General features: G+C 42.8%; 3 protein-coding genes and 1 long non-coding RNA gene across 4 annotated transcripts in view; 3 read left to right on the top strand and 1 right to left on the bottom strand.

Moving 5' to 3' along the window:
• Nucleotides 1-23,678, top strand: part of atp8a2 (ATPase phospholipid transporting 8A2) — a gene marked incomplete at both ends in the record, with an annotated part of 28,851 nt that extends 5,173 nt beyond the window's left edge. Inside the window, 20 exons of the mRNA XM_079234257.1 lie at nt 1,286-1,355; nt 1,688-1,815; nt 2,237-2,348; nt 2,657-2,825; nt 2,950-3,077; nt 3,167-3,244; nt 3,375-3,463; nt 4,004-4,076; nt 4,196-4,338; nt 4,616-4,685; nt 4,771-4,855; nt 5,027-5,166; nt 6,059-6,197; nt 6,895-6,959; nt 14,519-14,691; nt 19,070-19,253; nt 20,611-20,721; nt 21,969-22,043; nt 22,421-22,543; nt 23,664-23,678. Of these exons, the coding sequence (XP_079090383.1) occupies nt 1,286-1,355; nt 1,688-1,815; nt 2,237-2,348; nt 2,657-2,825; nt 2,950-3,077; nt 3,167-3,244; nt 3,375-3,463; nt 4,004-4,076; nt 4,196-4,338; nt 4,616-4,685; nt 4,771-4,855; nt 5,027-5,166; nt 6,059-6,197; nt 6,895-6,959; nt 14,519-14,691; nt 19,070-19,253; nt 20,611-20,721; nt 21,969-22,043; nt 22,421-22,543; nt 23,664-23,678 (2,170 nt within the window). The remainder of the gene's footprint in view (nt 1-1,285; nt 1,356-1,687; nt 1,816-2,236; nt 2,349-2,656; nt 2,826-2,949; nt 3,078-3,166; nt 3,245-3,374; nt 3,464-4,003; nt 4,077-4,195; nt 4,339-4,615; nt 4,686-4,770; nt 4,856-5,026; nt 5,167-6,058; nt 6,198-6,894; nt 6,960-14,518; nt 14,692-19,069; nt 19,254-20,610; nt 20,722-21,968; nt 22,044-22,420; nt 22,544-23,663) is intronic.
• A 113-nt stretch (nt 23,679-23,791) lies between these two features.
• LOC306750851 lies at nt 23,792-27,278 on the top strand. The gene is made up of 3 exons (XR_013771206.1): nt 23,792-23,812; nt 25,272-25,379; nt 27,190-27,278. It is a non-coding gene; the product is annotated as an uncharacterized lncRNA (long non-coding RNA).
• Nucleotides 27,279-34,995: 7,717 nt separating this feature from the next.
• shisa2b (shisa family member 2b) lies at nt 34,996-39,935 on the bottom strand (the record flags this gene model as incomplete). Its single annotated transcript, XM_079233948.1, has 2 exons — nt 34,996-35,558; nt 39,635-39,935. The coding sequence occupies 2 exons, from the start codon at nt 39,933-39,935 to the stop codon at nt 34,996-34,998; spliced, it is 864 nt and encodes a 287-aa protein (XP_079090074.1).
• A 3,254-nt stretch (nt 39,936-43,189) lies between these two features.
• On the top strand, nt 43,190-48,962 carry spice1 (spindle and centriole associated protein 1). Its single transcript, XM_079234564.1, has 19 exons — nt 43,190-43,251; nt 43,368-43,395; nt 43,488-43,583; nt 43,892-43,939; nt 44,128-44,268; nt 44,520-44,622; nt 44,875-44,993; nt 45,151-45,239; nt 45,415-45,551; nt 45,676-45,801; nt 45,927-46,198; nt 46,866-46,997; nt 47,075-47,192; nt 47,299-47,415; nt 47,526-47,908; nt 48,146-48,326; nt 48,421-48,487; nt 48,660-48,723; nt 48,817-48,962. The coding sequence occupies exons 3-19, from the start codon at nt 43,488-43,490 to the stop codon at nt 48,871-48,873; spliced, it is 2,250 nt and encodes a 749-aa protein (XP_079090690.1). The 5' UTR covers nt 43,190-43,251; nt 43,368-43,395; the 3' UTR covers nt 48,874-48,962.
• Nucleotides 48,963-71,365: the final 22,403 nt, after the last annotated feature.

Below are 71,365 nucleotides of genomic sequence, written 5' to 3'. Positions count from 1 at the left end.
TTTCTTTCAGTGCATTCTTTGAGTTAAAGTTACTTGAACAAAATGAACCCTTAGGTTTTTACGGTAGACTGTATGTTCTCGTGCAACACATGCATCACTATTGTCTTAAAATGTGGACTTCCTCTTGAATGTACTCATGAGCTGAGTCCAGCTGTGTACAGCCGTGCTCTAGCAGGTCATATCAAATCAAACTTGAGTCCTTGTTTTGTGGTGTAGAGCAGGAATGCAGCCCCCTTGTTATTCAGGGTCAGAAAAGGTGAAGGAATTTGTTCCAGATGCCCTGCTGATTCAATAATGTACACGTTAAACAAAGGTTGTTACAAGTAGTTTCCCAGAATGCTCACTTTTATTAGGATAGGAACTCCGCTACAAATGTCACAGAAATTTCCCCCAGTCTTTGAATTTTTTTCTTCAAAAACTGCAGTTTTGCCAGGTTAATATTGAATGGCTCCATTTATCCGTCTCTACATTCTTGTAATCTGTGTGTGTGTGTTAATCAGGTCTGTCTGCCTCTATTGCTGCCTAATCCAAAATGTTATGCAGCTATGCACTGCTGTGCTCACTGTCACTTTATCTCAAGTCTTCCTCTCTTTCTATTTGCTGCCTTTCGGTCGGTCACTTAATAACCTGCCTCTTGTTTCCTCTGTTTGTCTCCCTCCTTTATACCCTCCTATTACCCTTCTTTTTATTTCTCCCCACCTTTTTTCTCTCTCGCTGTCGCACTGCTGCACCCTGGCCACAAGGTGGCAGTAGGAGACATAGTGAAGGTGACCAATGGCCAGCACCTTCCAGCTGACATAGTTATTGTGTCCTCCAGGTCAGACTTCAGTGTGTATGAGTGTGCATGTTTGTGTGTGTGAGCACATGTATGCCTTTGTGTATATTTATCTGTTAATATATGTCTTCTAATTGTTTGTGTGTTAAACTACTTTCTATGGCTGCAATTAATGATGCATTTTCATTATAAATCAATTGTTTACTAGTTTTTTGATTATTTATTTAGTATATTAAATGTAGTGATTCATTCCAATCTGATATTGCGGGAACCTAAAGAACTGTTTAAAAATATATCAACAAAGTGTTCAAATTGAAAAATTGTATGAAATCATGTAAAGGAAGTGAATATTCATATTTGATAAGCGATGTTTTATGATGGTTATTAATAAATAAATAAAAAGACAATTACGTAATTGATTATTTGATATTGAAAATGGTCATTGACCAATTTCCTGTGGATTGATTGATCAACAATTTTAAGCAGTGTAAATGTGTCTCTTCTCTATAGCGAGCCTCAGGCCATGTGTTACACCGAGACCTCTAACCTGGATGGAGAAACCAACCTGAAGATCAGACAGGTAAGACAAAGGAGCTTCTCAATGAATGGATTCTGCACTTGGTCAGTGAGGAATTTCTCCCCCAATTTAGGTTTTAGTACAAAGTATGTGTTGTTGTTTTGTAATTGTTACAGTTATGATGCAAATCAACAATCAATTAATAAGAGATGTAGCACAATGCTCACATTTGCATCCATGTGGTCACACATAAGGCCTGATCCGATTTGATGAAGTTCTTGTTCTCTTTCTATCTCCTGTTTTTATTAGTGTTAGACTTGTTTTGTCTCATGAACCTTGCTTTTCAGGAATGTACTTAGTGATAATCCTGGCTTGTCATATTCAACTTTTTCCAGGGTCTCTCGCTCACAGCTGCCTTTCAAATGCTGGAGGATTTGGTTGTGCTGTCTGGTTGTTTGGAGTGCGAAGAACCCAACAGACACCTGTATGACTTCACTGGCACACTGCGGCTGGAGAACCAGAAGTGAGACACAAACGCACACATAGACAGTTATTGATTGACAAAAGCAAGTGTATTGTCGGTGTTAAATGCACTTTTCTTTTGTGAGTTAGTAGTATTCAAATAGTATCTTTGTTTGAAATAAGACAAAATAAAACTACATAGATATCATATATATCTTTTTAACGATTTTCATCCAGTACAAAATACATCAAATTTAAAAGACAACTATTCATAGTAAAAACATTTCCATTCTTTGTGAATTAAAATGTATCAAGGGTTTTATAGATGATACATTTGAGGTAAGAAAGTAAAGCTTGCGAAGTGACTCGACCGAAGAAAACACCCATCGTATTGACAGCAATTTCCTTCTGAATGCATCAAACAAAAATGCAGGTTGCCCAAAATTAATCTATCATGTTTTGTTTTCCCTTACTCTTCTCAGTCCAGCGCCCCTGGGCCCAGACCAGGTCTTGCTGCGCGGCGCCCAGCTCAGAAACACGCAGTGGGTTGTGGGAATTGTTGTCTACACTGGCCATGACTCCAAACTGATGCAGGTAAACCCGGTGTCTTGTCTGAATACAATATATTGGGTAAAATACATTGTGTAATGGCTTCAAAACAAAATGTATTTTATATTTATCTTCCCTCTTAGTGAACTTAATAGGAATAAGCATAACTGGGAGAACAGTCCTAGTATTTGGATTAACAACAACAAATATTTTGTAATTATGCTTGATAAATGAAATGTAAGTGGTCTTCTTCCCAGTGAAACTATTGCAACTTAATGAAACTGTCCCATCATCCAGCATTGTCTTGATGTGAGTGTCTTCGTGCTGTATTCATTGACCTGTCCACCTGCCAGAATTCCACCAAGGCACCACTGAAGCGCTCTAATGTGGAGCGGGTGACCAACATGCAGATCCTGGTCTTGTTTGGCATCCTGCTGGTCATGGCCCTGATCAGCTCTGTGGGCGCAGCCATCTGGAACGACAAACATACTGAAGAATCCTGCTGGTACCTGTCCAGGGCTGGTGAGAATGCACACACACGTACTGCTTTTCCCAACCAGTAACTTAAGTCTCCTAACGGTCATGAGTTGGCATTAATACACATTTTAAGGCTCAGTGAATATGCAAATATTTTGTGTTTGTGTAGGTGACATCTCCACTAACTTTGCATATAACCTGCTGACGTTCATCATCCTGTATAACAACCTGATCCCCATCAGCCTGTTGGTCACTCTGGAGGTGGTCAAGTTCACGCAGGCCCTCTTCATCAACTGGGTATGCTCCATGTGTGTGTATGTAATGCATGTTTTCCAATTAACTTACTGTAAGTAGTCAAATATTTCTGATCCCTTTTCGCTCCTCAGGACATGGAGATGTACTACGCAGAGACAGACACGCCAGCCATGGCTCGAACTTCCAATCTTAATGAGGAACTGGGCCAGGTCAGTTCCTTCCCCTCCTCATAATCAGTGGCTTTAGGATGTAAAGTAGGAATGTCCGGGGTTAGCATTCAATCAATACACAGCTTTTAAATGTGCAGCGTTTACTTGCATTACCTATTATCTTTTCCAGGTGAAATATCTCTTTTCCGATAAGACCGGAACTCTGACCTGTAACATCATGAACTTCAAGAAGTGTACTATTGCGGGAATTACATATGGGTCAGTCGTCTCATTTTTTTTCTTCTGTAAATTAATTCTTGCCTCTTAGCTCTTCTACAAGAAAATTAACTTAGACTGCCACTAAATGCCACTAAATGCACTTCAGCACTGAGTAACCTTTTAATCTCTAAATATTAAAAACATTCATGTCTTAGACTTCCTTGTAATACTGTGTTGTTATTGTTTCAACTGATTGAACTCTGACATACTTGAACAAATAAACTAACCAACTCATCAACTGATTGCTTCCTTTTCCAATACAACCTCATTCATCACTGCAGCCACTTCCCTGATCTTGACTGTGATCGTTCGATGGATGACTTCAGGTCAGTGACCTTCTCTGACCTTCTCATCCGTCTTCCCCTTTCTAATATTCTTTTCTCCATTTTAGGCTGTGCATGTTTTAAGATATTAATAGAATAATAGACAAAAAGTTGAAGATTACTCACCTATTTTAGCCTGTTATGCAATATGCATGCCACTTTTTCTTCACATTATTAGATTTACTCCTGCCATAAATCTGTATTTCTTGTCTCGCAGCAATCTGCCGTCCAGCAGCAATAACTCTACAGAATTTGACGACCCAACTCTCAACCAAAACATCGAGAACCATGTAGGTGTCTCTGAAGCTTTTCTCGTTTTTCTTTATTTCAAGCAAACCTATTCTGCCCAGAAATGAATGAAGGATGCTGTTCAACACCACGTCCTCTCTGTTTGTGTGTATGTGTTTAGCCTACATCGCCGCAGATCTGTGAGTTTCTGACAATGATGGCTGTGTGCCACACGGTGGTCCCAGAGAGAGAGGAGGACCAGCTCATTTACCAGGCCTCTTCTCCGGATGAAGGAGCGCTGGTCAAAGGGGCCAAAGGGCTCGGGTTTGTCTTTACCGCAAGAACCCCGCATTCAGTCATAATTGAAGCTGTGAGTGTGTATCTATGTGTTTTTTACTGCAGGATTTGCCGCTTTTGTACAAAGTTGAGAGTTGACGTTCTGTTGTTGATTTCAGAGAGGAAAAGAGATGAGCTATGAGCTACTAAATGTGCTTGAGTTTTCAAGGTAATACTCCCATTAATGTTCTTCTCAGGCAGTAAATAACTGTGTAATATAAAACTGTAGTGCATTTTGAAACTAATCCCACTGCTTCCTTCACAGTAACCGCAAGCGCATGTCTGTGGTGGTCAGAACCCCCAACGGGAAGCTACGGCTGTACTGCAAAGGAGCGGTATGTTTATCTCATTATGAATGTAATTTAGCTTCCCAAATGCCCTTTAACATTTTTCAATAATGCTTATTTTGTTGTTTTGCAGGATAATGTCATTTTTGAGCGTCTGACTGAAGCGTCCCAGTACAAAGAATTAACTAATGCTCATCTGGAACAGTTTGCTACTGAAGGTAAGAGAGAGGAAGGTGGTCTTACTCGGTCCCACCTCAGAGCCATCTTTCCTAAGTTTCCTCCATTCTACCGGCTTCTTAGTGTTCCAAACACTCACTTCCCGTTAGAAACTCAATCTATTCTCCATGATCACCCTGATTGATCATCTTATCCTCCTCCCATCTATCTAGGACTGAGGACTCTGTGCTTTGCCTATGTGGACCTGGAGGAAGACGCCTACCAGGAGTGGCTAAAGGAATACAATCGCGTCAGCACTGTGCTCAAAGACCGCGCTCAGAAACTAGAGGAGTGTTATGAACTACTCGAAAAGGTAAACACACCATCTCTTTCTCTCTAGTGATGTGAGGTGTCTGAAAGTCAAAGCAGAGACCATGTCATGAAATTCATACTCGTACAAACAGACACTTCCTGTTTACCAGCAGGTGGCAGAGTGGCTCCATTGATTCCCACACTGCAATAAACAAAATGTGCTTCATTACTCATCATGTTTGTAAATTGCAATACACAAATCTTTTAGCAGATTGTAAAGACAGATGCTGCTCCTTCCTAAAGGGATGGCGTTGCGGACATCTTGTATTGGTCAGAAAGATGGCACTGATTTAGGAATAAGTGAACAAAATAATTGTGATATTCACAAGAGAGTTAAACTAATATGTGGGGAAACCAAGGATTTAGAGCAGAGAGTCAAGGTGGGAAATAAGTGAAGAGGGAAAAAAGAGGAAGCAGTTGCAGGAGGAGGGGAGCTCAGACTGGGAGACCACATGGGTAATTACCTTCACCAGTGTGCCAAAAGCCCCGTAAAACTGGAGTCAACAACACTGTAGTGTTAACTTGTGTGTCCGTGCGAGTGTTTGTGTGTGCGTCTGAGTGTGTCTAATGAGGGTACACATGCATTTAAATGCTGAACAAATTAAAGCAAGGAGGGGAAAGGTAATGGGTTACTTTTTGGCAAGAAGACTGAGAGTTGGTACAGAGGTCTAAAATGAGCTGCTGCACCAACTGAACTGAACTTGCTGGCATCGTTCTCATCCTCTAACTAGATAGGGATGATGTTTTCTGGAGTGAAAGAGCCCTCACACACAGTCTGGGGACGTTTGGCTGAATTTGTTGCCTAAATATAATTTATTCTAACCTACTTTCCTCTTTTGGTCTCACTGTATTTTTTAATGTTATTTCTCTAATTATTTCTGTTCCGCCAACAGAACTTACTTCTGTTGGGCGCCACGGCCATAGAGGACCGTCTGCAGGCCGGCGTGCCAGAAACCATCGCCACTCTGATGAGGGCCGACATCAAGATCTGGGTCCTCACTGGAGACAAGCAGGAGACTGCCATCAACATAGGTAATAGAGAAGCCTTTAACATAAACATAGTCACAGGAAGGGACTTCAAGTTCTGCCCCAAGCAGCTGTGAGAGTGCGTTTAGTGCAGTATGTGCCAGTTATGAAGACAAATCCAGCGCCGGTGTGGAAGTCCTCTGGTCTCTGCAGCTAGAGATGATTGAATAATGGCCAGAAGAATAGTAGTTATTGTGTGTGCCATTAAACGCCAGACAATTTTCAAATCTTTAGGTGCCAGTGGTACGCAGGATGGAAGGCACTCAAAGATGCACTGGACATTTGTGGCAGATTTCCACAAAACAACACTTACAAATAAGAACTACATTTAGTTTAAAAGTTTGGACTCTCTCTGAGACTGTACTGTGCAAATTGTATTTATTTTTCACACACCTTTATGTGATCAAACTGCTCTATATACCTGTAGAGGTATTCAGAATAATTGTGAATTAGTGGTTTTGCTGTGTTTAATTGGTGCATGATGTAGTTGAACTATGCATACCAGACGACAATAGAGATATGATGATGCCAGAGGCTGATGGAGGAGAATGGAGTCAGATAGCTGTGTGAGAGAATGGAGCAGGATTTTGCAAATCCAGTTATACATGAGACAAGGTTTTCCCCTGTGATTTGGATTTGAGTACATCTAATCTCTCCCCCATCCCCCATTCTCTGCCTTCCACTATCTGTTTCTGTTTCTCAGGTTACTCCTGTCGTCTGGTGACACACGGCATGTCCCTCGTCATTGTCAACGAGGACTCTCTGGATGTGAGTAGAACCTCCTCTTCCTCCTGCCGACCTCGTTGAGTTACGTCTGTGTACACTATGTACAGTTGTGTGTGTGTCTGTGTAGGAGGGAGGGGGTTAAGTGTTGGGGTCTTAAGCAGGTTACTGTGGGAACTAGGGTGTGGTCCACAGCCAGATTGGTGGGTGGGGCTCTTTGTGTGCTCACAGGTGCAGGTAATTAAAGTCTCTGGTGTCCCTTTTGGAGAAAGGGATGAAAAGAGACAAGTAGGGAACTATCACTTCTTTCCCTCTCTTTATTCCCCTCTCCTTCCGTCTCTTTCACAACGTTCACATACGTACTGGCTTTCAACGATCACACAGTATTCTCACACTATTTGTGTCTCTTTATCTAACCTGTGTCTAGCTAAAAGCCAGCGGGGTCACAGACTGTATGTACAAGTACATATGTCCCTGTGGCTATTTAAAGTGAGATCAGAGATCTCTAAATTAGATTTCAACCCTAGTTATGTGTTCTTCGCGTTCAGGTTTCATGTGTGACTGCTTAACCTAAGTGCTTGATTACTGTCATGTGTCTTTGTGTCTGTCTCTCTTTCACACACTCTCTGACTCCCACATGTGTGCCGACACTCAACCACTTGCACACACATTCACCGTGTGTTCACTTTTATAGAGTTTTGTTTATACGTGAGACTGGGGAGATTATGCCTCCATAAAGTTTAAGCGTCGGAACTGTGTGTTGTGTGTATTTGTAAATGTGTGTTTGTGTGTGAGGCCAAAGAGGCATTTTATTAGTCTATAGCATGATCAGCACATAACTCTGTATGGTTAACATTGCATCCAACTGGAATCTTGGGTAGAATATTTTAATGTTGGTATTACGCCAACTTCTAGCAAAGGAAATAGTCGTGATTTTATGGTAACATGCATCAAAGTGGTGCCTGGCTGTTTGAAAGCCAGACAGCGTGAAAGGCTTCTTAAGACGCTGAATAAAGTGAGCTGGACAGGGTGAACATTTAATGCCGGAGAATTGTCGATGTGATTAGTACAAGAGTGGAAAAGCTAATAGCGTTAGCACTGTGAGTGGATCATTCTTAACATCGTTTGGAAGATTTTGTTGCTGCTCGGTCTTCCATGTTTTATCATCAGGGCTGCCAGGGCCATACAACTGATTTATAGGCCTTATAATTGTTTGGAATGCACATTATTTGGGCTAAAATTAGTTTGTGGTCATGAATATCCCCAAATATGTCTCATATTTTCTGAGGGTCTGGTGCCTCTGATCGCTCGGGCCTTGTTTCCCTTTGTCACTCATAGAAGAGAGACCTACCTATCTTAAACTGCTTAAAGTCTCTGAAATGGGCGTACATATTATGGAAATGTTTTGAAACTGTGTGGGAAGCCTGTGTCACATACTGTACTGTTCCATTAAACGATTCAAAGTCTGATTGCTGTTGGGTCAACATAGTCTGGGTTGGAGGATGAAGCATTTGGTTCCAACAGGTGATCTCATTTTTATTGCCCTGCCGTTATTGCTGATGCATATTTGAAATTCTTGTGTCTAAGCTTTAATTGCAGGCAAAGGGAATGTTATGCCTATCTTCGTTGGGAAATTCTTCTCCAGAGATTGCACATCGACTTAGGTAGATCCAATAGCACATTAGACAAGAGGTTTTTGTTTCATAAAGGCTGAGCATGTTTGCACCAACACGTTAGAGAAGTGAACTTACACTGGCCAAGTATTTTCAAGCCGGAAAAAAAAAGAGATTGTTCTACGGCTGAATGACTTTTAATGAGGCAAGATGTGCTGTTGCAGTGAAGGATTTAGGCCATTGCTGAGAGAAATTGCTTATTTTTCAGACAAATCTTTCCATCATCGTGAGTTGAGTACAAGTTAAATGCCGCACTAAGGAACTAAATGCAGCACTAAGGACAAAGTCACATGTAAGCTGTTTCTCTGATAATGACATGACTGACTGGACTTAGATCTTACTATGACGAGAACTACTCCTAACCTGATTTTGCGTAATGCAGTTTTTTTTTTCAGCTGGAAGCCTGGCTTACATAGAAATATCAAACATACACCCTGCTGATGTGTCCTTGAGCAAGTTTTGGAATTTGAACCTCCGGCTTATCACTCAAGGGGTTCTTTTGTAAAATAGTTGTACAGACGGACGCATTTCTTTATGGCACAGAGAGACAGCTGGTTGACATGAAACATAAACCATGGGTCATGCATGGAATTTCTTGCTTAGGAGCCAGTTGCATTTTGTAGCATGCTTTCAAGTGGACAAACATGAGACGGAATAAACCACATGACAAAGTGCTGCGACAAAACTCAGTTACATTCACACCCCCTTAAATACAATAATGGTGTCCCACAGATAATCAGCTATTTCAGAGCAGATATTAAATATCCTCTCCCTCAAAAAACATCATACTAATATATTTGTTCACATATGTAGATTTTATATTTGGAGATATGGCTGTCGGAGAAGGAACATCCTGTCATCGCATGTAAAGTGGCATACCTGTGTTTGCGCGTGGTGTCACAGTTATGCCCGTCAATCAGGACAACTTCAGAGCGCTCTGGTTGTGACTGGTGTTCGGTGAGGATAAAAGCAACACTGTCTTCAGTCCATCACTTATCTCACACTTAAAATAGCTTGTGTCGGCTCAGCTTCTTTGTGCTTGTTGGCCCGTTTGAAATTGTAACTTGGATGTGAGAGAAAACAGAAGCTGCTTATCAAAATCTCACCTCGAGGTTGACCTCCTGACCCCATTTAAAAGACTTTGTCCCCAATTTTCACTCTCGATCGCACCCTTTTTCTTTTATCAGTGTGAAGGCTGATCTTTGCGGTGGATCTTGCGTTTGCCGGTCTCAACAGCAGATGCCCCCCCACCAAGCCCATTCTCCGCTCCATGTCTTCTTCACACTACTACCTCCACATGTCAGCACCCTCTCTATATGCATAGGAAGCGACTGCACAGGAAAAATTAATGTCTGTGTGTTTTAGAGGGAGGGTTAGAGGAAGAGCATGAACAAGCAACAAAATATGCGTGTTTATCTTAGTGGAAGCGCAGGAGTGTGTTTGTGAATAAAGCAGGGGAGTGTTTATTGTACTTCACGTATGAGACAGACAATCTGGATAGAGAAAGGAAGGGAGAGACGAATGGTACTGAGCCATGTGAGGGCGATGACTGAGTTGTAATGTGATCTCCTTTTGGTGCTCCTCCTCCCATCAAAACAAACCCTGTGAGCGATGCCTCCTGGGTAAACGGTTTGCGACCACTGAAGCTGTGACGAGCGCCATCTGTCACCTCCGGATCACATGCCACACACAGACCGACACAAATCTTTGCCTTGTCTCTCTCTGTTTAGTCAATACTGAAGGACACACAAGCATGAGAATGTGAAGTCTTTTTTGCCTCTCGTATCGGTCTCTAAATCTGTCACGTACCCTCTCAGTTTACTCAAGATGCAGTGGCACGTGATCACCCTGATCAGCTTGATAGTTCTGAATATACATTACATCTAACTTTCCCACAATCCCCCGCTTCCCGTCACGCTGCCCGCAGTACAACTCTAAAACAAACAACATCTCTCTTCTGCTCATTAATCATCTTAATTCACACACACACTCACATTTTGTTTCTCAAATTACATGCTCTATTGTTCTGGCATTTTTCAATTTGTAATAGCTTTTTTATATATTTATACTTATACATCTGGCCTCCCACTGTTAAATACACATGTCTGCCTATTTTATTTATTTCTGTCGTGCGTGTTTGTGTGTGTGGGGGCTCAGGCAGCAGAGGATGTGGGTGTTTGTACAGATGCACAGTCCGATAATTAAACGGTATTAAATCTCAGTGGTGGTGACAGAATCTGCACTTCAGATATGAGCATGTCTTTATCTGCCTTCTTTTCACTCCACAGCTCTCTCTCTCTCTCTCTCTCTCTCTCTCTCTCTCTCTCTCTCTCTCTCTCTCTCTCCCCCCCCCCCTTCCTTGTCCTTCTCCATTTTCTTTGTACCTTTCCCTATTTATCTTGCTTAGTGCATCATGATGGAACGAGCAATTGAGCTCTCTTTAAATGGAGAGGGTGGCCTGGAACAGATCAACATTTGGCTTTCCCCTTGCTCACTGTGCATTTATTTATATCTTATATATGTATATGTGTATATATACATGGCAAAGCATGCAATGAGAGAAGGTGACCTGTGATATCTCAAACCGGCGCCATGCCCTTCCCATTTTGTGGTCCAAATATAAACCTGATAAAATTCCATGCAGAAGGGGGTGTGTGTGTGTGTGTGTGTGTGTGTGTGTGTGTGTGTGTGTGTGTGTGTGTGTGTTTCCGGCCTCTACGAGCTCAGATGCGTATGAAAAATAAACATTGAGTTTGGAACATAAAACTGCTTGCTAATGAGATCTGTCGTATTGCAATTGGTGCAATCAAAGAATTTCTCCTCTACGGTCTCCAGAAATAGCGGGTAATTTAGCATGAGAATGCGGAGAGTTACATATTAATGGATGTTTCTTTGTGTTAAAAGATCATAGTGGACCTTTTGTGAGCTGTTTCTTTTCATGTTGAGACGCCGTTCTTTCTCATGAGGATACAGTTAGGTCTGGACTTGCTGTACTTTGAAAAACGCCTGCCTGTTAGCTTTCAAAGCTAACTACGGTAGTGTTTGTACCTTAGTTACCTTTTTAATCCTCTCCAGCTCCCTGCAGACTTAGCCTGGTTATTATTCCGGGTTATGTTAGCCGCCGCTAAAGCTTCGGCTAGACTTGCTGTTACAAGTCACTGTGTTGTATTAGCACCTCGCTGACTGGTGAACTGTTTGCATTCACTTGAGGATTAAACCGCGTGTCTGATCCTCTCTTTTAGTGCCTTTTTAAGATGTGAAAATGACATGCGTTTACACTATTGCCAACTTCAGGCACAACTAGCAACTCAGTCGTTGTTATTATTATAATTTCCCTCTAAATAGGAGCTGCACAGGATCAAGCCCCATGCAGAAAATGGGGAAGACTTAAAGCATCAACATCCACCGGCCCACATATGTGTCATGTGCAGTGTTTTTATACGATGATTCTTTCACTCGTGTGCTGTTTACTTTGCATTATGTTGCTGAGGTTTTTTGTGTCCATTCCTCTGAGGAGGTGAGGACAAGCAGGGAAAAGGAGGTTTTGGCAGATTCTCATCTCTCACACATGCATGACATGTACACATACACACAACCCCTGTGCTAACATACAACACTCATACATGCATTACTCCTCTGTGAAAACACATGCACATCACACATGGACACTTTGAGCTTCAGGACTCTGACAACCTGTAATCTCCTTTAATCCTTTCATTATGTTTTTGTTTTCCTTTCCCCTGTTTGGGGAAAAAGGTGAATGCAAACAGGAATTCCGGGATACAAAGAAAAACACACAGCCTCAGGCTGAGAAAACAAGAGCAGGGATTTTTTGGGGGGGAAGAGGAGGGACACTTATGTGCATCACGATTTGGCAAGGAGAAGAGAGACGGCATTGTTCTTATGATTGTGTTACATGTGATCGTGTGTGTGCGCTTGCTGTGTTGTCTCTTGCACATGCTGACCGGCAGACAGAGGGGTCATCTCTCCGCGGGTCACTGGACTCTCTCAGGTCTGACGGCCGCCAATAACCCGCTGTGAGAGAGAACGTGCAGATTCTTAACGCCGCCAACATTTCAAACTGTTTGTGCACTTTTGTGTCTCGGGTTTGGTATTTTCGATCTGATTGCCATGTGTTTAGTTGGATTGCTGCTGTTTCCACAAACAGTTCATGTCATGGGGCGTTTCATTTTGCGTCATTTCTTGTTTATTATTTATATAAGCTGAATTCCACATGTTCAATTAACAAAAGTGGACAGACAGTTCGTGAGCTGATGCTACAGTATTGGGCAGCACTCGATGGATAAAACATTTGTTTAATGTTAGAGGGATTTTATAGGCCTTAACCTGACCTCACCTGGTGATCTCCTTATAGTAAAGAGCTCTTAGAAACATCAAGACAGAGCTGGAACTGTTAAGTCCTAGGAGTCTTATTTTTTTTACTGATCTTGCATTAAAACATCTTAAAAGATCCTCCTTTATTTCTAACATCCATGCTTTCAACAATCCTGGAAGAACTTTCTCCCATAAAGGGTTAGTTGGGTCTAAGGGTTTTTAATGGAGCCCTTTATCTTTCAAAAAATCCTTGAGAAAGCTTTCTTCAAAAAAGGGTTTTTCAGAAGCAAATGGTTCTGGGTAGAACCTCAGCCCTTCAGAAAGAATGCTTTTGAAACCCTTATTTCTAAGAGGAAGTTCAATGGTTTGATTAATAATTAATCATAAAGTTAATCCTTTTTTTTAAATTTGTAAATCTTGTTTGATTATTATTAACAGAATTTCTGTACAGATCGATCACACAAGGCAAACATGAAACGCATGGAACCATTTTAATGCTCTGTAACTTTGAGATCCCACGGAAGTCATGATTTCAGTCAGTGGAAATGGTAGAACTCAGGTGTGTGTGTGTGTGTGTGTGTGTGTGTGTGTGTGTGTGTGTGTGTGTGTGTGTGTGTGTGTGTGTGTGTGTGTGTGTGTGTGTGTGTGTGGTTGCTTGCTTGCTTGCTTGTAGCGTGCCTGCGCCTCCACATGGAATTCATTACAACTCCATGGGATGTTTATTTTCTCCATTAATCCCTGTTCCTCTATTATCAAGAGCTCCATCAAAATTGCCCCCAAACTACTGGCCTGCAGGCAATTTGGCACACACACATACATACTTACTTACTCTTTGCTATTAGATATGAATTGTTTTCAACCCGGCCACACCAACAGTCCATATTTTCCTCTAGTTGTGCGTAGCTCCTGCATATTTCCTCCCACTGGGGTGTTTTGCTGCTTTGTGAAGTAAAGATTTTTAGTTTAGAAGCCATGATCCAACCTTCCCCGAGGACCTTGTAGCGTCAGCGTGTTGTCATAATGTCTACAACAACTGTGAACTTTATATTGGCATTCCTAATTGTTTAGTGTACACACAAGCACATTCTTTCCCCAGATGAAGGCTGCCCATGAAACCAAGAGCATATGTCTTCCATTTGCTGCCAGTGGTTTTGACCTTTTAACAAATTGTCTGTGTTTTGTGTGTAATTTGTATTTTCACCAGTTAAAGAGGCCACATGTCCCAAAAAACACAAAACCTGAAAATGCGCTCACTTGTCATTGAGTCATTTTGAGGGTGAGATTTAGAGTTATGTTTAGTTAGGGTGAAGATTAGGTTTTAAGATTGTTGGGAATTAATGGTGAGGTTCAGGGTTAGAGGTTAGGGTTTCACGTCACTATGAGCACTAGTGTGTTTGTGTGTATGTTGTAAACTTGAACCAACTGGAGAAGAGATGTTGGAGATAAAGGCTTGTCGGTAAATGCATTTTGATGATGTGTAAAACTGTCTAACTGGTCTCTGAAGCTTAGTTTTTAGAGGAAATGGAGAATATCTCGTCAATCTTCCTTTTTAAAGATTTAAGAAAAACACAAACCCTCCTCATTGTGTCTTTGCAGGCTACCCGTGCCACTCTGACAACTCACTGTACGTCCCTGGGCGACTCTCTGAGGAAGGAAAATGAGCTGGCGCTGATCATTGATGGTCAAACGCTGAAATATGCCCTGTCCTTCGAGCTCCGCCAGGCCTTCCTTGACTTGGCGTTGTCCTGCAAGGCTGTCATCTGCTGCCGGTAGGGAAGATGCATTCCACACACACAGACATAAACACACACACTGAAGCACACATACATAATAATACTTTGGTTTATTGCACAGGTCTAGAAGGTCTGGAAAAGTTTGGACAAAAATATTGAAATTCCAGTGCTTTTCTTAGTTTTCTTGCTTAAATGTTCTTAAAAATGGTTGCAACATTTAAATAAAAATGTATCATTGGTGCCATATTATTAATTGAAGAAATAATGAATATTGACAAGGAATCATTTGTATGGAATTTAATTATTTTGAATTATAGCATGGAATCTAATTATAAGGAGCATGAAAAGTAAAAGTCCAGTGTGGACAAAGCTTCCGTCTTGTGACCAAAAAAACAACTAATAAGTCTGCAAGAAGTCTAGACAAAGTCTAGAAGTCAAAGCACCGTTTATTTCGAAAAATACATGTAGAGATACTCGGCATCACTGTTGTGGGAAAACCCACGTACAAAGAAAAACAGAGAGGTTGTCCACACTCAAATGTTCACATTTCCAAAAGTATTTTTTAATGCAACATTTTGACTTCACAGGTCTTCACTTTTAGTCCTGTACCTGTACCCAACTGGATTTGAATATCCACCTATTTTGCTGAAAACTAGACTAGGACACTGTTCTATTGTTACCAGGTTTTGTGTTGTTACCAATATTTTGACCACACATGGTCATCCTTAGGTAAAGGATGAAGTGTTAGATGTCATCTATGAAATGAATCCTGATGACTGTCTAAAGCTTGATTGAGTTTGCAGGAGAAGGTTGGTCCAAATCCTCAAACTGACCCTTTTTTAATAATATAAGGCAAAAAGCAACTGCAGGGACCTCCTAAAGAAAAAATGAACACAAACACTTTCGAAAAATATCCATTGAATCTCACCATGTACTGTGCTATGTGTCGGTGCAGGTGCAGGTCGTTATACCTTTGTACGTGTTGTGAAGGTTGCCGGTTGCACACAGTCAGCAAATGAGCATGAATGATAAAAGCACAGCAGGAGAAATGTAATAAGCTACGCTGCATGGAAATGTCACAGCAATGACTCATTTACTGGTGGCACCCCAGGAACGGGCACCAACACATACGCACACTGCCATAAGACATTTCCATTCATACAAAGTGCACTCTGTTCATAGAATGTTTACTGCGTGTTCCCTTTTTTGGTCATGTTCGCCTCAGCACCAGCTGTGATGTTTAACAAAAGAGTTTCCACTCGTCTTTTGTGTGTGTGTGTGTGTGTGTGTGTGTGTGATCGTTCGTGTTTATATGTGTGTGCAGCCGGGAGGGAAGTAATTGACTCTCCCTTGCATATCCAGGCCATATCCGGACTCGGGTCTCACAGGCCTTGCAAACAGCCTCCAGCTTCCTCCCCTCTATCCTTTACTTCGGTCCTCTCTCTATGTGTACATCTCTCCCTCCTCGCCTTCATATCTCTCGGCACCCTGTTTAGGGATGGATATCAAACATCAGACGTCTGATTCATAGTTAGTTATTGATTTAAATAAAAATGCTGCCAGTTTTAGAACGTGTGCAAAAGATCAAAAGTCAGGTATTTTGAAGTGTAGTGGCGTTTTGATAAAAAGCCTTTATTAGTTCCAAGGCTTGTTTATGACAGGTCGTCATCAGGATACTTCTGCTCCTCTATCCAGGAGTACCTGAGATTTGCTCTTTTCAATATGTTGTCAAGGTTTCAACACTTTTCCTTCAGGAGCACCGGCATTACTTTTGTTGAGTGCTTTCCAAGGTTTACCCATTGAGCAAAACACTGCATTTAGGAATTTTCCAATTTTAGATGATGATTTATTCTTAAGTACAGGTACTTGTGTTGACACAATATTTAACATTTGAGAAATATGGCTTTTCTTGTAGAAATAAATGTGTTTCTATTCATAAAAGTAAAACAAATCAGCATAGAATATTGACTCTAGTCTAGTAGATATTTGTATTTTGTACTGTAGGTCAATGCTTCCCAAGCATTTTGTTGCTCAGATTCTTTGATTGAATAATTATTAGAAGTCCAATAAGATAAAAACAAAGATAACAGAAAAGTTCCATCTGACGATGCCTTGGGAGGTCCCGACCCGCATGTTGGGAACCACTGCTGTAGGTGATTCCTGTTGTGAGTGTGGCAAAATACTTTTTAATAAGGTGCTTGTACATAATGAGCTGTAGCTTTTGACTTTTAAGACTTCCAAGTATCTCACCAACTGTATGTGTGTGATGTGTTACAGTGAGGGAATGTGTGCGTGTGTTGGGTGCACTCGTACGCATGGCTTCCTGACTTCACTGTGCGTTTGTTTATAGGAGGACTTAGGGGCTGCTTATTTTCTGCTCAGCTCCACCGTGAAGAGCGCCGGGAGCCTTTCATCTCTCCAATGCCACTTTATACAATCCCAGACACTGTTGGCAGTGAACAGAGGGAAGGTAGAGGGAGACAGAGAGATTTGTGGTTAGAGGCCAAGAGACGCACACAAAGAGCAGAAGTTGATCCCATCCTTCTGCATCGACTACAGAGGCCAAGACACTCTGAGGGTTCCCCCTGTGGTGTGTGGGGCGGAGGCCGGGGGTGTGTTTGCGCGCGCGTGTGTGTTTGTGCATGTGTGTAAATTTGTGTGTTTTTGCACACGCCCGTGTATGAATTCTAAGCAGACCACCCAGATTTCAGTTTGACCGGGACATGATCCTTCTTACATATTCATAAAAGATGGACTGTCCTTAAGGTGTGTGTGTGTGTGTGTGTGTGTGTGTGTGTGTGTGTGTGTGTGTGTGTGTGTGTGTGTGTGAGTGTGTGTGAGAAGAGTCATAAATCTGCTCATAATTTCATTTTGTCTTCATTATGTGCTCCTGCAGCTGCACATAATTTAATTTTGTAATATCATTATCTGAACACTGACGAACATGGTGGGGATTTGAAGACCTAAAGAGAGAGAGACACACACACACACACACACACACACACACACACACACACACACATTATTTGTAGTCAATGTATATATGACTCCTCCTTTTTCTAGTAACAGTTTGAAGTATTGTCCACACAAGCTTGGTGTTGAAACTCAAATTACCGTCACCTAATACATCACTGAGGCTCAGGTAATTACTATCATCAGGGAAATGTAATGTAAATATTTAAAATCTGGATTTGGGTTAATCTCTAGTGATGCAGCCAATAGGCAAATTGCCTACTGTACCTCCATGATGATGTCTAAATGAGTTTATGCTAAATAAATGATACATTCTATACAAAACACAAATATCTTAAGGTACTGTCAAATGTTTTATTTCATGCTCCATGTAAGCCCTGTACTGTGGGAAATAGAAGTTGCTTTGTCCTACAAATGTAATCCCAGTCCCAGTATTAGTTTTCTCCCACATCTCCTCCTTTTATAGATGCATTTGTTTTCACAGTACAGGTTGCAGATGGTAGGAACAAGACTCGTTATAGCTGTGCTCATGTGAATGAAGAGCAGTAGGAAGGCCTCCTTATACAAAGCATGTTTTGAAAGCAAAGCGGAGGACAAATTCCCTGATATATCCCTCTAAAACGAAATTCTTGGGCAAAACGCCCTCATCTGAGGAAGACCACGTGGCTCCATTTCCAGCTATTATTTCCATGGCAGACGGTGGAAGAAATTAGGGATTGTAAAGTCTCTTTAGTAAAGCCAACCGGAAAACCAAAACAACCGGAATCGGTTGGAGCTGTTTTCTCATTTGTCGGTGTGTGTAAGACATGGCCCCATAAAATGAGAAATACAATCCCACAATAGTTCAGCAAATGCTCCATAACACCTCACTATTGTCTCTCAGTGGCCCAGAGGGAAACATCTGTAATCAAGCCTCCCTCGGTCCTTCATTGTCAGTGAAGAAACGGAACCGGTTATGGACAGGAGGATCAGTGACACGGGTCAAGAGGGTGGAGTACCACTGGAAGCTCCCTGAATATACACACACACACACACACACACACACACACACACACACACACACACACACTTTGGGGCACACTCCGATCTATTCAGACGTGCATAAACACACACCGCTGTAAGCACACACACACACACACACACACGTATATAAACACATCAAACCTGAGCTACCCAGAGTCTTATTAGAGGAACAGTGAATCATTGTTTCCTAATTCCTGGTGAAGAGCAGTTAACAGAGCCCCAGCCTGCAGTGTGTGTTTTTCAGGCTTTATTCTTCTTTCCTATGCTAGCATCTTAGTAGTTTTGCATTCTATCTCAAAATCAATTTCTTGTTTTCTTTCTTTCTCACAGAAAGAAAGACAACATCTTCCCATCTCTAGTAAATACACTTATATCAACCAACCATGTCCATTTGTTTCTCCTCTTATTGTTTCTGTAGAGTTTCTCCGCTGCAGAAGTCTGAGATTGTGGATATGGTGAAGAAACATGTGAAGGCCATCACGCTGGCAATCGGCGACGGTGCAAACGATGTGGGCATGATTCAGACGGCCCACGTTGGAGTGGGGATCAGCGGCAACGAGGGCATGCAGGCCACCAACTCTTCGGACTACTCCATAGCACAGGTGGGATGCAGACGTAGCACGGAGACATGCAGAAGACAGTCGTTCATGCTTGGTCAGGGTCATGCAGATATGTTACAACCTTTTATATGAACGTAGATAATGGATTCATGCCTGGTTGTCCACCCTGCTCAAGTGTCTTAAGGCAGGACACTGAATCCTTACCTGCTAATCCTGATCTTTGACCTCCCTGGAGGGGGACAACTGAAAAAGGAATTTACTTACAGGGGTCACTCGAGTATCATGTTGTCAATACAAACAAATGGCGTTCATGCTCTTATTTTCTTACAATAAAGGACAAAAGTCCAGAAAGTCCACAAGAAAATCAAAACATGTGTATCCTTTTTAGTAGCCTCATTTTTTATTATATTTTTACAAACTATATTTTAAAAAAAGTATGCATAAGTATGATTAAAATGTAAACATTAATCACTTAAAGAGTACCGTAATACTTGAATTTATTCAGTTGGAGGCATTATTTTTCCTATAATTTCTCAATCAAGCTCCCATTAGTGCTGAGAAGATTGGTCGATTATTCGATTTTGAAAGAATCATATTTTATGATATGGCTCAGTGAGCAATGGAAACAAAACCAGAGTGTCTAGACTCTAGACTGTAAATGAAGTTGTTCTTTCTCCACATCTATAATTTGCTGTCAGCCTTGCCGTGTTGTTAGAAATAATTCAGGCTAGATATTTACAGCACCAATGAACTCTGCTGGTGATATATAGGAAATACTGTATGTTTGTGCAAATAGTGCCACGTTGTATTTTTCTCTGTCACGTAATTTACTGCAGCTACGATTGGTTGATTGACAAGAACTGAATTGACAATTTTTATTGTTGTTTTTATCATTTTAGAAGAATGTCAAACCTTCTCTTGTGAATTAAATATCTTAGAATGTTGCACTGAAAAAAATGCAGCTTGAAGTTGTCCCTCTGGGTTGAAGGAACATTTTAGAGACTAAACAAATAATGGATACATAGAAAAAATATTATTTGCACACCTTGTTGCCATTATCCGTCTGACCCATAATGATAACTCAATGAAAATGTGAACAAGATGAAATGAACCAGAGGGTTCTCCTTATTACTGAGGAGCCCTGTCTTTTCTGTTTATGTTTTGCACAAACACATTCTGTCATCCTTCCTGTTTGGGTTGTTTCTCTTTTAGCTTCTCATCTTCACAATGTATCTGTATTAGTGGACCTCCTCCTCTTGCTGCAACTTTCTTGTCCCCCAGCCACATTCTTAGTATTCTCCATGTTCCCTTTCCATCTCAAATGTTCTTTTCAACTCTTTCTTCCTACTTCTAATTATAATAATGAGTCTATGTCCTTTTTGTTTTCCATGATTGGTAGTTCTGCTACCTAGAGAAGCTGCTATTGGTCCACGGGGCGTGGAGCTACAACCGTGTCACCAAGTGCATCCTCTACTGTTTCTATAAGAACGTGGTCCTCTACATTATAGAGGTAAGAGCTTCACTACCTCACTCACACTCACACTCACACACACACACAGTAACATTAACAGAGACGTTCTGCAGCTGTTTGTCGACATGGCTGACAGTGATGGACGAGGTGCCCTTCTGGTGTCTGCTTTCTGTCTCTTTTGCAGGCACACACACATGCACACATGCTAAGAAAAAAACGTGTGTTTAGATCAGCAGTGACGAGACCTTGGCACCAAGGGTCGACAGCTTTGTGTGTGTGTGTGTGTGTGTGTGTGTGTGTGTGTGTGTGTATGAGAGGAAGGGGCACATCGCAGCCCTGGCCTGCCTCTTATGGGGGGTATTTGTCAGCTGTGCTCCACCCCTCTGTCTCACATTAAGGATGCCAGCAGGTGCAAGTCCTCATGGGAGCCTACTGTCCCACTCATACCACCACTCTGTGCCTGAATGTGTGGGTTTCCATAATTATCTCACGTGATTAGCTCCCCTGCAGGGTGCTCTAGGCCAAAGGTCAGAGACTGTCTCTGTCCACTTAGTGGAAACAGAATAAGGGGGATGGATGTGTGTGTTTTTACACATCTGACCTCACCCCTAGGCTGTATGCTCACTGTATGCCCAAGGAATGCCACAACTCCCACCACTGTTGCCAAACATTTTCTTTATCTGCCCTCAGATCTGTCTGTCTGTGTGTGTGTTAATTAAGGTTTCCTCTGGGCTAGCATTGTTGTTAGCTCTTGTGTTTCGAACAATTATGACCACAATTCCCATCAATCCCACTGCTTTCTGTCATTATTATTATGTGTTCCAGGTACAATCACTAAAACATTGTTCAAACAGCATTAACTAATTTAGACATTTTGACACACAATCTAATTGAGAGTTTCCACAACTTTCTAAAATAATATTAATAGTATTTATAAACAAACTTCTACAAAGATTACTATTTTCCAGATTTTTGACTTGAATTCAGCACTGGCAAACACACATTATAAGGAAGTCTAAAAAGGGAAAGAAGACCCTACAAAGTGTTTTTTTTAAAGTTCTGGCCCATCATAAAGTTATACGTCTTGTAAACTATGATGGACCTTCGTTCACAAACCTGAGTCTTACCCGATGGCGGTCTTTCAGCTGAAACGGCATAACTAAAACAAAAGGGAGCGACAGTGTAGAGTACAAAACGTTCTTCTGAAGTCATTTTACCATCAGTACCTCCCTATGGCAGAGTTACGTTCTGCTATTGTTCCTCTCATCCCTCTCTTTGTGTTCCAGCTCTGGTTCGCCTTTGTGAACGGGTTCTCCGGCCAGATCCTTTTTGAGCGCTGGTGTATCGGCCTCTACAACGTGGTGAGTCCTCACTGCCTCTCAAACTGTCTCACGATTGTCCTTTTTCTCTCCTCTCTCTGTCTCACCCCGTCTGTCTCTCGCTCTCTTCTTATCTCTCAATTAATCTCAATCTACTTTGTCTTGTCATCTCTGCTGTGTGTGTGTGTGTGCGTGTGCGTGTGCGTGTGTGTGTGTGCGTGTGAATTTAATTTCTGTGTTTTGGTGACTGCTGTATGTACTTACGTCTGACTGCAGATGCTTTGCGGCTTCCCACAGAATTGTTTTAATGCCGCTGCTGATATGAACACTGATTGCCCAGCTAGTCGAAGTATGTTTGTATGTAAACACGCTGCTCTGTCATTATGTGTTTAAATGGCTGCATCGTGTGTGTGATGCAGATATTTACTGCCCTGCCCCCGTTCACTTTGGGGATATTTGACCGGCCGTGCAGCCAGCAGAACATGCTTCGTTTCCCACAGCTTTACCGAATCACCCAGAATGCCGAGGGCTTCAACACCAAGGTACATGCACAAACATTTATAGTCTGCACACACACACACACACACACACACACACACACCATGTGCTGCCAAGGTAACGGCTCTGCATCTGACTTGTCATGCCTTGTGGCTCGCTGTGGGATTGACAAGTGATGCCTAATGTTTGTTTGGGCAATGGCGAGTAAATAAGAGTGGCATGGAGACCTGGATGTTTCCATGGCAACCTCTAATGAGATTCATAGGGCCAGAATAAGGAAGTCTTTCATTTTAGAAGGTACACTGGGAGGGCACTTTTGATGGCAAGAACACAGTGGAAGTTGTGTGTTACTGTGAGGAATTGCTGTTTTTATGTGTGTGGGGGCATATACAGTATGGAGCAGTATTAGGCTTCACTGACTCGTTTCACACTCTTTTCTCTCTCTCTCTCTGTGTCTCTCTCTGTGTCTCTCTCTGTTTTTCAGGTGTTTTGGGGTACCTGTATCAATGCACTGATTCATTCTATTATTCTCTTTTGGTTTCCACTCAAAATGTTAGAGCATGGTAAGTGAAATGCCCGAGTAACTTTACATTCATAATTCTGGCTGGTCAGACTTTGTCATGAGACGTGTGTGTGTGTGTGTGCGTGCGTGTGCGTGTGCGTGTGTGTGTGTGTGTGTGTGTGTGTGTGTTCCCCACAGACTCTCCGTTCAGTGATGGTCAGGGAAATGACTACTTGTTTGTTGGGAATATGGTCTACACAGTAAGCAGCTTACATGTATTTTCTTTGTATATGTTATTGTTTGTTTGTATTTAGTTTTTTTTAATCTGTGTCTTTTGGCATGCACATGTGGTACACATGCACAGTATTTGTGTACACACCAGCACTGTGCTGCTTCCTCAGAGCCGCTATGAGTCTCCACTCAATCTAGTGTCGTCTAGCCGGTCTGTCTCCTCTCCAAAGTCATCCATCTCTTCTCCCTATTCACTTCTTCATCTCACACTCTTGATATCATTTTATTCCCTACAGTCACAATGTTTTTTATTTAGGTTTTTATTTGTTGTGTTATGTGTGTGTAGACTACACAGGACTGTGGGGGTCCAGAGTATTATTACAGACATTTCTTAGTTTACTGTATAACATTAATGTTTATTATCTCCACAGTTGCCAGCGGATTAATCCTGTTTCTCAGTTTTTTCTTAATTTGCTCTCCCTCTGCCCTGTGTGTGCGTGTGTTTGTGTGTGTCTGTGTGTAGTATGTGGTAGTTACAGTATGTCTGAAAGCTGGAATGGAGACCACCGCTTGGACCAAGGTAAGAAAATTAACACTGGACACCAGATGTGCTATATTTTACTCAACTGTTGATAAATAAAGAGGAGGGAGGGCCCACTCTGAGGATTTCAGTGTGAGATTTTCATAAATCTTGGTCTGAATGCTTCCTATTCCGCCAGGACATGAGAAAAGATGTGGTGTACCTTGATCTCGTGGTGGAGGTTTGAGGTTTCTTAAACACCAGTTGCTTACACCACCCAACCCTCTCTCTCGTGGCTGCAATTCAAACTTATCCACTTACAATAAACTCAATGTCCAAAAAACATGTCCAAATGTTAATACCGTAAGACTTAAGAACCGTTCAAGTCAATCAAAGGCATTTACTGGGAAGCAGCTGCAAGAGCTGTTAAATATGCTTTAACAGATATTTAAGGATCGAATGGACGGCGTTACTGCACAGCAAAGGAGAAAAACAGACCAGAAAACAGTGAGATTACCATCTGTTATAAGAGTAAATACAGAAACAGATTTAATTTAACATAGTTAACGCAGAGCCCAGATGTCCCCATTCCTTCCAAATAATTTTCTATTCGTATATTTTTACACTCATCTATATGGTTACTGTCAAATGTTGAGCTGTATAGACTTTTGAAGTGAATTTCAAGGCATACTGCCAGCCCTACTTTCTGTGGACAGTTTTCTCGCTTATAAACATCAAGGATGCAGGAACCACAATGTCGTGGGAGCATGTGTATTGACATAGCCACTATTAATTCAAAAGAAACTAACTTGCTGGAAACCAGTAAAATATATTTTTAAAGGTAAATAGCTACAGTATGTGGCATTAGTCCTCATATTTCCAAAACGTAGTTACTCACACACTAACAGTGAGTGAGTAGCCAGCTAACTTCGAGCATGGAATCCCAAAGAAAAAATACCAGGTACTAGATATATGCGAGATGTCTTAAAATAATATACGATGATTGCAGTGTATACAGGCAAAACTTCAACGGCTGTACGTGAACTTTGGCTTAATACAATACAGTAAAACAATGAACACAACTTTTTTTTTTAAGAATCTGAGTATTCGCTAATTCTGGAACAAAGTTAGCAGAGGTGGACGAGGAGAACAACAGCTTCACCATGATGGCAACGAGATTTGTCTCCTCTCCGCTGTTGGATAGAGAGAGATATTGGCAGGATGAACAGGAGGGCGCTGACACTTTTGTCCGTTCAGCTGTCCACACAGCAGCCTGGCAGTAATGAAGCAGGGTCCCACTGGAATTCACACAGTGTCCTCTTTCAGCGGATCACAGAGTGCAGGACGAAGATATGGGAAGGAGTGAGGGAAAGGTTGTGTATATTCGGAAGAGCTGTATGTAAACTATTTGACCTTACGCTGTCTTTCTTCTCCATCTCCTAATCTCCATCCTCTCCTGCACTCCATCCCATCGGCTCCCCCCCTTCTTTCTCTCTCTCTCTCTCTCTCTCGCTTGTAGTTTTCCCACCTGGCGGTATGGGGAAGCATGGCGCTCTGGATGGTGTTCTTCGCTGTCTACTCTGCAATCTGGCCCTCCATCCCCATCGCCCCCGACATGCTGGGCCAGGCAAGTCTCTCTCCATAAACACGTGTCACTCATTTCAGTAACGGGGTTAAAATAGCCCTTCCTTCTACAACTCTTTTCTGCAACCTCCATCACCTGCCCCTCCCTTGTTCTTGGTTGCCGATACATGGCGCCTATGAGACTCACCTCTTGGGTGTTCCAGATCGGCACGACTGGAGCCCAAGGGGAGATTTATGCCTCGCCAGCCCCACTCACCAGGCTTCCTGCACCTGCTGCGTGTCACCCGAGCCCCCGTTTTTTACTACCCTCTGTGGAGGTGTTGACTCAAGAGGGTGGGCTGCTGCTGCTGGTGATGAGGATCCAGGGGGGCAAGGAGAGTGTACATGGGGACCCCTTGATTGAGAGAGTCATTTTAGAGTTTGGGGATCAGGCGGGGTTGAGGTGAGGTGCCCCACTGAGTGGGTAGAGCGTCTTGAGAGGGGAAGGGAATAGGGCCGTCTAAACTCCCCGCAGCTCATTAATTCAATTTGTGTCAGAAATCAGGAATGCGGTCAAATATCTCTGCAGCTGCTCAGTCTAACTGGGGAATGGTCGGAGACACTCAGCCACCACCCCCAACGTCCCCCTAACTACCCCATTACCTCTCTTATTTCCCCTGCTCCTGCTATCTATATTTCCATCTGTCCATGGGGGACAGGGGATGGAAAAGAGCTGTATATTTCTGCTCAGAGTAACTGTGTGTGTGTACGCTTTCTCATGTGAGAACTAATGCCCTATGTGTGTCCAGCTATGTGTGATTTGTGTTGACTGTAAAGTGGTGGTTGAGACCAGCAGTCTGTTTCTATGGATATCAAAAAGCAGAGAAAATCATTCAGCATTCCTCCACCCTCAGAGTGTATACACACCATGTGATATAATGTGTGTCCAGTGCTGTTTAAATTAATTGTTTGTAGGTGTTTGTCACGCACAGAAAGACATAGACTATGTGACTCTGTGACTTGGATGTGATTCCAGCTGCTGCAGAAGATATTTCTTCATGGTTGTCCGATTAATTTTCCCGGTTTCTTTTTCCTCTGGGAACCAAATTGTCTCTATATTTCTGGATCAAAACACAGACCACAGGAAACGCACAGTATGGGCAATAAAGTAGTAGAAGTTAAGTACGTTATGGCGCATTAAATGTTTGTGTCTGTTGACTTAAACGTTAACGCCTAGAGACAAAGATTTGGGCTTGTGAAACTGCTGCACAGAGCTCACACAGATAACTAAAGGGGGAGATATTGGGAAATAAAGGAAAAGTTGAGGGATTTGCAGTAACAGGCGAGGACAAGCAAAAGAAGATACAGTCACTAATAATGAACGAAGTTGTGAAAGAGTAAGATTGAAGGGAGCCACATGAGAAAGAGATGTGTAGGAGTGAGGCTTCGAGACAGACAGACAGACATACAGACAGACAGATTGAGACAGTGGTTAGATGCGTGATTGATCCCTGGAGACAGGCTCAAGATGAGGGTCAAAGGTCTATACGGCTGTTTGCAGCTGGACAGAAACAAGTACAGGAAATCTGTGGTTACTCACTATAATTTTTAACCTTTTAGCATCGAAGCATTGTATTTCGGCTGTGGAAATCTTTTGTTCAATCCAGTTTGTGGTGTAGATACTGTTTGGCTAACATTGGAGATATTCAACTCTCACTTTGCTTTGAACGGCTTTCAATGTGCTTTGTCTCACATTTCTCTTTGCCTTTTCCACATGTGTTTCTCGGTGCTCGTTGCAGAGAAAAATGACTTAATATTCAATTTGAGTTAATATACGAGCAAAAATAAATGGAGCCTGTGTGTTGACATTGCAGGCTGGCAAGGTGATGCAGTGCTGGTACTTCTGGCTGGGCCTGGTCCTGGTGCCTACTGCATGTTTAGTCAAAGACTTCGCTTGGACCACGTAAGTAGAACACATTGCATATAAATACATGGGAAATCCATACAGAGGCTATTTAACTTAACCGAGGCGTTTACATAACCCATATTGAGTCAATGTCAACACTTACGCACACTTAAATATTATGAATCACATGTGTCTGCAAAGTAAAACACTCAAACTTTCCTTCATCGGTCTGATGAGCTTATTTCTGCCCTGCAGCACACGTCGCACTGTGAGGAAGTCTCTTCTCGAGGAGGTGCAGGAGTTGGAGGCTCGGGCGGTCGACCCAGGGGCAGCTGTTCTTAGGGATGCCAGCGGCCGCAGGTATATACAGTATGCAGAAAAGCATCATGGGTTCTCACCCACATTTATATCCAGTTTTATTTGTCATCAATCAGTTCATTCTATTGATTTTTGTCGTTTTTTTTTTTTTACTTTTCTTTCATTTATTTTATGATTTTTATTTTTTATTATTTTACCCAAGAATAATCCATTATTATTATTATTATTATTATTATTATTATTATTATTATTATTATTATTCTTATACATTAGCACTCTATGTACATGTGCAGATTCAGTATATAACTGTAGTATACTCAGAGGCCACCTTATTGGGTACACCTGTAAAATGCAATCCAAAACAACCTTTACAAAGATAATAAAAAGTTCCGTTTTGATTGGCACGGTCAGAGAGGTATTCATTTAACTATATTTGTTATTTAGGTTCATACTTGCAGCGGCGTTGAACTGGACTGCTTTTTATTTGTAGGTGTTTTTTAATGTTTTGCCTAAACCATTTACAAATTACATAATCCAGTACAACATCACTACTAACTACGACCTCAATAATAAACATAGTTAAATTAAATCTTTGAAAGTCCTACAAAAACTGGTCATTCTAAACTTTATAAAGGAAGGGTATGTGGCGGAGCTGTTATACTGGGTTGCATTAGATAGTATATAGGTGTACATAATAAAGTGGCTACGTGTAGGTCTCTGTTTGTGTAAATACCAATGGCATTTCTTACTCCCCGGTGGCACCGCCCACAGGGCCGAAGCCCAGGCTGAGGTCCCGTAGAGCCAGAGCTGTCACAAGCTCACAGAGGTAGTTTCTTGGTTTGCTCTGTCAAACTGTGTGGACTGTGACCTCAGTGACCTTTGTGCCCCACTGCAGGCTGCTTTGGAGTGACCTTGCCTTGTTTTCCATGAACTGAGTTCACACCTCTCTCTGTTTTATCTTTAAATCACTCGTTCCCCTTTTGTCCTCTGAATCATTTTACAATTTAATTTCTCTCCCTATGTCCATTTTTTCCATTCCTCCATCTGTGGATTGCTTCATAGATGGATCAATATGAATTGCTGTACTGACCTGGTGTGTTTTCTATATTTATCTGTAGTTCTCTCTGTGATTTAGTTGTGTGGTGTCACTAGAGTTGTGTTAGAAGTGATTGCATTTTTTTGTTTTTGGGGACATTTGTCTAAGTTATAGTAACATTATGAACTTAGGATTTCAGAGGTTTGACTGTTTTCGAGCAGTGGTAGAATGTAAGAAACTACATTTACTAAAGTACAATCTTGAGGTATTTGTACTTTCCTTAAATATTCAAATGTTATGCTGCTTTATTTCAACTACTAATCTACCCAACAGCGTATATAAAGTAGTTCAAATTAGCCACTCAGTAAGTCTATTTTGCTAAAAATACTTTTTTGAACGCAAAACTAACTTGTAACAGATTATTTTAGCATTGTTATATTAATACTTTTTATTTTAATAAAAGCTCAAAGTACTTTTTCTACCAAGAGTTTTTTGATATTTTGCCAATATAACTAACTGTAATAAAGAGTCAGGTGTGAGTGAGTCACCAAGACAAGCTGCTTTCTCGGAGCGGTTTGTTCCCGTCTACTGTGTTTTTCAACTGCTCCTTCTTACCCACAAACAAAACCCCGTCCTGGACTGACCCTCCGTTAAACCCAGGAAAGCAGGACTGGGTCCTTGGGCCCTCTCCATTTAAGAATAAGAAAAGTAAAGTCAAAGTAGTGGTGCACAGAGAGGCAATGGAGCAAAGTGGAAAAGAGCACATCTGTGTTTGTAGTTCCCGGGGAGGTCCCGGGGTCGGCATGGGAAAGGTAGTCCAGGAGCGTCTGGAGAGAAGAGTTTCAACGAAGCACGTCCTTGGGCCTTTTTGAATTAGAGGTGAACCAGAAAGAAACATTACAGAAAGACAACTTGATGCATGAGCCTTTCATTTATTTGTCCAGCCACCATTGTCTTTTATCATTCACTCAGCACTGTCATCTATCTAACAGATCATTCCTTTGGCCAAAAACATATTGCGCAAACTTCAGAGCCCCTCAATTTTTTTCTTCTTCTTTTTGCCAAATACTCCTGAAGGTTCCCAACAGTCACATAGTGTTAAGAGTTTCCTAACCGCCTGATCCAAATCTTAACCTTGAAAAGACTGGCTCTTTTCCATAACTACTCCGTTGATCACAAGTGCCAGGGAAACCCTGCTTGTGTGAATTAATGGTTGGCAGATACAAGTAGAAAATGTATTCTTTCAAATCAAATTGACAAAAGTGACTTATTGACGTGGCAATCAGTGATCCCGGTGTTCTTGCTTTTACATCCAACACCTCTGACTAATGACTTGAAGGGCTGTAATGATGTTGATAAGAGTGGAGAGAGGTATCGACTAAATAAGTGTTTGCACATGCAGTTGTATGCATGCCTGCATTTGTGTGCAATATCTGGAAAGGGCTTAGTTATTTTTGGTCACAGGAGGAGAGGAGCCGTGACGGCGTGTGGTCTCCGAACAGAGGAGCCAGTCTTCTTCTTGGAAAGGGGGAGAGGAGAGAGGAGAGAGGGGGCTGAGGAATAGTTTACTGTGGATGTCCTGTTACCTTGCAGCCAGTATATGACTTTCTGTCGGTTAAAATTGCATGTCAGCAACAGTCAGTATCCAATCCACTTCAGACCAACTTTCTGGTTTTAATTCCACTTAGTTTGTTTATTCATCTGTGTGTTTCTATTTCCATCTATAAAGGAGAAATGTACTTTCGTCTTTTATCCTTCAGTGTTTTAATCAAGGACAGTTGAAGGTTAAAAAATACTTTAATCATCCTGCTGCTGTAAATCTGACTAAAAAAAGCAGCTAAACCTGCCACTGCTCATAACTGAAATGAAAGTGGTGAAATATGTACATTAATAAAAAAAACATTCCCAGTAGCTAGTAATTAGTTTGTGCAGTAGTGGAGAGTAGTATATATGTATAATCAAGTGGGTATGTGCCGTCGCTGGGGAGTAACTAATCGTTATTTTTTTTCTCTGCAGTCTAAACGAACGGGCCCATCTGCTGACAAGAGTCTTTAAGAAAACGCCTTCAAGCGCCGGACGCTCCAACTCGGTGCAGCAGACTGTGTCACGTGAGTCCTTTCCACCATTTCTCAACTCTAAATGTACTGTAACGTTATCAAAGTCCTGCTTTAATGCAGGGCTTACAAGAGAATTGTGATTCAGTCCTCCTCCTGTCCCTCTCATTACATGGAGTAGTCTTAACAACACATATGTAGCTTCACAATGCATATTGCATTGTGTTTATTGCTCAATGCATATTCTAAACTAAGGATTTAGACGAAGAGGAGACAACTGTGTGTTGAGCTCTCTTTACTTTATATTTGCATAAACTAATTAGTTTAATTAACTTGTTTGCTTATGTATTTATTAAGGGTGTCATTTGAAAATTGGACAAACCATGCAGAGAGAAAGCAACGCTATTCCATATTTCTATCTTTTTTATTCCAGAAACAACAAAAATTATTCCAAGTCGAACAATATTTGGCCATTTAACACATAAACTGAGTTAAGCAACCCAATATAACAGTCCTGTAATGAATACCACATTTGTGAAATCTTTACAATAATTTTTAAAGCCAGTAGTTTGTCTGCACACAAAAACACATCAAAAACTGAAGGAAAGTGCTGTTGTACTGCACTGCATTCAGCTGTTTCCGTTTCTACAGCCACACTCACTTCATTTATAAATGCCCCCCTCCTCTTGTCTCTCTGCAGATGGCTATGCCTTCTCTCAAGAGGAGCACGGTGTCGTGTCTCAATCCCAGGTAGTGCGCTCTTACGACACCACCCGCCTCCGCCCCAGCCTCTAGCGCCACCCCTGACCAAGGCTTTAGCTCACCGTAGCAACGGTTATCAAGGTGACAGCGGAGACTGACTTATGTGACACCCTCACACCGGGTGATCACCCCTCCCCCCCGCTGTGGCCTTAATGGAACTATGACCTGACCCCTCGCCGGAGGAGGGTGTCACGGTCGGGCGTGGAGGCCGTCGCTGGCGCAAAGAGGATTCACTTGAGAGAAGGGACGAGGCCGACTTGATGGGGGGAAAACATTCTTCAAACTCACATAAGCTGCACAGGCATGAGCAATCATATCCACGCACAGACATGACAAGTCAAACTCAGAGACTGCTGCTCATATCTGTATACCCGACAGACTGGGTTGGCTTCATGCCGCTGTGTGTTTATCTGTGTGTGTGTGTGTGTTTGTGCATTCCCGTGCGTCTGTATCTGCCCGTGCATGTACGTCTGCACGCATTGGTGCTCCTGTATTTGTGTGCATGTGTGTCGGCCTGCGTGTGTTTGCTTCCACGGTTCTCTCTCATCTCTCTCGTGAGGGGGTTTAGCTTGTCTGTCATCACATGCCGACGCGGGACGGGAAGCAGACGTCAAAATAAACACACACATGTACACGCACTGATGAATTCCTTTTTAAAAAAAATGTAAAAAGGGAAGGAGAGAGGGAAGCAAAGACCGAGGACCGCCGGAGCCCTGAACCCCAGCTACAGACCCCCTCTGTCCCATCGCAACACCAAGCCTCACTGCCAAACACCATAGAGATGCCACTGAGGCAGAACGCTTATGCCAAACTGGACCTCCTCCCTGCTGCATCCCCTCCTCCCCCACAGGGACGTCCTCTTGCTTATCTCTCCTTGTACCTTCATCTCTTCCGATCGCTCCATCTCCTAGCCGCTCTGCGGCCTCCACGTCTCTCCTCTAGCACATCTCCTTGTCTTGGCCAGTTTTTAAAAGTCCACTTTGTTTCCTGTTGTTTTCCGACCGCTCCTGTGATTCCTGATGCTGCCTGTCGAGCGTCGTCAGCTGACGCAGAAGCAGCGAGCCTGGCATTAAAGCTTTCTCCGTCGGTTTATTGGATTTCCATTCCTTACTGGACTGTTCCTTTCTTTTTTTTATTATTAAAGTTAACGTGTATGTGTTTATATATTGTTTTTTTTCTTCTCTATTCATTAATGCCTGTTTTTGTACTTATATGTAAAGACATGTCTTAGTGGGAATATTTTACTTGAACTAGTGCTAATAGGCAAACAGAAGGGATCTGATTGAGACACTCGCCTGGTTCATGTGGTTTTCTGGCTCTGGGGTTTGTCTGAATGTAGAGTCCATTGTGTGTGCACAGGGTCAGGAATGCAAGACTGAAAGAGTGGGAGGGGGGTTGTCCATCCGAGTCCTAATCATTAAATCTAATCAATCCATGGCCTGACTAAATGTCTCCGTCTCTTGACTGTAAACTGTAAGTGCTTCTTTTTTTTTGTCGTCAAACTTTGGCTCCAGGCATATTCTTAAAATGGATCAAAGGGCATGATTTGTACATATGATTTCATACATTACCAGAATCAAACCTGTCCCACGCTCCCTCTTAAAGCTCAGGAGAGTCGGTGTAGACGGACCATTAGAGGATTACTCCCCCCCCCCCCCCCAGTCTCTGGACACTGGAGGCCCAACTGGAGGTCCCTCTCCCGCCCACCTTCCTGGATGTGGCCCAACCCAAACCGACTACAGCTGCTCCAGTATGGCGAATCCATCAAGTGGAGCTGGAGCCAGAGACCCATTTATACTTTTCAACTCCCCCAACAGCTCGCTCCGCTTTCCACATTACTGTAGTTTCTGGAGGAGTCTGCCAAAACGACACCGTCATAGTTTTAAACGGACCATTGTTGCGGTTTATTGTTCCTCCTCCCTGTGAGTCGGGTGATGTGACAGTTATTTAGTCTGTCCACGGTGGGTGGTAAAGCTCTCTGTGAATGTGTGTAATTAGTATTTCTAATAGCTTAACTATCAGTGTGTTTGTGTTTCAATCGAATTAACAATGGGAGGCGAACCCATTCACCTAACCGATTTGTTTCCAAGTGTGTGTATGTAAATCTCACTCATCCAGAGGGTCAATAGCAACAAAGCATTGCTTGTGTATGAGAGTAGGCGATAAAACACCAAAACACATAATACTACGCAATCATTTCTGTGTAAAAGTTGTTTATTTTTTAGAATTCATGTGAAAAATGTCACTCCTGCAGCAAATTGGACCAATTTCATACATCATTTTACAGATTATTTTGTCACACGCAAGCTGCCTATTGTATCTTCCAGACATCGGGGCTCGGCGTGCAGGCGAGGTACACAAACATGTCAGTTTCAGTATTTTGGGACGTCTCGGGCTGCACGCTCAGTGGAGCAGCACATTCCTCAAGTCGCATGTTACAGAGATACCAGTGACTCAGCTGCACAACAGTACACTGGAGGAAAAAAAGCATTGTTAATTTTTTTCCCAATGAACAAGCAACCACGATTTCTGTTAAGTGGGAAATAATGAGTGAAAGCTGCCCTGGAGCACTGAACTGTGGTCGTGTTAAATGCACACGCACACGCACCTCTCACAGGGGAGAAGTGAAGGGGGCAATTTTCACTGTATAACTAACTCTGTAATCTTCAGAGAACTGTGTCTCACACACTCACTTCTCAGGTACATTAACTGCCAGCCTTACGTGAATATTTAACATTTTTGGGGGTCTGTGTGTTTTCGCTCGGGGCGTTTGGGGATTTTTCTTTTTTTTTGTGTGTGGCAGGAGGGGGTTGTATATGGTAGAGTGGAAAGTCACAGTCCATGTCCTGTGTTCACTTCATTAGAATTTAAATGGTCTACAGGGAGATTGCGACTGCCTTTCACATTACACCACCTGCATTTCCCATCACACCGTTCACTCACAGCTACTCATACAACCACATCCCTCACACACATACAGTACAAACATCTTTTCACATGCTTTCTTTCCTCACACTTTTAACACAAACAAACACATACTGTACTGTATAAACCACTCACAACCATTCACAAGTGCAGATGTGCACATGGCATAAACAGCATGTGGTCTTTTTTTTTGCTTGAATGTCTACTTTTCATACAGTTCACTGCTATAAATCATCCAGTCATCACTCACTCCAGCACAAATATGCCAACAAGTCGTTTTCTCACTCTCACATACACTTGCATGCAAACACAAACACCTGCACAGTCTTTATTTGAGCTGCAGGGAGCTGTGCAGGATCAGCCATCTCGGGCTGTATAACACTCCTATATGCAGTTTTGTCTCTGCATCAAGTCAGAAAATTGTTTATGCATCCATCAGAGGTTGAGCTTAGCTCATTCCAACTTGCCAAGAGATCAAATGACACATTAAACAGACACACAGCACACACAAGAGCAAGGCAGGGCCTGCAGCCAGCAACAGGTTTATAAGTCCTTCATGTGAGTCTGACTCCCTGCCTTTCTTTTTCCACTCTGGCAGCGTCCCCTAAAGGTCTCTGGCACAGCCCTCACGGGTTAAACTTCACAAAAGTAGCAGAGTGGTCTGCAGGTTGGCTCCTCATCATACAGTCACTGGGGGGTATTTCTGGTCACCGGTGACACTGGACCCACCGTTGGGAGGCGGGCAGGGGGACTGGAGGGGTCTGTATCCTCCCTGAGTGGGGTCCATGTAGGCCTGGGCAGGGTGGGCGTAGCCGATGTACTGCGGGTGAAGAAACTGTCCCTGGTGAGGCATGATTTGCGTGGCCTGCTGGCAGTTGAGTACGGAGAAGTTAGTGGGCATGTTGACGAAGACGCTGGCGTCAGGGGGCAGGCAGCAGGTGGCCTGAGCCCGCATGAGAGCAGGGGGAGCAGGGCGGGGGGCGGCGGGCGGGGCGGAGGAGCTGGACGAGGTGGCTGTACTGGACTGGCGCGACGATGAACCCCTGGAGGTCCCCACACTGGACATCATCGGGATGGTTTCCAAGAGGCGGCCACCGCTCGCACCACCTCCCATCGCACCTCCTGATGACAGTTCCTGTTTGGGGCGGAGGCAGCGGCAGCAGCACACAGCGATCACGGAGCCCACCAGGATGAACGCCACAAACACCGAGCCCACGATCAGGAACGGCACGTAGATGGGCACTACAGAGAGAGAAGAAAAAAGACACATTCACATTAAAAAAACAGCTATCTGCTTTTGTGGGAGAACATTGACTTCTAAATTGATCATTAAACTTCAAAGCAGTGCTGACTCATACACATGTGTCTTGCTTCCCTTCACAATAAAGGCTCCTATACACTTGAGTGGAGATTGGTTAAGACAGTGAAACAAAAGATTGAGGAGAGGAGTGTTTGGACTTGGGTAGAAGAATACGAAGTACACTGGTCTGAGTCCCCAGGGAGCCCCGGGCCCTCATTAGCAGTTATTAACTTTGTTTTGATCTGCTTTAATCCTCAGCACTCTGCTGTGTGTGTGTGTGTGTGTGTGTGTGTGTGTGTGTGTGTGTGTGTGTGTGTGTGTGTGTGTGTGCGTGCGCGCAGCGGTGACATTCTTTAGCCCGGCTGCCAGCAGATATTTGTGACCCTTCTTTTTTTTTGGCTATTTATGACCAACCCTTTGAAAATAAGTTACTCAAGTTGAACTACAGTACTTGGCTCCTGCTTAAGGAGAGTATTAAAGTTGCCTGATTTAATGTAGCTGAATGGGAGCTTATTCCGCCCTTTAAATCAAAGGAGTAAGCCAATTTCTTCTCACTGACTTTTTCTTTCTTTTTGTATAAAACAGCAAATCAGACTCGCAAGAAAGTACTTGCATAACTCTCACAATCCCACCCGTCATTCTGATTTGTTGGGTCAAATAGTAAAAGCATTATTAAAGGGGTAACAATCTCGACATGTTTATGTGCTGAGACCTCAGTTCCAGTTATCTGTAAATGCGCTAAGTGAGCAGGAGAAGCTCCAACGACAACTTGAAACATGATCACCAATCACTTAAGTAGAAATAGCAGGTTTTTTTCTTCGAATGTCACCTTTTGGCCGAACAGTGAAGGCACAGAGTGAATGATTTTTGGCAGAAACGGGGTGACGGGCGAGATGAGGTCACTTCTGAGGTGTTTTTTCTCTCTTGTTCATTCCCATGCTCACTCGCACAAACACCTTTACGAACACAATAATGACCATGTTACATTATAAGTGATTAGTTGTGTTTTATTGTTCCCACGGGGTGTAGTTATTTCCTCCTCTGAATGTGCCCATGTGTTATGAGGTGTAACTGTATGCCAAAGAAAGAGAGGTGGCAACCTGGCTCCAGTTTCCTTTTGTCTCTTTGAAATACATCCATACGGCCTTGAGAAACGTTTCAAACTGCTCCTCAAAAGTAGCGGGGTATTAACAGGATTAGTGTGTGAAACCCGTTAAGCTAGGGGACGTTCATCAAATGAGGCGGTAAGACCAGGTGACAAAAGACACAGGCCAGCAGCCAAAGAGGCCGAGACTCAGTGACATGAAACCAACGAGGACCTTGACCATTCTCCCTTTAACAAGAAGTGGTGTCGACTTCAGAGGCTAATGTACCTCACAGCTACACACCTTCCAGTAAACAGGTTTTAACAGGAACTCTGTTATGTCAACACATATATATAAGTTACAAGCACCGAAATGTCCCTGCAGGGACTCCCCACCTTTCCTGCACTTATAAGGCCTCCACCTCAACATCTCTGCTTACACTCCCTTTTCTCTGCACAGCTGATGAGGATTAGTAATTGCAGAATTGTTAGTCTTGTTTTACTTCACCCCTACTTTTAACTGCAGAGCTCCTTGCCAAAAACTGTAAATCTGCGATGGTGGGTGGAAAACACCACTTACAGTTCAGCAAACATGCTACAGTGAAGACGTACTCATATGTGTGCAAGTAAAAATGCCAATACAGCTAATCTAAAAAGTATAATGTAGAAGTACGAAAAATAAACAATCTTATTAAGGTCCTGAACATCGGGATCTTGTTGCATATTAGCAGCTAGCAGCTCTGAAGTACTTTTAGGTAAAAGGTTCCTTTTAGCTAAAGGCTCATGTCAGCATGCTAACGTGCTCATATATCATTGCTAAGTGGCTGATATTTAGCAGGTATAATGAGAACCATGTTCATCGTTTCTCTTTAGTGTGTTAGCATGTTAATCAGCATTAAACACAGCTGAAGCTGATTAGAATGTCATAACTTTTGCAGATATTTGGTCATTAAACCAAAATATTGGACTTTATGACGACACTAAATGAAAAGTTTAGGTATTGCACTTCATACTGAGGGAGACATGAATATCTGTTTTGAAGTTAATGAAAATCCATCAAATATTTGTTGAGATTTAAATCTGGACCGACTGACCAACAACGCATTATTTTACATTGAATCAATGTTTTTCATGAAATGTCTATTGAGCTGGAAAAATAAAAAAAAATAAAAAAAATAAAAGCATCTCTCTTTGGGGAACTGCTAACAACTCATAGACATCTGAAAGGTGCTCAAATTAGCCACTGGACCGACTGGTTTAATATTGAACAATGTATTTTACTTTATGAACGGATACATGTTTGTTATGTAAAATCTTAATATCTAACTAATAATACAGCTGTCAAGTAAATGGAGTAAAAAGTACAACATTTTCCTCTGAGTTGTAGTTAAGTAAAGGTCTGCATAAAATGGAAAGTACAATACCTCCAAATTGTACTCAAGTAGAGCACTTGAGTAACTTAGTTGTTTCCACTGCTGAGCAAATACTGCATCTGGAAAACTGTGACACTTTGTGAAAAAATATGTTTTAACTGTCTGCTATATATTTTTTAAAGGACTTTATTTATTTTCCCCTTGCTAAGGTGTGATTTTCTCCTTTTGTGCACATGTTGGTTGAAATCCTTATTGTTCCCTGTCACTCCTCCACACCTGTTGCTGTAGTTAGCTGCAGCAGCCCCCTCTCTCTTAAGCTCTTGTTTTGGGCACAATCTTTGTGGCTGTGCTGGAGTCTCCCTTGTCTCTCCCACGGGGTTTCTCCTGTTCCTAAATACCATATGTTCCTTCATGTCCAGCACATTAATAATTTCCTGCCTGTTATCCATTGACAACACAGTGTGTTTCTTTCCCGGATGATTAATAGGCTGCAAACATATGAAAAATGACTGAAATGCACAAAGTGAAAAGCTGCTTTTATTCTTTAAGTTATTTTGGCTAGAGGCCACTGGATGAAATGTATACCCCTCCCTGCAGTGATAAGGCATGATTGTTTTAGCCAATGACAGATTATAGCTTGAGGTCCGAAAGAGGGCATAATATCCTCCAGGGAAACATGAAGTAAGCCTGTGTTGCCTTTCTCGCTGTCTGTTATAATGTGCCCTTAGTTTGGTAATGATGCCTCCCTACAGTTGTTGTGTATGTTAGTGTCTCATCTGAAGCAGCTCTGAGTGAGGATAACGTGAAAAACCACAGACACCAGAGAGACTAGGATTACAGGAGGAGAGGGACTCCACGAGCCTGGTGTGGTGTGGTGTGGTGTGGTGTGGTGTGGTGTGGTGTGTGTGTGTGTGTGTGTGTGTTTGTGTGTGTGTGTGTGTGTGTGTGTGTGTGTTTTATGAGCAGAACTGTCAGCGCCTTTGGTGAGCCACTGTCCAAGAACCGGTCAAGTCCAAACGTGATCCCCGTGGGGACAGCGTGATTTGAGCCCGGTCCCTCTCGCACTGGCCAGAACAAACACAGCTATTTATACGTGCAGCACGGCACAGTTTGCCATTTGTGAGTGCAGTTAACTGTTTTTTCTTTTTCTTTTGGAGGAGTCTGCTGCTGTCTCCTGTGCAGCTGTCGTTGCCAACCGGGACAGGCAGCTGATGAGCCTTTTACAGGGAGATACTGTGGGACTGTTGGGTTTATGAGGGGAAACCGAACCATGTAATTGCTCTACAATTTACAATATCAGATTTAAGACATTCTGTGCACGCACGGGAGTCACTGTCAATTAAATGAATTGCAATAAACCTTAAAAACACAGATTCAGCCGAGATTAACGACACTGACCACTGCGCTGAAGCAGATGTATGTTAAGCTTTTTTTTAAATTCCCTTTGCCCTCTTACACAGTGGGGTATTGTTGTTTTGTATGTTTAGTATGCATATACTGGTGCATGATAACTGGTTGTGAACACATTTGTGGAAGTTTCTGAAACAGTAAAAGTGAATACCTGCACCAGAGTCCTTCTCCTTGCTCTCTGACCCGGGCTCCTTAGCCTGCCGGTCGTTATCGCAGCTCCCCTGGTCCAGCCGTGCCTCCGTGCTGGAGCAGCAGTAGCGCAGCTCGCATTTCCCGCAGCAGATGATCGCGTCCTCTGCGTCGATCTTCTCAGGACACTGGAAGCCTTCTTTCCACGCGCCCTGGGAGTCGTGCCAGCCATGACAATACTCCCCACTGGCTTTCACGTCGATAATAACCAGGAGTAGAGTCACAATCGCGGTGACGGACATCGGGAAACCTCCTCCCCACATCCTCGGCCAAGTGGCCCGCTGCCTGGCGCACTGAAAGAGACAGAGAGGCTTTCACTCCCCGCGTCCAACCTGGTGAGGAGAGGGACACGGTGGATCGGTGCGATACAGGGAGCCGAGGGGACCAAGTGAGGGAGCAATAACCCACTTAGAAGCTGTCCTTTGTTAGTGGAATCCCGTGCGTAATTCCGATCCAACGTCTCCAATTGTGACTCCACAGTGTGGTGATTATCCAAGAGTTGTAGAAAAAGAAAAATCACAAAGAGGTTTGCTAGAAAGTAAAATTCTAAGAGAATTTTTCCAGTTGTAAAGTAAACCTTCAGAGCTCTTGCTAGAATCCAGTATGGAAAGACTAAATTGTCTCCTCTGTCACGACAGCGAGGTTGTTCATGTCTCCTGACTCTTCAAATGGGTTTCCACGGGGATGCAGAGAAACCAACACTTGTAGCCTGATCCATGCTGCTGTCACTCCCGAGACCCCTCACAGCCAGCCCCGTGCGCAACGATCCGTTTTCAAACTGTTGTAGCTTGGTCTGCATTGTTGGGCGTCAGAAGTCAGTCAGCCAAGTCTGGGTCAGTGTAACCCGATTGAACAAAAGCGCGCAGAGTCTATCCAACTCTGCGTCAGAGTGAGAGGGGCGTGTAAAAAGACAGATGCAAATACACAACTTCTTAATCGAGCAATAAAAACCAAGCGTATCAAGATGCAAAGAGTAAAACACAACTTCCGATTGTAAATGTTTGAATAAAAGTCTAACTAGAATGAGATGTGCAAATTGCAACTTTATGGAGTACTTTACTTTTAAATAAAGTGGCCTCATAAAGTGAGATTAGAAGATGACTGAAAGAAACAATTACAATCATTGATCATACAGAACATGTTTTTCTAGTATCTGTTCTCAATTGTTTTGCCAGCTTCATGCTTTTTCAGCTCTATCTTTTGTTCTTTCAGATCTACTTCACAGACATGTAATTGGCTACACTAGCAATCAATTATGAATATATTGCTGTCAATCACTTTAATTTGTCACTATCAATACAAAACTTCGTTGCTAAACGTCAAACATTTATAAAGTTTGTACTAAAACATGCTTTTATTTTTAAATCAAGCCACGTTATTTCTGGTTGAATGTTGCAGCTTCGCTATTCCACATCAGATGTTCGCTTGGAGCAATTGCACCAAAGTTCTGGGTCCGTGTACAAACGAAAATACAGAACTACTACGTTTTTTTTCGTTTTCCGTCTAAATCCAAAAACGAAAATACGAAAGAACCAGTTTTTGCAAATCCTTCTTTTGTTAATTATTCTTTGAAAGAAAGACGCAAAGCAGGGCAGGTGACCGGAAATACAAGTCTGTCAAAATAAAAGCCACGACAATAGAAGGATTGTAGGCGAGACATTTTTATTTACAGTCTATGATGCAAATACATACCAAGGTAACACTAAATGGAAAATGAATGAATGAATATAAATAAATAAATATATAATCCTGGGCCGATGGGAGCATGTTAGCAACAGTAGTTGACTTCAGACGGTTTAATATTCATGTATCCTTGTACACAGCAATAATCAAGTTTAAATTAATCATTGCATTGTTTAATGCAGGACAGTTCGCAATATAGTTTAATCAAAGTAATGTTTGTGTGCAGAGTTGTTGCTGTTAGCACAGTTTTTACATTGTGCTGTTTCTTGAGGGACTGCAGAGCAGAGCCTGTATGAGACGCAGAGTAAAAGTGTTTCCCCTTTCTACCTGTAGATGGCAGTAGAAGTGTATTTAAACCATAGATTAAGTTATATTTTTCTGTGTCTTTGATACTGATCTAGGTTATTGATACAGATGTATTTAATGCTGTTTATTTTCTCTGATATTTGATGTTTACCTTATTGTACTGAGATAGTTTTCTGTATTTTAGTTGATTTGCTTTAATGTGAAGAAAATGTGTATAATTATATATTAATATATTTTTTGCAAAAGGCTGCATTTACTTGACGTTGTACTATGAAATGCAAAGTTTAGCCTAATGTAGTGCTAATGTATTGCATCAATTCCAGCCTCTCCGAGATGGATGACTTTTAGAGTCCTGCAGCTAGAAATTGGATGTAAGTGTATGTTTTGCTTTATGACCACGTGCTGGTTTTAAAGGAGGAGAGGGAGTGTGATGGAGGCTGGAGAAAGATACGGACACTGGTGTGACGTCTGCCCTCAGACACTGTCTGTGTGCCTTCTGTTGATCTATCCTGATACAATAAACTATTTTACTCTTTTCTTTCGCCTATCGTTTAAAAATGTTCTTCAAAGCTGTTTAAAGTAAAGCAGCAGCAGTAGCAGCAGCGCCCTCTGCTGTTTATGGTGAGAAGTGAAAAAGTGAAACAGCACCTCCATGCTGATCATCAAACATATCAATAATTAAAAATACAAATACATTTCAATGATGTTAAAAAAATCATAATAATGTCCTGATAACACAATAAACAATAATGTGGATATATATGTATATATACAAACATAAGTAAAATAGTTTATATATACAATGTATAAATATATATACAACACTTTTGTTTGTGCTTGCTTGTCAAAGGCCGTTTTAAATGTATCTTTAGTGTGACATTAACTCGGCACTTTAGCTAAATAGCCTTCAAGCTAGCTGTTTACGGTTAAGAAAGACTATATTACTACTATATGTGCACATTCTTAAAATGAACACCACAAAGAGCTGCAACTGTATAAAACACTGCTTAACAGTGACATGGCAATTCCTCTATAAAAATAAATAACATAAAGTAGTCTTTATATTGCTCATAAATCGTCTGAATGCAGGACATTTGCCTGTAATAGGCTATTACTTATTATTAGGCTTTTACATTGTGGTACTACTGTTAACGAGCTGAACACTTTTTCCAGCACTATGAACTACACAGCAGTTTATCGCGTTAAAGCAGTTACTCCCAGTCAACAACCGACTTGTAGCCGACTACAACGTTAAACATTGCTTCAAACAATGCCCTTCCATAATAATGATTAGATTACATCATCTTGACGGGATCTATCATGCTGTACAATGTATACTTTTCTTTTTTGACAAGGATTCCTCCTAACTAGTCATGCTCGCCAAACTACATTTCCCATGATGCACCAAGGTGAAGCGGTGGCAACAGCGCAGGAAGTGGCGCGCAACTGTTGAAAAACTGTCTCACAACAAACTAACGACGATATTGTGATGCTGTTCTACTTTGTCAGCCTCTGAGCTGGTGAGACAAAGTCATACACGACCTGAAGAGCTTTTATTAAATAACCAACAGTGGCTTTGTGACGTGTATCGTAAGTGCTATTTCAACATTTGTCTCGCTTTTCATGAAATCACATTTTAGCTCAGCAAGTAGAGCCCAGTGAAAACGTTACTGGTGCACAAATAACATCTGTATCTATTGTAACAGGGACTTCAGCCACTCGACACGCGTGCTGGTACATTAAGCTGAAGTGTGTGAAGTGTTACGAAACAAGTGTTTGTTTCTACTGTGAAGTCAAAGGACTAATCTCATCTCGTCTGTGAACAGATGTCGTTTGTGAAAGTTGGGCGTCCACAACCACACACCAAAGCTAAAAGGTCTGTTCGACCCAAGAAAGCAGCAGCTCTCAAAAGAGATTGGGTGGTGAGTACTGTCATCTGCTCCACCTGTTGACTAGACAATAATGTACTATCTGCTATACATTATGAAGCAGGTAATAGTGCATTCATTGTTTTGGTTAAATTGTTTTATGAAGTAGCCTAAAGTTATGCTGCACAATTGGGAGGATATCCCACTGCAGTGAGCATTTTCCCTTATAAAGTAAACTTTTGTTATTCCTTATTTTTGAATATATATATATATATATATATATATATATATATACATATACAATATTATGCATTGCTTTTGAAAGCAATTCTGTAACGTCAGCCCTCTCCTGGTGGTTTCAGAGCACCGTCAATGACCTGTCTGTGCACAAGCTGTCACCTGCAGAGCTGGTAAGGTGTTCGACTGTGTGCTCCTCTGTTTCCTTAGTGTGACGTGTGCAACGGAGAAGCAATGCATTCTGTTTCATGTCATATTGTGCATTATAACGGAATGCGAACATCATTTTAGTGAGCTGAAACCGTAAAACCAGGTATTTCTAGCCCATATTTGCTGGTCTTATTAATCTCTTCTGCGTCAGAACCATCGGCATGAGATTCACAAGTCCCACAACAAGGCAGCGGCTCAGTGGGAGCTGAGAGAAAAAGCCTTGCAGCGCCGTTTCAGAGTCACTGGGAGCCCTGCCCCTCTAGACCCCGCCAGCCTCAGCATCATCAGGGAGGTGTGTGTGTGTGTGTGTGTGTGTGTGTGTGTGTGTGTGTGTGTGTGTGTGTGTGTGTGTGTGTGTGTGTGTGTGTGTGTCAAATAGTTCTCGTTACTCTTTGTGGCTTCTTTGCTTTCTCAATGTTTTTTTTGTTTGTTATCCAGAAGCAACATATTTAAAATGTAAATCTACTGAAACTCTTTCCTGATGGTGAGTTTATCGCAGGGTTTTGCTGCTGGTGACAGTGGTCATGTGTTTTACTGCCTCAGGTGTTCTCCGACCAGCTGCTGCTTCAGGATGTGCTGGCTCGCTCTGACCGAGCCATGGCTGTTGTCAAAGACTTGTTTGGGGATGCTCCACGCAGGCAGGCTGGTATAATTCTTCTCATTGACGTCTATGTTGTAGCTGTAGATGCATAAATGATGTGCTCAGTGGATGAAACATGCAGATAATGTGTTCCCCTCGTCCCTGCTTGTAGATTTTCGTGGACACAACATATTTAAGATATTTGATTTTACGAGATTCTTTTTTTATTACTAAACTAGCATTTGTCTTTTATTATTTTTTTTCCTGAGATTTAAAGAATTTTGGGGTTGTATACAGAGCTTTTATGTATTTCTGCAGGGCACCCCAGTGTGACGAGGGCTCCAAACTGTGACTCTGACTCGGGGCTGCCTGTGCTCCAAAGACCGGATCCTCCAACTCAGCTGTCATTGCTCAGCCAGTCGATGATGGACCCACAGGTGTGTGTGTGCGCCAAGATAATGTCGAACATTTGTGGTTTGTTACTTAATGTTTATGTAATACAATGTACTATAAGTATGTGTCTTTTTTCATCCTAGCTATACTTTCTTGCAGATCTTGTTCTATGTTAATTTGTGCAAAATGTCTCTTTTTCAGGCTCTTAATGAACTTGAAGCTTCAGAGGAAGACCCCAGTGATGAAGATGCCTATCCTACTGGCTATTCAGATTATCACGTAATCCATAGGTAATGCCTGTGAAAAATCGTACCTCCAAACCAGTTCAATTCACCACTGGGATAAGAAACTGACTTGCGTTCCTTGTTATGGGGGAAATATAATGCATGAAGCAGTTGCTTTTTACTGCTCATGTTTCTCATCCAGCCGACAGCGTTACATTAATTGTGGTACCTTTCTTTGCAGGGCCAATGTACGAAAAATGAAGTCACAGTCTCGGGTGATACAGCGACAGAAAGTTCGTCGTCCCAACTTCAAGCGGGCCGACAGGGATAACGATCCTGTAGCGCCATGCACATCAGGCAGAGCATCAGCGCAAACGGGTAGGATGAAAAGGAGGACAACATTTAAGATGTGCATTTCATACAGTCATCACGAGAAAATACATGCTTTTAAATCAGGTGTGAACATTTTTTCTGCATACAAATGAGTCTCGTCTTGTTTCAGCTCTCAATGCCACAATGGCTGTTCAGCGTCTTCAATCCGGACAAAGCCAGTCAGAGGAAGGCATAGAGGAAACGTCAGTCCTGGTTTCTCAGGTCCTGAACCATGAGATACCTCTCAACCAGTCAGGTAATATCAGGGAGGAATCTGTTTCTTCATAATTTGTCACTCTGCGACAATGTTCCATCTATGAACTATGAACTGAAGCTGCAATAAACAAAATTAATGAGTGATTCTCTGTATGTGTTTATCAGGAATCAGTAGTCGAACAAGCAGGAACAGGAAGTGTGTTTCTCAGAGTTCAGCGCTGGATGGCTCGTCTTTTGCCTCTCTTAGTGGGGACCAGTCCAGTCTGGGCCTGTTGCAGACCATGCTGGGTCAGGTAGAGGCCGACTTAGATACTCTGATTCCTGCCACTGTACCAGCTTCAGCACAGAGTCAGAAGAAGAACAAAACTCAAGGCCTCACTGGATTCTCTGTCGGCTTGGTCTCCACTCTGGGACGTTTAGTGCACCTTCTCAAACAGGTACTGTAGTTAATCCCATGAAGTATTCATTAAACACTAACATAGTCATTACTGGCTTTGTTCACCTCTTATTTCTATTGATGCCTTTAAACGTTATTTTGAGTTTGTGGTGGTCTTATTGTGGGTCCAACGCTTTTTTAAATCATTGTGTTAAAACATTTCAGTATGACGTACTTTGAGATTAAAGCTGTAATTAAAGGACCAAACCAGTTTACTAGAAATCACATGCAGTAAACTTAACATAACTATTTATCACTTTTAAGCTTTTACATTTGTGAACGTTTCCTATTTTCCGACAGCTTTCATTTTATTTATTTTCTATTCATTTTTATTTTATCATACAACAAGAACAACAACTTGAGAACACTAAAAGCAGGCTGGGTGTGCATTGTAATAGGTTGCTTATCTCGACCAAGTGTCAAGTGAATTAATGGAAACCTGTAGTTACCCTGACGGTTTAAAATAAACAAAAATCAGAAATCCAAACAAATGCAACAAAATGGTCAACAGCAATATAAAATAAATAATGTATAGTAAGGGCTAAAACCAGCAAAACACTGATATTGTCTTTTTAAATAAAAAAAAGTTGTCTTCCTGTTTTTAGCTAAATACTTGAAGCTGGAGCATCCTTAATTTCATGACATCCATTGACCTTAACTGTCTTCAGAGGGAAGAGGAAGCTCAGGAAGAGGCTCGAGAGAGGAGGATACTGGAGGAGGTGTTGAGAGAGCAGCGCAGGCTGATCGATGCGCTCACTGCTGAGACGATGACTCTGAGAGAGGAGGCCGCCGCCCTGCAGGTGAGACAGAGCTCAGCATACAGTCTGACACTCCTTTATTGTCCAGATTCCAACTGTGTTCACCTGTTCTCCTTCAGGATGGGTTGCAGCAGCGGACAGCAGAGGTGGAGCAGAGGTTGGACACAGTGGTGTTGTTGATGGGTGGACTTGGACTACTGGAGGCACACATTGACCCACCCCAGGACTCTGACACAGGTTCATACAGTGTGTGTTTGTGTATGTATGTATGTGTGTCTGTCTGTGCATGGATATTTGTGTGGCAAATTCTACATAATGTTTCTTTTCTTTTTCATGTTGTCAGCAGTTTGTCAATCAGCACAAGTTGCTCAGCGAGATCCTGAACAACTACAAGTCTCTGTCTCTCCTGCTGTCCTGCTCTCGCCCCCTCGACAGAGAGACAACTGGCAACCAACTCCTGGTAACCGCCTGTTTCCTTTTAGTAATCAGACTTCACCTGTATGCTCTTGTGTCATCTTTCTCAATCAGCTGTAAGAAGTCTAATTTTGCTCTCCTCCACCTCTTCTTCAGTGACTCATCCTGTACCGCTGCACCAGGATCTTCCTCCTGAAGATCTTCTGCGTCCTCTCACCAGCCTCCCCTGTTCTTCCTCATTATCACTGACCTCTGACCCTCTCGGCTCACAGCTCTCTCCGGAGGCCATGCTGGCAGAGATCGCTCAGCTGAACAGACAGAACGAACAGATCAGGGCCCAGCTGAGCCAGGCTAAGCGCCTCGGGTCAGGGGTCGGAGAATCACCTGACAGTAGCAACGAGCAGAGAAGGTTGAGCTCCAGCAGCACAGGGAGAGTCACACCCCAAAGTGTTGGAGAGAGGAGGGTGTCAGCATCCAGCAGCAAAGGGAGAAGGAGTCGGCATGTCCAGGCTGCTGAAGGAGAGCAGATGACGAATCAGGTGAGATGAAGGAGGTGTCCTCCTCAAATGTCCTTGAAATGTAAAGCTTTCTTTCAACATCACTTTTTTTATTAAATCTAAGAAGTAAATGTGTGTTTTACCAAATCCAGACATTTTCTCTCCTAGATAGATCCATAATCCTTTGTGTCTGTTAGCCTTTCTATGTTGGGTAGTTTGAAACTCAAGAAACACACAAGAATCCCCCCTTGATGTGTTTCTCCTTGTCTTCTTGCTCAGGCAACATCACCTAACACCATGAGCAGTGTGGAACAGCGCCTCCTGGAGCTGAACAAACAAAGTGCAGCGGCGAGGGGTCGCCTGCTGGAGCTTATTGAGCAACAGAAACAAAGTGTTAGAGCTAAAGTCTCTCCCTCTAATTCCCCCATCCCTCCCTCGGCCTTCAGCCCACATTCAGCAGGTATGATGGTTCGACATGACGCGTCTCTGTCCATCTGTGTAATGACCTGTCACTGTAAAAAATATATATGCTTGTATCATATCTTTTTTTGGAGGAGGAAGTCCTGAGGTGCTGCCGCCTGAACAGGAGCTCCTGTCACAGACTGGTGGTGGTGAGAGACGGTTAGTTGCTCCTTTTTAGATGATGGAGATGTTTCACGATGACGAATGGGAATTATTTTTTTCACATGCTTTGTGGTTCTTGTTAGTTTAGTGGATTTTCTTCCGTTTAGCAGACTCTGTTTCTTATAAAACTATTTTCTTTACACATTGTTATTATATTTCTGTGCTGCAGATCTGCTGGTTCTGAAGGGTCTTCTCACAGTCTTGGCGGAGAAATGAAGGATAGCAAAACACAGGTACACACACACACACACACACAAACTACATGTAAGTATTACATTTTCAACTGTTACCATCGGGGTCTCTAACTTCTTCTTTTTCCACACCAGATGGAGAAGCGGAGAGAGAGAGAGGGGTGGTTTGCCTTGTCCACTCATATGAGATGACAAGAGGAGTATTTATTCAACGAAAGTTGCTAGTATTCTTTTCTATACATAGATTTTAAATGACTGAATTAAACGTGTTTTAAAATGAACTTTGTGTGTTCTTTGTCCTCATTGTTTTGTAGCACACGTTGTTACTTTACAGGAAATGTCATAGATGCTTGTTTATTTGTTTGCTTAGTAATCCTTCACCAATACAAGTGTTAGTTTATGAGATTGATTTTCATCAAATTCCTCAGTGTTTCTTGTTTGTGTGCAGTTGGTTTCCACACGTGTGTGTAGTTGCCTCTCCAAAAACACACTGCTCACATGTGTGTGTCTGAGTGGCCGAACGTTGCACTAGCCACCGAAAATGTGGCTGCATCAAACGCTGCATGACGGTCCACAAGCTAAGCGTCGTCGGCCTTTGTGGTTTGGTTTAGTTATGGTCTGCTTTCATGTCTTTGAGGCATGTTTTGATATCACTTGGTGTGTTTGTGATGCGCTTGTATTCTTCAAAGGGAGAAGGGAATTGCATGCCAATAAGTCACAAAGAGTGAGAGAGGAGGAAAAAGAGTTGCTTCAAACTTTTCTGTGGCTTCAACTAAAGTATGGCCTCTTGTAGTTATTTATGGTACGCACACATACACACAAACATTTGTTTTTCTTCTTTTCTCCAAATCAAGTCTGTGTTTACCTCAACCTCTGTGGTCCTTACAATCATCTCTTTTTTGCTTTGATTTGTTTTGTCTTATACATTCATACAGACAGTTTAGTTTAACTAATTTGTTTTGGGCAAAAATATGAAACAATTGGATCATTCAGTGCTTTTTCTCTTTTGCCCTTCATCCACAATCCAAGAGGATAACTCGTGTCTTGCTTTTTCACATAATTACTTTTGCTTCGTCTGCAAGTACTTGGTACTTATTACTTCTAGCTTTCACTTTGTAAAGCCTGGCAGCATCATGACAGACCTGCAGGACTCTCAAACACCACGGACATCTAAGGAGGAGGAACTGTACGTCTGGTGATGGCAGGACCGTAATGCCACGAGGGCCCTCGCACCGACAACCTCAGATCCACTTCAAATTTAGTCAATACAATCTAAAGACCTTTGTTATCAAAAGCTTTACCTTTTGAAGTCAGTGTTATGTGACAAACGGCATCTGAGTTACATGATGTTGTCTACACTTGTTGTAGAGCAGTATAACGCATGTTGTCTAGTCAGGAAGTGGTGGACTGTTTGCAAAGCATCATTTATCGAGTCTTGGTACAGACGGGAGGTTGAACACCTGGTCCGCTGGTGTGGTCAGAACAACCTGATGCTGAACAAGGCCAAAACTGTAGAGATGACAGTGGACTTCACGAGGAGCCCCCCAACACCACCCCCACCCTCACCATACACAACAGCACTGTTTCTGCGTTGGAGACCTTCAAGTTTCTGGGATCCACAATCTCCCGGGACCTGAAGTGGGCCTCCAACATCAACACCATCCGCAAAAAGGCCCAGCAGAGGCTGTACTTCCTGCGCCAGCTCAGAAAGTACAACCTGCCTCAGGAGCTGCTGATTCTGTTCTACTCTGCCATCTTTTTGCACTTTTTTTTTGGTCTTTTTTTATATTTATCTTGTTTATTGTGTATAAATACGTAGAGCAAAGTGAAACCGGAGTTAAATTCCATGAATGCGTAAACACACATGGCCAATAAAGCGGATTCTGATTTTGATTAGAGTCACTCCATGCAGGAAAAAAAACATCTGACTCGTGGGCGCTTTGTCCGGCGTCCTGTCAGCACCCCCGACGTGCACGCACCCGTTCATAGCTGCTTGCAGCTTTAATTATGTTTTTTTTTTCACTTCTTGTTTATTCTGTGACTCTCGTCTAGCCTGACATATTCATCTTTTCAATCATGCTATAAGCCCTGTGTTGTGTTGGCAGGAGAAGATGGTACAGTGCAGTGCAGCGTCAGCAGATGGCAATCTGGAGTCGTTCAGTACAGAGAGACAGCGGCCAGTGAAGGAGCTGGACATCTCTGGTGCCTTTCAGACTGCAGCAGTGAAACAGCCACGATCAAGAAACTACTTTGAATACTTAAACAAATGCCAATGTCAAGTGGTATCTAACTCTATCTTTTTCTTTTGTAATACAGTTGATAAATCCTGAATATTAAAAGGAGGAAGCAGAAATTCAAGCAGGTACATAAAGATTCAGGTTTAACACCCACCATGGCCCCCGGGCCCCTTGTTGTTTAAATGTGTGCTGACCCCCCGACCTCTCAGCGCGTACGTGTAAAGCACGAGCTGACCACTGGGGCCCCCGGGCCCCTCGTTGCATACATCAAGCGTGCCACCTGGACCCCTTAGGGTGCATGCATACAACCAGAGCCTCTCAGAGAGAACAGCGCTTTACAACTGAGCCACTGGTTGGCGCTCTACAATCTACTGTGAGATAATACAACGCTCTCCAGCAAGTCAGTTTATTCTGCATAACAGGACCGTTTGAAGGGCGTCATAGTACAGCAAGCCGTTCGTTTTTTGACACGCTGTAACAAACTATGCTTCTACTTGAGCTAGCAGCCCGTATGATTCAGCTTGTTAAGAGTTTGTTCCTCACAGGACCTGGTAGATAAATAAATAAGGACCGTTTCTGATATCAGTACTGACTGATCCAGTTTGCATTGATTTCAATTGTTGCCTTCAGTATCGTATAATAGCTGAGTTGGATTATATGTAATAAATCAAGTGCCTTCCTACAGCTGTAAAACATAGGCGTGTAGACTTTTTAAATATATATATTGACATATTTCTCACATAGTTTTAATAATATACGTAATGTAATGTAATGTCGTCTGGGTTTATTTGTTAACTGTACTTAAAGCTGCCCTGCTTTTATTGGATAGTTTATTCTGAAGAAAGGGGGGTATAACAGCTGGAATTGAACGAGGGATGTTGTGGTCACATGTAATGCCTCTTCACCACGAGTCGCCCCTGTAACAGGACTTCTGTGACTTTGCCCATTCATTGACTGTTGCTCTTCTGGGCTCCTCCTTGTGGCCTGAATCAAAAAGCCATAAATAAGTGGTCGTAAGCGGACTCATTTCCACTTCAGGTAGTGTTTGCTGAGGGTTTTAAGGTGTCGGGGGTCATGCTGGAGTAGGAAGGAGAGCACTTGAGTTTTCCAGTCAGTCAGGAGTGCCGTGTGAGCAACAACAATGACCAGCAGGGAAATCAAAAGGAGTAAATATTGCAGATAATAACAGGATGGAGGCATAAAGGGGCCGGGGACAGCATCGGTAAACGTGGGGTCAGAGGTCGCCATGGAGACTCAGGGGGAGGCGGGCGGGGCTTATTGTGCCCGGCCCGGCTGAGTGAAGGACGGGGTGAATGGGGATTAACCCCGACCCAGTGCCTCTCAATGACCACCACCACAGGGCCTGGGGACGGTTCCCATGTGACCCCCCTCCTATCGGGGCCTCTCAGCAGCCTCAACGCACCTCCATTACTCCTCACACACACACACATCATGGATCTTAAAGACAATGGAAAGACCACAATTTATATTAATTTGTTTTTCAATTTATAAAATAAAATAAATTGTGCACCCCATGCGACTGTAATGTGTCAGTCGCACACACACACACACACACACACACACACACACACACACACACACACACACACACACACACACACACACACACAAGCACACACACACACACACACACACACACACACACACACACACACACACACACACACACACACACACACACACACACAATGACGTGAGGGTGTATGAGGGGGGTAGTTTTCTTTACTCATTTAAATCTGCCCCCACTTCACCTCAGTGAAGGAGCCTGAAGTCACTCAGAAAAACACACACACTAAAAAGCTTGTACTCACACTGGCTCCTACGATCGCCTTTGATGGTGTCCAAAGTGTTGTTTGCTTGTCACATAATCTAGACTCCTGAGCGACCTGAGGAGGGAGTTGTTTATTTCTAGAAGAGAAATGCATTCATAATATCTACTTTTTTTAATAACTGCTTTTCAGGTTTTTAGCATTTGAGCCAACCTTTTCCTTAATTCCTTAAATGATTGTGTCTGTGTATATATACATATATCTTGCGTTTATTTTTTACAATGGTTGTGCAAAACACAAACATCCTATCCAAATAGCACTACCTCTGTCATTTTTTTGGTTTACTTTTTTAGTTTAGAGAAGTCAAGTAATCTTTATTCTGTATTTCACTTTACCTTAAATATTGCAGTGTGGTCATTTTGCCACTAGAGGGCAATATTAATGTACTGCACAGGTCAATTTGGGGTCTTGAAGAGTTTATGTAGAACTATTTACCAACTTTTTGCAAAATAATGTATTAATTTGATGAAACCACACTGCTCATAACACAAAAAAATTAAAAACAATGGTGGCTTCGTAGCTTCAGTCAGTTATGATGGACACTATTCCCCCAACTTTTTAAATAGAAATGGAAAGCAAAAAGATGCATTCAAATAAACCAGATTTTATTGAATGGTCACATCTATTGTGATATCTTAGTGGGTTAATTACCACACAAGCAACTGGGACATTATAAACATACCGTAGATATTAGTTTTTATATCGTAAGTGAGTTTGTTTTGATACAGTTTGTTGTTGTGTGTTAGAAGCCATTTTGTGAATTAATTCAGCTGCTTTCTCATCAAAATTTTCCCTTAAAATGTTTTGGATGTTTTGGAACCAGCGTGATGTGACATGTGCATGACGAGTAAACGGTGTGTGTGCGTGTGTGTTTATGCATGTGAGTGGGTGCCAATGTGCGTAGGAGTGTGCTCCACAGCTGTGCGAGGTTCTGATCTGAAGCAGGCTATTGCTTGCTGTGAAAATATTATTGCAAGTGTTTATTATTGCTTCAGTGTGAAACAGTGGGAGGGTTGTGTGTGCTGCACGGGCTGGTGGAGTACAGAGTGTCTGTGGAGGGATGGTGGTGGTACTGGTGGTGGTGTGTGAGGAGGGGTGGTGCGGGTGGGGGTGAGAGGGGTTCTCTCCCTTCTCCTCCTTTCTGTTTCCCACCGGCCAACCCCCGGCCCGTGGCCCATTGCACCATGGGTAATGGGGAGGCCTATTGGAGTTGATTAGTTCCGGCTGGATCCCAGATAGAGTCCTGACAGGCAGGAGAAACGAGCTCTCAGCGTGACCCCCCACTTCCCCCCCACACACCCCTGTCTCAGGCACAATGGGCAAGGCAGGGGAAGGTCTTTTTAAACAACTGCAGCTTCCCTCTACTCCGCTGCCCCCCCCCCCCCCCCTCTCTGAAAACTGGGCCATTATTACGACAAAAAAAACTTACACTGTTGCACAGATTCACCCTCACTGCGTCCACGAGCAGCCATTACTCTGAGCATGTGTGCATTTTACCTAACTTTTTCCCCTGTCTCTGTCTGGACAAGTAAAACCAAGCTATCCATCAGCAACACTATGTCACAAGTCCTTTGATGCATGTTATGGATGCAGCATGCTCAGTGTGCCGCCTACAGAATTGGCTGCATACATCAGGATCAGCCACAGTGCATTGTGTGTCCTTGACAAACCATCACATCCACCATGTTGGACACCTGTAGCATAAACTGACATCCATTAGATGCATTCCTCAGCAGAGCAGCATCATTCACACACTTTCCCTCTGCAGCTTCATCCTCTCTATCCTCTTTATTTCCCACTCCCCCCTCGGATCCTCTCTTTCTTCTTCTCTCCTTTCTCCTCTCCCCCTCTTTCTCCACACATAATTGATTAAGGGCCGTTTTCATAAATCAATTTGGGACGCACATCAGTCAGCCCTGAATGGAGGAACCCCCCTCTGAGCAGCGGTATTAATCTACCTCAGCATGCCCTGCCACTCTCACACACACACACACACACACACACACACACACACACACACACACACACACACACACACACACACACACACACACACACACACACGGATATCTGTGTAGTTTGTTTTCTTTACTTTAGGTTTTGGCCGCTGCAGGTTGCCAAACATGAAATATGCAAATGTTTTCAGCAGTTTTGCAGACACTCTGACCTGGAACAGGCGATTTGACAGACACATGCAGACAGTTTCCACTGAGTCTGGACAACGCTCGCTGTTATGAAGAAATTGGAAGAGAAATGTGGGTGTTTAAGGGGGTTGGAGAGGTTGATGGATTAGACGCTACGACAAAAGTAGAGGGAAGCAAAAATAAAAAGTATTTATTTTTATGGCGGTGAAAGAAGTTCAATTATTTCCACATGTCCTTTCTGTACATCCCTAAACAAACAAATATGTTGTTTGTACACTCAGCAGTCTGTCTCCAAGACAAATGTGTCTTACTGCTGTTTATAATTAAACCGATTTCATTGTCATTACTATTAAGTGACTTCATCTTTCTTTCTCTCTCTCTCTGTGCGTCTCTTTCTCCAATTCAAAGCTGCTGTTTTGAATGTTTTGATATTAATGTAACCATGACACCGCCCTTTCTCATTAGAAAAAAAAAAACGTGCCAAGTTGCAATGGATTCTGGGAACATGAGCCTTCAACAGCTGCAAGTGATATGCCTGACTTTTCCCCTCCGACTAGCTTTCTCTCTGCCCTTTTTCTCTCTCACGTTTTCCTTCACCTTGATCTTTTGTTCTTTTTTCTTCTTTTTTTATTACCTTCTTTGTACCCCCGCTGCTCCGGCTCTATTTGTTTCTCGTTCTTTTACCTTTCCTCCGTCCCCCCCTCCTTACTCCGCCACCCCTCTCCGTGCTCCAGGGTGTTGGCTTTAGTGGTAGTGAAAGCTGCTTTGGCTTAAAAAACAGTTTGTCTTAATGAGACGGAGGGGGCCAAGCAGGAGAGAGGGGCCGGAGGGTCACAGCTGAAGCCAATTGCGGCCCTTTCCTGTCTGAGGTGCTGCTGGCCGGGGTCAAGCTCAGGGTCACGCTGCCTCGTCACTCCGGCTGGGTCCTGGTGCCGGTTCTGATTGCCGCCAGCGTGTGTGTACGTGTGTGTGTACAAGACAGCGGGTGTGTTTTTGTACGAGTTAAGAGAAGAGGGGCAAGAGGCACATCTGTTTCTGATCCCCCAGAAAGCACTGCTCTCCGGACCTGGAGGTGCTGGCGTGCTTGTGGAGGACTGCGAAGGAGAGGGAGGGGGGGGAGGGCGAGTGAGCGGTCACACCATCACAGTGTGGGTCGGGTACGGTGTGGCGCGATGTGGCCTGTTTTTAACGCCACCTCCTCCACTTCCGCCTCTTTTACACTTACACTTTCAAAATGCAAGTTCAAATGTAGGGCATAATATAAGCCCAAAACTGGCTTTTTCCAAAGGTAACAAAATCTGACTACAAGCAGTTCCAAAACTCACAAATTGACGAGTTATATCTTGTTTGTTCAAGCCGTATATGAACTATGAACAAATTAAATATTTGGAGGTTATGCCCAGAACTATTTCTTGGCCTGGACCAATACCTTCCTGAAGCCCCTGCTGGTCATCTGGCAACCTCATGGTGACGATCAAATCTTTTGCTTTATTTTGTTGTGCAGTTTCAACAAAGAAACTATTGAGTGAATAAGTGAGGTTTGAAGGTGCTGGTAGGTGAATGTTGTCACCTTTTGGCAAAACCAGTTTCCACCTGCTTCCAGTCTTTATGCTAAGCTAAGCTAACCGGCTGCTTGCTCCAGCTATACGTTTCACTGCACACTAGATATAATTAGGGCCCGAGCACCGACGTAGTCAGAGCGAAGGACCTATTGTTCTTCTAATGTTTTTTATTATTACTGTATGTCTCTCAGCAGAAAAAGGAGGTGCTTGGGATACTGAAAAGTGTCTGTATGGTCAAGCAAGTGCAAGTACCCCCCCTCCCCCCATCCCTGTTTTTTTATGAAGTGGATTTAAGATTGTTAAAATAATTTAATAAGACACTGTTTGACACTATCTGTTTATTCTGTATTATCCTTCAGCTGTTATCTATTATTTAAATTTAGCCTGTGATGGTATCTTTTCAACAGTATTTGGCTGCAGGGTGAGTTTCTGCTGCACGTCATGCAGACTATTTTCTGGTCAACATGAGCTTTCCTTTTCTCTCTTTAAATTATGAAACCATTTTTTGTGTAATAAAGTCTTCAGACTTTTATATAATTTGATGAGCACTTTTTCTTTTCTTCTTCTCTTCCGACTTCCTCCTCTCATGACTGCATAATCTCACCTCATGCGTTCTTTCGAGTGCTTTTGTTTTGCCTACCTTTCAAGACTTCAGTTTCTTCTTTTGTGTTGTTTGTGTTTGAAATGGGCCCTTTGCAAGTATACTATGTGGCACAGTATTTTCCTATCAAAATATATATTTTTAAGCCATGACCATGTGGAAATCTCACAACCCTTTGCATAAGGCCCACTCCCCCTTCTTCCTCTGCCGCCTCTCCTCTGTCTCTGACTTTGTGGAGAAGGTAAGGTTGAGATGAAACACCACGTCAATCTTTGAACAGAGCCCGTAAAACAGGCACATATTAACGAGCATGACTAACAAGCTGCAGGAGCTGGATCACACTGTGCATTACACACACACACACACACACACACACACACACACACACACACGCACACATACACACACACACACACACACACACACCTCCATCACCTCCGTCTTCTGCATGATGTAGTTTTTTTTCCTATCCTCCGTGACTTTTGTTTTGTCTCTGAGTTGCAGCTTTTCTGCATTTTCCACACATGTTTCATGCATGATATACTCCAGAGCTTTTTTTAAACCTTTAAAAAAAACGTTTTCCCCCCAATGTTGTGTCAAAGGATAATTCCACTTCACTTCTACTTGGGTCTTATTTTAGTGGCCTAGTTTTGGCCACAGTTTTTATCGGTTGTGATAAAAAACTGACCAACAACAAAGTCGGCAAAATCACAAGAGGTCAGAGGATCAAACGTTTAGCCAGATAGTCTGGAGGTAAAATGGAACATGAGCTCACCGAAATTGTCGCTGATAATCCTCATTTTATAGTAAAATTACAGCAAGTACATTAGGTCAAAGTTCAACCAGGAACTCTGTTGTGATGGATAATTACCAGTTACGCTGGATATCTTAGGCCATAATCTTATTGTTTGCCCTCCTTTTTGTCCTCTATATACATTTGGCTAACCTACTGCTGTGTTTCCTGCCCTGTCTTGTCTTATTTTTGGCACTGCCGCTGTTCCCAGATCAGCAGTTAATCGGCAGTCATATCCAATAATACAGATGGCAAAAACCCTTTAATTGTTTTTTTTAAGTATTTTCAATGCAGGCCTAATGAATCAATAATCAAGGTTTGTATTCTGTTGGTATCTTTTTTATTCCCTCTGCTAGCTTTAACTCTTTGCAATGACACACTATTCACCATTTCACAGGCTCAGACTCTCCACCCGACACACCTGAGCCAATAAAGTGGAACGTTTTTTGGCAGGAAAAGCTATTTCATTCTGTCTCCCCCATCTATCCTCCCCCCTAAACTACCTCCATTACAATCCCTGAGGCCCTAAAAACGGCCCCGTACTTAACTTCTCCCAAACCCCTGAACACAAGCATATCCACCATTGCCCCCCCAACTCCTTCTCCTGTTCCCCAGCTCCTCTCTGGCTTCATGCCTTAAGCCGCCCCGCATTTAACTCCTCCCTCCCTCTCCCCGTTTTCTCTCTCCCCCTCCAGGCTACTCAAGAGAGGTTCTTTACAGCCCTGTCATCCTTGCCAGAGCAGTAAAAAACACATCTGGAATTGCACTTTACGTTCTACGCTCTCACCCCGTGTTTAAGAAGCCCACCCTCCCCCTTCATCCTCCTCCCCCATCCCTTTCCCTCACACACACACACACACACACACACACACACACACACACACTCAATGCAAGGGCCACGCCGCAGGAAAAACACTCCCATAACGAGCTACAAACACTGAAATAACACTGTTACCCTAAGTGAGATGTTTCTAATGAGGGCTGGAGAGGAGCGTGACAGAGAGGCACACATTTTGGGTGATGATGGGGGAGAGGAGGGAGGACACCGTGAAACAAGACGCAGGCATGTTGTATTTGACTGTATTCATCCACCCACACAGGTTGAGGCCATTTTGGATCTTGGTCAAACTTCAGCTTCCCTCCCTGTGTTCTTTCATAAGAGGAGTTTGTTGTACGACCCCGTGTTCGCTCTTTTCGGCTCTTGTGTGAGAAAGTGTCTCCTGGTCTGAAGCGTGACTATATATACATTTAATAAGAGCCTGTGTGGTGTAGTAATGGGCGGTTGGGCTCGGCTATGGTACAGGGAGGAAATGTCGGCAACAGATAGAGAGCTAAGAGAGCGGCGAGAAAACAAATTGATTTCCTGAAATTGCCACCTCATCTGCTCTGATTGAGACTTGTGTGAAGAACCTTTGCTGCAGTGTTTTAGTCTGTGCGTGTGTGTGTGTGTGTGTGTGTGTGTGTGTGTGTGTGTGTGTGTGTGTGTGTGTGTGTTTCCAGGCTTTTGAACCACTTCACTATCTGTGTGAGAAAGTCTGAGCTATTGTTCCTCACCCTCTGTCTCATTTTTCCTGAACTGGCTCCAGCGATGGATAATAAAGGCTCAAGAAATCCTCCGGCTGTTTTACTCTCCCTTTTTTTTTACTCTGCAACTTAATCAGGATGAGAGAACGGGAGGAATGATTGAGGGGGGACGAAGGGGAAAATCTCCCGCATTTTCTTAAATGAAAGATTTAGAAATGAGAGGAATAACTCCGCGAGAGATTGGGTTTCATTTGGAGCCAAGAACTTTTTAACCAAGACCATGTGCCACTTCTTGGCTGGTTTGTGTGTATGTATGCATGTTCATCATCTGTGTGTGTGTGTGTGTGTGTGTGTGTGTGTGTGTGTGTGTGTGTGTGTGTGTGAGAGTGTGACAGAGGGTCAGGTTTCGGCGCTGAGGGGAGGTGCTCTGTGCTGCAAGAGAAAGAGAGCAGTGCTGCGGTAGGTAAATAGGCCGCTGACCCAGGCCTGCTAGTGGAACGCTCACTTCTCCCTCTGCCAGAATCTTTTTTGTTTTGTTTCTTCTTCTTCTTCTTCTTCTTCTTCTTCTTCTTCTTCTTCTTCTTCTGCAAGACGGGGTGGGGTGAAGAGGGAAGTATAGGTGGAGAGGGAATGTGTGTGTGTGTGTGTGTGTGTGTGTGTGTGTGTGTGTGTGTGTGGAGAGGGGGGCTATTAACAAGCACAAGCGTTTTTCTAATTAGTGATTAGTGCTTTGGAGAATATATTCTTAAGGACTGTCGACCCTCCCTGCAGAACTTTTTGGGGGAGAGAAATGTGTGTTTCTGTCTGTGCATGTGTGTGTGTGTGTGTGTGTGTGTGTGTGTGTGTGTATGTATGTGTGTGTTTTCATTTGTTTTCATTCTGCGTTTTTTCCTTTTTGTGCAGAAACTTTGCTGAAACTGACTTTGATTTTCTCTCGTCTCAACTCTACTCATGACTTTTATACATACACACACACCCTTGCCCCGTCCTAAAAGGTTTGGATGGACACACACACACACACACACACACACACACACACACACACACACACACACACACACACACACACACACACACACTCTCTCTCTCTACACTCCCAGTTCATTAAATCAAAGGGTTTCAGATCGTCTCTTCTTCCTGTATTCTCAGAGCTCAAGAGCAAAGGACATTTTCCTTTCTCTTTTCTTCCCTCTCAAAACTTTCTTTTCTCCTTTCTTTCCTCTTCTTCTGTTTCTTTTCAGCGAGTCTGCTGCTCTCGTCCTGGCTTTGATCCCCCCTCTTCCCGCCCCCTCCACCCCTCCCAGGGCCTCTAGCCAGCTCACTGGAGCGGTTTCCTGAGTCTGCCCAGATTAATGAGTGTAACTTAGTGTGTATGTATGTGTGTGTGTGTAAGAGAAGTAGGGAGAAAGAATGCCTCAGTGTACCACAAATTGTGAGTATGTGAGTTTGCATACTGTACAAGCCCTTGTGTGTGTGTGTTTGATCTGCGGTTTCCAAACCAAACTTTATTTTGTGGATTTTTTTTTTCCAGAGATCATCAAAGTAAGTGATTCCACAGAAGGCTGGCTTTCGCGTTGCATGTGGGCCGTTTTTTTTTAACAATTCCCCAATCACGAGGATGCTGGGATACGTTTGCAATCGAGCGACAGGCGTCTGCAAAATAAGCCCAAAATGCTCCCAAAATGATCCCTGTCCTCTATGGCACGGCGAGGCGTTCAGTTTGTGGAGCTGAGCATGAAAACTTAATTCACACACAGAGGGTGAAACAATCACAATACAACTGATTAGAATTCCTCCATGAAAAAACAAAGTGCTAAAAATAATCCTCTGATTGGAGCCATGTGTTGCATTTGTGTGTGTGTGTGTGTGCACGTTCATGTGTGTGTGTGTGTGTGTGTGTGTGTGTGCTGCGGTGGGTCGTACAGAAAGGCAGGAGGCAGCAGAGGGTGGGATGAATCAAACCCGAGTGAAAAAACAGTTTGTCTTTTCTCTGAGCTCCGATAATAACGCCACGTGAGTCCCCGCTGTATAGCGTTTATTTACTCTCACAACTCACAGTGTACACACTTTCACTCTCACACACACACACATACATACACACACACACTCACTCTGTCGTCAGCACTGCAGACAAACACATACACACAGACGCCTTCCAGCAGACTTACTAATATGGACATAAACATGTAATCACAACCATGCATGGTCCAGTTTCTCTCTCCTGACACACACACACACACAAACACACACACACACACACACACACACACACACACACACACACACGCACAGATGGGAGGGGGAGTGATGGAGGAGAGGGGGCTCATAATGGCCAGGTGGTTCTAGTTAGGATGTATTCCACCTGAGACCATTTGAAATAAAAGAAAAAAGACAGAATGAATTAGTTTTCTTGGCCAAGTCATTTTCCAGAAAATTCAACTTGGGTGGTTCTTGTGTGTTACAGTAAAGTGACACAACATTTTAAAAAGCATTACACAGCAACATTTAGAGTAGAAATTCAGACAAAATGTCTCTTTGTGATACAGAAGTTAAAGTTAAAGTTAAAATCAATTTTTGTATCACCTCGGTCGAGCTAATACTAAAAGGTGGAAATAAAACAAGGTCACTGATTGGTCAGAGAGACTTATCACTCACCTAGTAATTTTTGAACAGCCAAGCTTTGGTCCAGCTTTGGTCTCTAGTGTGAGTCAAGCGCCAAAAAAAGGGGATCCTACAATTCCCATGATGCAACCTGGTGTCGTTTATCAGATCCTCAATGTCTGATAAACTCCACATCCCTCATTTCTGACGCAGACTTTCTGTTAATTATCTGTGTGGTCCCAAACTGAGATCACCCTGGTGACAACACTATGACATCATTAGGGTTATTCTTAAAATTTTTCCTGAGCACTTATTGAGACTTTTCGTCCATGTTGATTATGTTCAAACTACGAGAAATACAACAGTGGAAAGAATGGATCGTTCAGGTGTTGACTCATACAGACTCCATCGTGGGAGCCACCATCAGTCCTTATCTCTCTGCCATGGCAAGAGAGGAAACACTGTCACATCTGCTTTGTATGCAAGCTCGTAGACTGTAGATGAGGCACATCCACACTGACACATTAAAGGAGATGACAATATTGTAGATTATTGCAGTCACAGTCCGTGATGTGAGTGGTTCATTTAGTTGTCAATCATTGTGAACAAGCAGAGGCTCCACAACCCGGCGGAAAGTGGGCGGGATATCCTCTGGGAGCGCATGGTTGGACAGCGGTCTCGGAGGCAAATGTCTGCTTATTTGATAAGAAGTCGTCCGTCCTGAAGGAAAATAAACAGCCGAGCGTGCTGCTACTGCAGAGCCAGAGGAAGAGCTGTTACTAGAGCACAACACAATATTTACACTGCTGGACTGGACCGACACACAACCACACAGACACACTCGCACCCGCCAGCACATATACCTGAACACATGTAGGGGGAACAAACACTGAGACATGTGAACATACACACAAACATAGAGGGGAAGCAGCTGCTGGGGGTGAAAACAGTATTTAAAAAACGTAATTTAACTGTGCATACAACAGACATTATGAGAGGATGCATTTGTGCAATTGAGTACGTACAGTTGCTATTACATTATTCCTGTTCATTCAGCTATTTAAAAGTAGGTCACTTTACAGGCTACTTAATATAAACACAACTGTGCAGTTATAGAGGTACTAATGGACAGTTTAGATCAAAAAATAAGCGGAACTAAAGCTAAAATAATCTTCTCACATTGCTTTGTCACCCTTAAAAAACAACAGCAGCTAGAAATCTAGTTTTGCTTTTCGTTGGTTTAACGTCTCACCTGGCTGCAGTGATGGGATGTACATGGTTACCCCAAGGTGTGTCAGTGCACTGCAACATCACTCTTAACAACAAACTAAAACAAACTTAAACCTTCAGCAAGAGATGGCAGTTAAGCACAGCTTCTTTTGTTTTAGATTTTAGCCTGATATGAGGTTACTCTTTAAGCCAAACGTTTGCTTGTAATAGCGTCTCAAAAGTGCGATTGCGGCTTTTTTTTACACAAATGGATAGTTTTGGGTTTTGGACTGTTGGTTTGACAAAAGTTCCAAAGACTCAACCTAACAAAACAAGCAATTTGAAGACCTTTACTTGGAATTTCCACTATTTCCTTAGTAGACTAAACTATTATGCAATTAATGGGAAACCATTAATAGCTGAACCTTGGACAGGTGCGTTGATTCACTTGCATTTTTAATCCATAATTGGAGGTACGGTGTTCATGTTATTGTGTCCACGTATTATGCCTGCATGTGAGAGCATCTTGTTTGTTTGGATAAGGAAGGAGGGGAGAGCCGAGGGACCGTGAGACTCTTGACCTCCTGGTTCTGAGCCCCGCCCTCGGCTGTGACTGACAGATAGCATCAGTTCAGCTCCTTATCAGCTCCCTGCCCTCTGATCTGGGATCTGGCTCCCAGCACTGCAGCCAGGAGGAGGAGGAGGAGGAGGAGGAAGGGTGGGATGAGGCGGGTGATGAGGGGGGACATGCCAAGGCAAGAGGGCACACAAGACACACAAACAGTTATGCACATATATGGTGGAGTTGTGTTCAGGAATCCATGCTCTGTTTTGTAGTGTGACTGTACTTCTTACAGATGTGTCGCAATAAATCAATATATGCAGATACAACACAGTATAGGGTTTGTTTAACTGAAACCAGGCAGCTTTAATACATGGATTCTTTCTCCTTTACTTTCTCCTGCTTTCCCCTCAGGATTAGTCATAATGAGAGTTACTGCCAGTGGATGCCATGTGTGTGTTGTGGGAGTGCACGTGTGTGAGTGTGTGTGTGCGTGCATGTGTGTGTGTGTGTGCGTATGTGTATTGCTCTTGGATAGTAAGTCGTTCTGTGTTTGCGGCCTGTGTTTGGGAGTCTCTGTAAGTCATTTGGTGTGTTTTTTGGACGGAGTGAGATCATGCTTCGCCGCTGACGCTGAACATAAAGAGTCATTGAGTGGAGTGTCGACCATAGGCCAAGTCTGGAGGTACGGGGGAAACAGGGACCGTATATGCACACACACACACACGCACACACACACACACACACACACACACACACACACACACACACACACACACACACACACACACACACACACGCTCTCTGTCTCTCAGGGCAGTGAGTGTAGAGGGCTCCCGAGGGCTAGGGGGACTATCGTTTTCCCTGTTAATTATGACCGTCTGGCAGGCTGGAAAGCAGGAAGTCAGAGAGGGAGCGATGGAAAGAGGGAGGGATGGTAGATAGATGATAGGAGGGAGAGGGTGGAGGGAAGGGGGGATTTAGAAAGTAAGTCAAAATAAGGGAGGAGAAGCGAAAGGCTAAGATGGATGATGGGAGGAAAGAGGGAAAACTAGGAGAAGGGAGTCTAGAAAAGCTGGGGGAGTGACAGAGAGACAGATCCCCAAAAAACATTTGCCGGGAGGGATTGGATGATAAAACCAGGTGCTTGATAAAAGGTGGAATGTCAACTTATTTTTTTTAAACACATCAGGTTTTTGGATGTTCTCTCTTCTCTCTGCCGCTCGGTCTTCTGGTGTTCACTCCCTGACTACTGATATACAACTTTCACTCCCCAACATCGGCTTTAGTTCAACCTTTTGACCCCTTTCAGTAACACCATCCTGTGCCTATAACTTAACTTTACTATCCAGCTTTTTGTACTGTTCAACTCCTCTGAGTGGTCATTCCTCATCTGACCTCCCCCACAGCAGAGTGTACGCACAGTGTACGCACAGATATTAATGTTGGTTGTTTAAAAAGTGCTGTAAGGACAGTTGAGGCCAAGCAGCTATGTGAGCTGAGCTGAGCTGAGCTGAGCTGAGCGGTCCTGGATTTAACTGGCTCCAGGTCCAATTAGGACAGTCTGCCACATCTGGACACAGTTAGAGTTAAAGTCAAAACTCACACTTCGCTCCAATAGGGGCATAAAGTCACAACTTTTACTCTACAAAGAGCAGAGTATATTTACAGCTCTGCAGTCATAACACGGCTACAGATAAAACCTGAAAGAGGAAGAATGCAGCGTGAGATGGAGTGAGGCTGGCGTGCTGCTGTCGGACTGTGTCAATACGAGGATTTTTTCCCCCCATGTTGCAACATATTAGTTATGTTTGAGGCTTTTGCAAACAATTACTGGAAAAACTGCAAGCATCTAACAATGCTCTGTGTTTTGCCTTCAAGTTTCTATTAAGTGTACAGACTTGGGCCAAGAAACACAGATATGTTCTCATATGGATGGAAACACATTGATCATAGGGTTGGATTTAAACAAGAACAAATGTTTTTACAGGATTTTTTAGCATATTGTTTTGTTGTTGAAAAAGAGCAATTCAGTGGTTCCCAGGCAGCCAATAAAAGCTCAGATTTTAAACACAAAATGTAAAAAATAAAAACATGGTTTATTACCCTTGGACAGGCTTGCAGTTTCCATTCTTTATGCTAAGCAAACCTGCTTCTGTCAGTAGTATCATATTTATCATACAAACATGCCTCAATCTTCTAATTCAACTCTAATACAAGAATGCAAATAAGTGTACTTCACAAAATGGCAAACTATTAAAGTGAGCCCGACTTATATTACTATATTAAAAGATGCTATATACAACTATACAATACCTGTAAAAAAAAACACACCAGTGTGTGAAATAAACAGAAGCAGATATGAATTGTAAGGTCAACAATCTGTCAAAGGTCAGACAGCAATATCTTCCTTCAGTTAGCATTACCATTAACATCAGCTACAGGTCATACCAGAACAAATGAGGCTGAAGCAGCAGCAGCTCTTTGTCCGGACTAGCTGATCAGTTCATGACGAGCACCTTCTGCTTCATACCACCTTCATCCTTATTGTCTGCGAGCCAATTTATAAATTGTGCATGACCAAACGTTAACCTTTAATTCATGCTTTTGCTGATAAAATAAATTAATCCCTTTTCTGCTTTTGCCTTTTGTATTTTTCTTCAGAGAGTGGGCCTTTTTTAAATTATGATGGTTTAAATCAATGTCAGGATCCGTCACAGTCTTCTGCACCAGTTTTACAAAGTTAGACAGCAAAGGAGCCAAATAGATATTTGCCCAAAGACGGGAATGAATATTCAAGCCTTTGCAATGTGGAAATAACTAACTGGTGGAACAGGATCCAAACAGAAATGGAAAGTTACAGATTTCAGCTCCAAGCTGTGACAATGACCCACGTTGACATACTGGATAGACATCAAGTTGCAAAATCTCTGGAAGAAACAAGTAAACACAGTAAATCAAATAAATCAAATGAATCTCAATAAACAGATGCCATCACTGCTGCAAGAACTCTGGTACAATAAAAAAAAAAACTGTTGCAGAAAATTGCATCCCGGCGCCTCAGTGAAGATATGAGGCAGCCTCTCTGCAGAAAAACTAAATCTAACGGCACATTCCACATCATGACACACACAGTAACTCAGCCTGAGGTCCGACCCCACCTGAGCCTGGATCTCTGTCTCAACAGCACAATCACACTGGAATGAGAACCAATAACAGCCAATTACCCTCCATATCCCTCCTACACACACGGAAAGTAAGCTTTGCATCAGTAAGAGTGCAAAAGAACAATAAAATGTCAGGATATGAAAAACTCCTGAGGCAACGATCCACAGTTAAAGTACAAGATCTTCTCTCTTTGTATGTGTCTGCGTGTGTGTGTGTGTGTGTGTGTGTGTGTGTGTGTGTGTGTGTGCGTGTGTGTGCGCATCTGAAAGAAAAAGACGCCATAAATCTTATTGAGTCTTACTGAGAATTTTGGTTGTGAGTCTAGTGTGAAGCCCGAGGCTCAGTTATCAGTGTATCTATAAAACTGAGGCAAGCAAAGAAATAGTAAAGTACATTTATCACAGTAGTGTACAGGTACTTCATTATATACTTTATTGTACGTCATTACATTTATCTGATGGCTGTTTTTACGAACATGTATACTTTGCACAATCAAGATTATGCAAAACAAACAGAAAGCTCATAAAACATGATGTATCATGAAACAATTTACTTATTTTTAAAGAATCTCTAGTTTGTTATTGAAGAACTAATTGTACATTTCCTGTACAGACTCAGTAGCTACTTGTTAGTTTTGCAGGATGATGCTTTATTTTACCTAAGGGGGCACAAAAAGGAGAAGAAGAAAAAACTTGAATAATGAGGATTAGTTCGCTTTACAGTGTGATGCAGCGTTATTGTTGAAGCTGTAGCTTCATATTACTATACACACACATGAAAGTGATATGAATCTTCTCATAGCTCTCAACAAGAAAAGCAATTTAATTATTCCTCTAAGAATTGTGAAAACGCTATCATGTAAAACTAACCATTTGGGTTATGTAAAATATGTCACAAAGCTGAAAACAGGGTGGCGTTTTGGAGAAACATGGTCATAAGTCACTTTTTATGTATTGAGCATCTTTGGCTAAATCAAGCAGAGTATAGCTCAATATGTCCAACACTATGAGTCTATAAAAAATACTGCAAATTCATTAATTGTCATGACTAAGGATAGTTTTTCAGTTCAAGTGAAATAATTAGTACCATTTTTAAATTGTAAGACTTTTACTCAAATACAGGATTTGTGTACTTTGCCTTTCTCTGGATTTTAAAGAAATCATGTGCATGAAGCTGCAGTTCAGAGGCCATAAAACTCCATCATTCAGGTCTCCGTGAAGACGTTTTCCCATGAGCTCCATCTGTGAGGTCCTTTTTTCTTTCAATTTAGGAGTGCCGGAGAGAAAGTTAGAAAAAGAAGAAGAAAAAGCAGCTGACTCCCGCTTTGAATCCCTCATTGGACAGCTCTGTTGTGTGCTGTGCAGTTCTTCAGCTGGCATGAGTTTATTTTTTAGTGTATATGCTAAGAACACGTCAGGAAGTAGAAGTCCTGCCACTGTGCTGTTCCCAGCATGCTTCATTTAATCCTTTATTCAGATACTGTAATGGTATTATGTGTCATGAATAGGAAGGCCTTCACTGGATCGGTACAGAAACACCTGTTGTTTAAATGTCTGGGTTATTGTTTTTTTTGTTGATTTGAACCATGTCTGAGGGTGTTTATGTAGTAACCAGCAGTATGTTGCTCAAGTCAGTGTTGATGAACCCTGAAACTCACACAGAGCTCTGAGTTGTTGTTGTTGTTGTTGTTGTTGTTGTTTTTAATAAAAAAAAGACTCTGTGTTGCTTTAAAGAATAGCTTTGGATTGTTTTCACGGTTATCTCAATACATTATCGTCTTTACTGGCGGTGAAGTGAGGACCCCATAGTGTTCCCTGTACAAAACGGGACAACATTCACAGTTTTTGTTTTGTGCAAAACTTCCCTCTAAAGGCCCCTATAAACGGCCAAATAGCAGCAATCTGGCAAGTTTATGTCACACTGTGTGAGATGGGTCTAATAAAATGTGGGTCGCAATCTGTGTCAGACTGTGCGGTGTCTGTTTTTGAGGAAGGAGAATGCAGTGACGGCCCGGTGAAACGTAGAACTATGATGTAAAAAAAGTGCAAGTAGAGACGTGTCATGAACCCGCATCGTCCATCTGCACCGCTGTCACTCTAAAATGCAGAAAAACAAAAACAAGCTTTGCACAAGAACCAAGAGAGTCCCAAGAGAGAATAGCACTGTTGTTTTTAACTTAATTCAAATGGCTTTTCACAGTGATGCTTAAACATATGTTGGTTGACTTATGGTGTCAATATGTTTCAACTTAGGTGCTTATCTGATGCTCACTTTGTGCCCTCAAGGACATTTTTTCCTAAAAGTGTGCATATTTAAACAATAATCACATCTCCCCACTGTGTATGACAGCTTGCTCGGATGTGTCGCACAAACTATTTCATTTTGAGCTCTTTGATGATTAATAACCCCTCCACTGTACAAACTGAACCTAACCTTTAACATTTATTATTGGTAACGAGAAACAACAAAATCCAAAATGATTAGGGCTGACTGTGGCTCAGTGGTTAGCATGCCCATCTTTCAATCAGAGCAGCGGGGGTTCGAGCCCTGGTTCCGCTAGTCGACGTCGATGTGTCCTTGAGCAAGACACTTAACCCCAAATTGCTCCCCGTTGTTGTGTCTACGGTGTATAGAGCACAAAAAAAGTAGCTTTGGATAAAAGCGTCAATGAAATGTAAACAGTGAACAATAGAGAGAGATATACGTAACTCCTCTTCTGTCTTTGTTTATGAAGGTGAGAGTGAAAACTGTGCTGATTTAGTACTTCTATGCGCCACAAAGCACAAGTGTGCGTGTGATTCAATCTGGTTTTGTCACACCGAGGAAGTGACACAGCTGCTAAGGTCAGCGGGATACAGAGAGGGAAGGAGAGAGCGGGTCGTTGTCATAGCGCCCAGCTAAACAATGGAGTGAGGAGGTCGGAGAAGTGGCAGCATCACACGGTGGAGACCTTTGAGGAAAAGAAATCTCCACAAACACACTCTCACTGATGAACAATACACAGTTCAATAAGGAGACACACTGGACAAGTTCACACCTGACAGCCAACACCCAAAACGGTCAGTGCTCTCTCTCCATCTGACTCTTCTTTGTTGGGAAAACGCACAAATCACACCACACCAACACACAGCGCTGACACTCCCCATCTCTCCTTCTCACTCTCCATTACTTTCATAACAACATTTATAATCATCTACATGACAATCTGTGTGGGGCTCTATGGTGAGGCTCGGGGGTGACGAGGGTTAGCGCTGAAGGGAAGAGGTGCATGCTGGGATTGCGGCCTGCTGAGAGAGTGGCATTCTGGGAGGCGGTGTCCTGCAGGTAGGGCCTCTGGGGGATGCAGTATGGTTAATAGGCCTTTCATGGCCGCCCCACAAAGCCTTTTGTCCCGAGCTAATTCATCCAACCCTGCATGGAGAGATGGAGGGGGGAGGGGCATCATGGAGGGTTTTATTGGGGTTGGGAGTCCCCCTTTTCTCTCTCTCTCTCTCTCTCTCTCTCTCTCTCTCTCTGCAGTGCAGTGCAGGGTGGCTAGTGTGAGGCAGCCACATACAAACAGAGCCCCGCTCGGTAGCAACAACACCAAAACATTGGCAGAGCTTGCAAAGTGCTGGCAAACTGCAGCACAACACTGGAAAACACCAACGATTAATGACTCCTTGAAAACATCTTGAGGCTGGAACTTCCTGCTGGGTATGACGTGCAGAGTCAAAAGAGGTGGATATTCTAATGTGGAGTGGGGTTTTTGATTAATTGAAAAAGCTGAAATATTTGCCAACTGTCCGCACTTTCCCATGAACAAGAGCAACAGGTGTCATAAAATGCCACAGCTTGGCAGTGAATGGAGCCCTGCTGGGTTGCAATAACCCCTCAGGTACATCATGGTGGGAGTTCCTGCATTCACAGAGGCTTCCCACCATCAGACCCCCCTATCAAACCCTGTGATCTGGGAATAGTCAGTTATTAATGAACTGGACAGGAAGGCTCCCCTCATTTCAAAGTGTGCTGATTGAAGTGGAGAAGAGAATTCCAGAGCGTGCACAGAGGGGGGGGGTCGAGCTGTGATCACTGTAGTATGAGAGAGAGAGAGAGAGAGAGAGAGAGAGAGTTAGCGTGTGTGCGTGTGCATGTGTGTGTGTGTGTGTGTGTGCGTGTGCGTGCAGCATGGTCCTGACTGGGCCCGTCCAGTTCACAACAACACAACACAGCACTGCACAGCTGCACTGGAGGGCCTGCAGGCTTCAATGGACGAGGGTCAATACAAACTCTGTGGGGACCAACGCATACCAAATCAGGGGGAACAGAGCAGGAGGAGGGGGAGGGGGCGCACTTTTCTCCTCCAGGACACCGTAGTTCTTAAGAAATTAAGTTTCTGGGAGTTTTGAAATCTAAAAATATACACGTTTTCGCTTTACAACTAGGCATCCAGG

Source organism: Taurulus bubalis (genome assembly GCF_910589615.1).
Source record: "Taurulus bubalis genome assembly, chromosome: 18".
Taxonomy (NCBI): Eukaryota; Metazoa; Chordata; class Actinopteri; order Perciformes; family Cottidae; genus Taurulus; species Taurulus bubalis.
Note: the sequence above shows the minus strand (reverse complement) of the source record. Positions and strands in the feature narration are given on the sequence as shown.

Coding starts and splice junctions, on each gene's coding strand:
- spice1 (XM_079234564.1), top strand. CDS start 43,488: ATGTCGTTTGTGAAAGTTGGGCGTCCACAACCACACACCAAAGCTAAA. Junction 43,584..43,891: donor CTCTCAAAAGAGATTGGGTG/GTGAGTACTGTC, acceptor TGGTGGTTTCAG/AGCACCGTCAATGACCTGTC. Junction 44,994..45,150: donor AGTCGATGATGGACCCACAG/GTGTGTGTGTGC, acceptor TCTCTTTTTCAG/GCTCTTAATGAACTTGAAGC.